At 41.2% G+C, this 72,089-nt stretch overlaps 1 protein-coding gene across 2 annotated transcripts; it reads left to right on the plus strand.

Annotated features, from left to right (window-relative positions):
• Positions 1–14,790: 14,790 nt before the first annotated feature.
• On the plus strand, positions 14,791–50,567 carry GYPC (glycophorin C (Gerbich blood group)). 2 transcript variants are annotated; one of them, XM_063341916.1, is made up of 3 exons: positions 14,791–14,991; positions 42,704–42,754; positions 45,335–50,567. In XM_063341916.1, exons 1-3 carry the CDS (start codon positions 14,958–14,960, stop codon positions 45,529–45,531), a joined length of 282 nt encoding a protein of 93 aa, XP_063197986.1. In that variant the 5' UTR covers positions 14,791–14,957; the 3' UTR covers positions 45,532–50,567. The 2 variants fall into 2 exon arrangements, with proteins under 2 accessions (XP_063197986.1, XP_063197985.1); XM_063341915.1 differs by lacking the exon at positions 14,791–14,991 and adding an exon at positions 33,808–34,586.
• Positions 50,568–72,089: the final 21,522 nt, after the last annotated feature.

A 72,089-nucleotide genomic window follows, 5' to 3' on the forward strand; every position in this document is an offset into this window, starting at 1 on the left:
TCGGAAGCCTCCTTTCTGTCAAAATGCCCTCAGTGATAGTTCATCTGCATTGGTCTCCATCTTTTTCTTCCTTGTCTCCTAAGGATATATTCCCCTTCTGGTGAAATGCATACGTACAACTCAGACCTTTGAAGCCTAAGGGCAAATCATCACTTGCACTATATTACAAGGAGTTTTCCAAGAGGGTGGCACTTGGTTCCAGAGTCTGCAGCCCCATCCTGGGGCACGTGGCGCTACCTTCATACAAGCTCCTTCCAGAAACTTCAGTAGAATTCCACATCATAGAGTTGAAACTGAGTGAATTTAGGAACAGGTGCCCTCAGCTTTGAAAACAGATGCCTCATAAATAGCATCCAGATGTTAGAAAACCCAAGGACTCCTGAGGACTTCACAAAGCATAAAAGGAAGCAACGTTAATACATGGTTTGGAGGAATCTGGTGCCAAAAAAATAGCAGATATTAAAAGCAAACATCAAAAAGAAATAACAGTTGTTTTGAATAGTTGCTACAGTGTTAGGCATTGGGGAGTTGTAAAACTTCCCCAGCCATTCTTGTTGCTTTCGTTTTCCTACATTGTTGCTAATACCCAAGCTACTGTAGTAATTTAATTTTACTGTATTGCACTGCTTTTCCAGCCCTTCTAATGAGATAAACATTTCTGACAGCATTGAAACTTGAGGTGACAACAATTTGCAAGACAGACCAGACACAGAGTATGAACTGCACAAGTTATAAATAAAAAGGAGGAGGGTAAAAAAAATGTATATTTTGCATTCCCTGGAGTCAGACCAGAGAAGAAGTACCCCAGTTCTCACTGCTGAGAGGTATTTGAGATAGTGGGGAGTTGGCTCAGCGCACAACCATCCATAAAGTTCGGCTCCAAGATAAAACTGGCTTTCTGATTACGCTAAACAAGAGGATGGCTCTCTTTGTGGTTCACGTGCTTGAACTGTGCCCAGGAGGATGACCAGCTTGAACCTCAGGAGTGACCTTTTACAGGGGACATAGAAAATGCCTACTTTGTGTGAGGAGGGTGTGCCACGAAAAGCTAGTTTATTTAGCAGCACTACGTCCAGAAGCAATACAGCTGTGGAAGTACAGAGCTTTGCCAAGGCTGCTTTCCTTTCTAGAAGAATTCCACGAAGCATTGGCACACGTACCCTGCTTCCTGACACCCTGAAGGACAGACACACACAGACTGTCTCGTTCAGAGGTAGCTTGGTTTACTTTACTGCACTCTTACTCTGGACAGAATAGTCATTGTCTCTCTTTGCTCCTCCTTTGCCTGTTTCTAAAAGAAAGGAGAATTTCTTTCCCACTCCTTTTTCTGGAGCTCTTCCCCACTTCATCTTTGTTCTGCAGTATTACCTAATTTCCTATTGTTTACTACAATACCACTTAAACTACTATTACTTTTTATCTTTTTACCTTTTACTAAATCATATGATTGCCTCCTACTTCTCACTTTCATGCACCAAACCATCCTTGACCCCTGTGTTTGTCACATGTTTAGTCAGTATAATGTTTTTTGGTAATGCCACATCCTTTTGAGAGCATTTTGGGAAAGCAACAACACGGAGGTTATTTTCGCTATAGAGCACATTTTGTCACACGGGGGAAGAAAAGGTTACATTGCAAGGACAAATGTGTCATGATTTCCAGGGGACACCAATCTGTTTAGAAGCTGTAACTGCAGGTGCGAGAGAGCTCGTGGCATCACACTAACGTCCACAGCAGGAGAGCAGAGAAAGCCTGTAGTGAATGACTCTGCGGTGAGAAACTTTGATGACTTGGCCTCGTGCTGAGAAAAGTAGTTGTGCGGAAGTCATGGAATAAAGTCGAAAACAATATATCCTCCTACTCGATTGTCCTCTCTGGGCAGTTTTTAGGTATTCTGAACCCTAGGTCAGAATTTCTTTTATTTCCAACTGAGCTCTATCGTTTTACTTCAGCGGAGACTTTGGCCCTCTCTCTTTGCGCAGGGAAGGGTTATATTAAATTTAACACCTAATATCACTTTCAGTTACATAGTGATAAATTTGAAGTTGCTCTACTCTTTTGAGCTCAAAGTACCGAGTGCAAATCCAGTCGGTTTATCCCACTTTTACAGTGAGATAACAGAAAATAAGCTGTCCTTCAGGACATTAAGACCAGAAGCAACATACAGTAAAAGGACTAATCTTGGAAATAAATTATTGGGATTGTACAAATACAAGAAATAAAAATCTCCATAGACAAGGAGAGAAGAGTTAAGACACTCTGCCTGGAACTGCAATCTATTTTCTTCTCCCGGTAGAAGCTGTCCTGGACCTGATATGCCAGCTGCTGTCTCTGATATACGTCTCCTGCCTGTCCATATGCTTCATGTATATGCTTGCATATCACTCTGCACTCAGTCAGCAGCTTTAAAATGTCACACTGATAGCTCGCTTGGTGACACTCCCCACCCTCTGTGCTCATGACTTAATTTCTAGGTCTCCATTCTACTTATAAACACATAAAGGCAGAAACAAGGAGGTGGTTTGCAGTGAATTTCTTGAGCAGCACTACAACAGCAAACGCTGGAGTGAGCTAATACAGATGGTTTCATCAGCCTGTGGCCTGTAGCGTCACAGGAGACATCACGATCATGTTGTCGATTACTCTGCCCTTTACAGGCCATAGGTTTTCATTGGCTGATTCACAGATTAATATCTTCAAGGCCACTCAGGCCACAGAATTATATTGAACTAATACCTTCTCTTTGACTCATAAATCTCCCGGCAAGGTGTCTGTAAGATTTCAAGAAATAGAAAAATTCGTACTTCTTCTCAGTACTTTGTTCTACATCTTGATTGTGTCTTTTTTTTTTTCTCATTTGCATTGTTACAGAGTAAATGCACAATTGTTAACTCTCATTAAGCTTTGCTCCACTAGATTCAGACCCCTTTTTAGTACCTGATTTTTCCTTCCCACGGAGACACTTGCAAGCAATAGTCATATTACCACTTGATCTTCTTTCTGATAAGTTAAATAGATGTATTTCTGCAGCAGGGCCTTGGCCTTATGTGAATTATAAACCCAATGTACTTAAAGATATCTGTCTTCCATGCTTTCAAAATGAAAAAGAAAAAGCTCCTCCATGATGCTTCTTTTAGTTTTCCAAAATGTTGTCAAGACCACAGAAGTTAGCTCAAGCCACCACAGTTCCCAGAAGAGATGAGATCAGCCTTTGGTTGTTCATCTCAGACTTTTTTACAAAGATCTGCAGCTGATGAGATTTTTTTTTTAGAAGTGAAATCACAGATTTAGTTTCAAGCAGTCAAATGACTTTCCAGGAAATTCAGACAGTCTATATAAGGGGGCAAAAGTCCTTGTACAGGCAATGGAGGAAAATTAAATAACACCAAAAGGCAACTTAGCATGCCTAAGAGACGTACTACTCCTCCTCTGTTTCAACAGGTAACCTCCGTTTCTCCATGGGGTGGTCAGACCCTCTCACACTGAACAGGTTACTACACAGACCTCACATCTTAGACATGGCGGGGCACAGGGGAAGTCCAGATGTGAAGCCAAATAAGTCCTGTATAGCAAACTTTCTGCATCCACAATGGCAAATGCTCTATTCAAAACAGACGCCTGATAGTGAAAAAGCAAGGAAGAACCGAAATCATTTAGCGGCCAGAGTGCTTACCCCGATATTGGAGTGCTCCTAGTGGCTTTTCACCCCAGGAGCATGAAATCAGTGATCTCACTTGTCCACAATGAGCTCTAACCACAGTGCTATGCCATGACCCCAGTGGGAGATAACTATGCGGAGCTCAGAGGCAGAAAAAAGTCAAGGGTTATCAATGTCTATCTGCGGCAAAGACATCAGGTAAGAGTAAAGTGGACATGCAATGACTTCTCATTGAGCTTGCGTACATTTTACAAGGAGACACTATGTTGGTACAATTTTTAGTCTGTCAGATTTGTCCACATTTTTACTTTCAGAATGTAAATGACATACGATTTTTACCTGGTTTAGGTTAAACTAATGTCACTTCTAAATGGAGAAAAGCTTTTAATATCTCAATATTATAGTGTGTTTCTCTGTCTAGATCTTTGCAGTGCAGGATGCTTTTAAATCTTTTTTTTTTTTCTCAGTGACCAAAAAACTCAAAATTTCCAGCTTTTTCTGTCAGTACATTGTAGGTGATCTTCTGTTCCTCTAAGGAATCCAAATAATTTTTCGCTCTCTGCCAGCAAACTGCAATTTTATGATATCAGCTCACTAGCAGAGTATGGAGAATTGCTAGAAATATTCTGTCTGCCTTCTGCTATTAGGATAAACCCATGAATAGAATTACCGAATCTCCCCACATGCCTTCCAAAACTTGAAAGAGACTGACCTTACACTGGTAAAAAGCTGTCTATAAACAGAAATACTGGGGGGGGTTGGTGTGTGTGGAATTAATGTCTAGATATTGCCCATGGCCATTTTATTTGCCATTGAATTCACTAGTAAGTCAACGCTGACTTTAATGGGCAATATAAAAATATTAACTGATATGACAACAACAGTTAACTGGATGCAGCTGTTAACACACTCTGTGTCTGGGCTGGACTAACAGCAGTCTGTTGTGCTGGATCGACAGTGATTTAAGAGAAGTTAGATGGGAAGGTTAACAGGTCAGGGGTAGCAGCAAAAGAAGTATATGGTAACACCAGAGAAAAACAACAATGTTATTTGGTGGAGGTGTTTCTGACTTTTTTTTCAGGTGAATTGAACATTTGAGTACCCAAGGAGGACAAAACATCATCCTAAATAACTACTGTAAACTACAGTGGTTTTATACAATGCCCATAACAGCATGCTTTAACTTTTGGTCTGCCCCAAATAGGTCAGGCAGTTGGACTAGATGATCATTGTAGGTCCCTTCCAACTGAAATAATCTATTCCATCCCATCCCATCCTATCCTATCCTATCCTATCCTATCCTATCCTATCCTATCCTATCCTATCCTATCCTATCCTATCCTATCCATAGATGATATCTAGGTACTCTATTCAGTGAGATCAGACACCAGGAAGACACTACTATTTTTTCATTTTATGTTTTAGCTGAGATAGATACTCTAAGCTAGATCACTTATACTGGAATTGGTCCAGATCCCCTAGATATCTTTAAGCACTTCTTCCTCTTCTTTATTTCTGCAACTACAAAAATACATAGCAGTATTTGCACAGATATCAAATGTGTGATCTCACAGCCCCAAGATTAATTATTTTAGGCTATTGGTACAGCAAAATTCCAATACTTTGAAGGTACTACAGAAAAAAATATTATTTAAGGGTAACTATTGAAATTCAGTTTCACAGGGGTTATTCACAGTTCTAAACTTGAAAGAAGATGTTCTTATATCTGATATATAATAAACAAAGGGATAACTTATTAAGTATTTGCAATTACTCTTTAGTAGAAGTTACCTTCTTCATTTGAAAAAGTTCTACTCTTTTATTAGGACTTGTATACCTTCATCTCACTATCAAAAAGCATATCCAAAGTTGTGTTCTAAATATCTACTAACACAGTACCAACACAATATTGCTGAGTAAATTTCTGAATGCATTAAAGCCAAGAGCAATCATTTTCACTGATGCAAATATTAGCAAGGACTACAATGACTAGAAAACTGTAGATGTTTTCAGAGAAAGGTCAGGATTTGAACTAATGTAAAAAAAATAACCAACAGGAAAAGAAACAAAATAAGTCAAAATTTATTTGGCTGTAATTACTGTACTTTTCATGCAATTAAAGATTTTATGGCATTATGTATAATATGCAATAACACCACTTTATTTAAATTTATTTAAACTATAAGGAGGACATTTCAGAGGATGTCTGACAATTGGTTTTTGACGTTAAAAGAGAAAACAACAGAAGATGATGGCAGATGAAATTTTAAATGATGGCACATTGATACAGAGTGTTAATTAAAACAGAGTGTTTATTCTTGCTACATGGTTCATATAATCAGTTACACTTACTAAATGAGGATTTGATTGCCCACTATTCCAAAGCATATCAGCACTTTTACATGGTAAAGGCAAGGACTCTGTCCATTTGTATTTGCTAAGTACAAGAGGGATGGCCTCTGTGAGGAGCATGAAATGGTACCGGAATACAAATAGCAAATTTAAATATTCCTAGAAATGCTGCAATATCCTTTATGTCTGGATCTCAGCAAAGAAGGGTGTTGTTTTTTTCCTTAGAGGAGAGACAAAATTATTGGACATGATGTAGTTCATTGCACCTAATTTTAGCTATAGAATGAATCACCTTCTGGAAACCTCTATCTCCTCCTTTGGCTCCAGAGGGAATGAAGAAGACTAGAGTAGATTATGTGACTAATATCTCAATCACTGAAGTTACATAAAATGACACTAACCCCTCATCTTTAAAAAGCTTCTTCAATAGACTGCCTCATCGTAGAGTCTGAGCATAATTAAGAAATTTAATTTAGGTGATGTGGTAGAGGAAGTGTCCATATATGAATATTTATAGGAAGCCTTCAGTAATCAGAAAAATCTTTAAGCATGCTTTAAACTCGGAAAGAGACCTAAGGATGTGCTTAAAATTAAGAGCGTGCTTTGTGTTTTCTTAAATCAAGGTAGCCATAGGACATTCTTCAGTGCTTTCTTAATACGGGTTTGAGCTCCCAGAGACAAAGCAGCAGTGTAGCGCACATAATTTCTCCATTTCAATGTTTGAAAAAAATTGACAAGATCCAGTGATCCGAGAGATTTCTGAGCTTATATCTTTCCCAAAACTTCTATCGAAGTTGGGAAATTGATCTAAATCAGTTCTATTCCTGAACTCTCCCTGTCAAATCTAGATCTCCTTTCAGCCTGACTTCACAAGCCAAAATTCATATTAATATACTTGGTAGAGAAAAGATATGTTTAGATTATTCATACATTTTTCCTGTAGTTATGTTTATTGTCCTGACTTACAACTTCCCGGGCAGCTCTTTGAATTAATAAGGAAGAAAAGTATTTCTAAATAAAGCATTGCAGATTTCACAGTGAAGTATGTATATATCAGTAGGCATTGCTTTGAGATCACTACAAGAAAGGAGTAATCTCTACATACTCTCTTTCAGCATCTTGCCTTTTCCTTGCAGTTTAATGCCTACCATGTCCAACAGGAACACAGGGACCATAAAAAGCAGATCTGCAAAAGCATTGCAGAATCGACAGCTGAAATTTTCAACCACATTCGTCCGTGTCATTTAAATAAGTTTCAGGGAAGTCTGTGACATTGTGTCCAGAGTGAAACATTTGGATTCTGCATTAAAAGAAAACAAAACTCATTGTATAGTTTAGTCAGCAAAAGCATTCATTGTGTGTCCCAGTGCCTGATTAGTTGTGAGTGGGTCTGGTGAGCTGTTGCAGTTGGGCTTGTTGCCATTCCAGCATGTGCAGTTTGAGAGTTTTTTGCTTTGTTTTGGTTTTTGCAGCTGCATATTCTCCTGCTGAACGTCAAAAATCTTGAAGTAGTGCCAATCAGATACAGCTGAATTGCCTTTGCTGCAGTAAAAAAAAATGATCAGCGTGCAATTTATTATTAGAATAGACCATTTTAAATTTTTACTCCCATCACAGCAGACAGCTATATCCATTTTTGTATAAAAACTTACTTCGCACAAATAAAAGGAGTGGCAGATTAGCTGGTTTTAAGGCCATATCTTTTTTTAACTGGACTCACCAGGGAGTGGACCTCAAGGATAGCCACATCCAGTGAATTTAGTTGCACTTGGGGAACTCTTTCTCCCCCACTCCCTGTAAAAAGCTTGTAAAACAAATTTATTATCAGTGGCTTAGGAACCTCACTTCAGTGAGATGAATATTTTACTATTTGAGAGAACTACAAACTACCCATTAAGCAGGGGTGGGTGAATTTCCTTTAAAATTAAAAGGAAAAATAAGGCACCCACTTGTGTCTCACTGAAAGACAGCGGGGAATCACATGTCTAATGCTTGGTTTTGGCTTTGAGAGTCCTCCCTGGAGCTCTGGTTTTACAGTCGCTTTCTCATCTGCTTAATTCCTGTGAATAGTCTTTTGAAAGTAACAGGAGGAACAGCAGGATGTCAGTAAATCCAGTCACACGACTACACTGGGGAGACACACGTGTTCCTGTGGCAGGGGTCAAAAAATATATTGGTTTCCTTAGAGTACACTACCAGTGAGCAGATAAGGAAAAATTATTTCTATTTAGATGTAAGTTTACACCAGGATTTTAACCAGGGCTCTCTGGATCCTATGCCTATTGATTTAGGAATTGTTTAGAATAAGATTTAAAATTAAACAAAACAAAACAAACAAAAACAAACCACCAACCAAAATAAAACCCCAAAACCCAACACTACCAGCAGAAAAGCATTCATTGCTTTGGGAGCTCCAAAACTTCACCTTTATGGTCCTAAGGGATGCCCTGCAGGCAGGATATGGTAACCACTTGCCACTTTGGGAGTGGTCTCCAAGAGCCTAAGGATTTGCAAACACTAGAGCCAAGGATCAGAGGAAAACATACCCTGAATGAGCTTGGGAGGAGCCAGATCTGTGCGAACGGCCTGTAAGCCCTTTCTTCCCACTGCAGTGCTGAGTTATTGGTGTGATTCTAATGAACTCCATTAGGACTGCTAACTACATCTTCCAAGTTATTTAATTAATCACTTAACAAAGGAAATAACTTGATTAAGTCAGTAAACACAAACATCTTCATGATTGCTCAGACAAGTTACAGAATGAAAGAAAAAAACTACGCGAGTTTAAGGTTGTTTCAAAATAAAAACAACTAAAATCACATAACTCATGAGAAAAATGAAGTTCAAACCTCCCTTGGGCTAGGAATTTTGTGGAGCTATTTTTAAAGCAGTGATAGGACCAGTGCTAAGCGACAGGGTCTCGGGGTCATCACACATGTCCTCATGGTGCCCTAGTTTCATTCAGCGTAACTATGCCTTTATCATATGCCAGCTTTGTGCTCAGATAGTGGGTTGAAACACCAAACTGCACTGAAGTATCTCTGATTTTATAATTGATCCAAGGCTATTGAAAGCAGCCTGATAACCAAAGTGAAGACTGTTACAACATCAACATGATGAGGAAGGTATCTAGCACAGTTATTACGAAGTGCGCTTGTAAAGATTACCAGGACAGCATTAATTTGATTGGGTAAGTACCTTTGAGTAAATTTAGCCTTCAGTCATGCATACAGACTGCCAGTTGTGGCTTGACCAGAGGTACAGAAGAGAAGGAAGGGCCTTTTGCTCTTGCATTTACAGAAGAAAGTAGTCTTAATCTGATGCCTTTTTCTCCAGAGAACATATACATGCAAGCTAAAAATGAGAGCAAATACCTCAGTGTTATTATATTTCAGGAAATATCATCTGCCAATCTGACTGTGTCTGTCTGGCTCCATGTTGCCGCAACATGGGAAGCAGACTCAGGAATGGATTTAAAGGACACGCACTTATCCAACACCTTTGTTGAACACACCCCAGTTACTGCTTTGGTCAAAGCATTCACGCTGTGATTAGAAAGGACACAACTTTGCATGTATCCCATCCCTGCCTGATCCATTCAGACTAGAAAGGGTAGAGAAGAGGCTGAAGCTCTTGCTAAAGTACAAGACAGGTTAGGATCCAACCTCCCAGAGAGCTCAGGCTGATATAAAGCCATAGTTCTTGTTACACAAGGACAATCCAGGTGATGGACAAGCAACCTTTGAGAGGATTTTGACCTGCCCTCAACTAGCAGTGAAAGCATAATTTAATACTTGGGTAACAAAATGTTCCACAGGCATCTGGACTCTTGACTTTCAATTTTCCAAACACTTTGGAGTTACGCAGTGACCTAGAAAAAAACCAAACAATTGAAATTATGCTACAGATAATATGGTTCCAACTATGTAAACTGAAGGTCTAACTAGAACAGATCCTCTAGGAGCAATGAGTTCTGGTGTTTAATTCTGTTTTGTATGAGCAAGTCTTCCCTTTTGTTTTAAAGTTCAGCATGATTAACTTTATTTTATTTACCTTTTAGTTCTTTTGTTATGAGAAATCTATGTACCAAAGCCTCCTCTCAGATTTCTTGAACTCAGAAAGAACTGATAGTATGATTCACCCCCTCTACGTCCACCCAGCTTATGTTACCACTGTCCCAAACATGCGCTATCAAACAGCATGTCAACATCCTGTTGACTAGTCTAGAGTACAAGCAAATGATGTGCTTTTCAGTAATGTTGAGTATTAGATTGGAGAGGAGGCAGGAATCAGTGGCTCTAAGGTATCCTGTCTGACCTTTGGACATGACGACATTATAGATATTCACAGAGAATCTGCAACACTTTGTCCACTGAGTTCTTGATCATTTTCCTTCCATGGTGTCATTAAATGAAATATAATTCATGGAAAGCCAAGCTGTAGAGAAGATGTAGAGTCTTCTTATATTTCCATTTCACAGAGTGATGTCATGTTTTCAGAAGGATTTGCAGTGTAGTGACACTGGAGGTTCCCCTGAGAACACAGATACTTTACAGACGCAATTGGGAAAGAACTTGCCCCAAATAAACTAACAGCCTAAGTAGGATGCCATAAACACAAACAGGCACGCTACATCCTTTAACTGCAAATAGTTCTGAGATAAGGCAAAGCAGGGGGTACGCTGTGTTCCAGGGGTAGGAATATATCCCAAAGGTTCAAGTAGAAGTCAGAGGGGTGGTAAAAATAAAGACGTGTGCCTGAGATACAAAGTAGGAAGGAGAGTTGTTCTCTTATCTCCAGAGTAAATCATTCTCTTTTGGTCTTATGTGAAGGTCAAGAACTTGTTCAGTAACAATTACTGTTATGACTGCAGACAGAAGATTCCTGCTCCGTGCCTCAAGGATTTCAGAAGCTAGTTGCACTTACAGTCACTGGCCATATAGGCACCACATAAAACATGGGTTATACTAGCATCATAGTCCATCCTGGGTCTATCCTTTTTGTATGGTCACAAAGGTTTCATTCTTCATTACATGAACCAGACCTGAGTTGGCCCACACAATGGATGGGTAGTCTATGGCCAGTAATCCCCACCTTCTTAGCAGAAAAATAAACGGCAAACAGGTAGGAAACGAGAACTGAAGTCAGGGGGAAACCCTACCGCACCAGGTAACAAATAAATAGACTATTATTCCTTCCAGAGATAGAGAGGAAAATAATCAGTATTTCACAGGGGGTCCAGAGCCAAATACTTTCCTGAAGCATCTCTCATATGAAGTATCCCTCCTTCAGGATTCAGCCTAGCTTCTGCTGCACGTCTCCTTGGCCTGCAGAAAGTCTTCAAAGTTCGGGATCTATCCCAACCACACATAGCTCAGCAGCCTGGCATGTTTAAGACAGTCTCAAGTGTGTAGCCAGCGGAGGAGAGGAGAAAGCCAACACCATCTCTCACGCCAGCTGGCCAGGTGACCACGGTACACGGCCTGCGGGACACACTGCTGGCGCAAGGAAATGTGGCCATCAGTACGGGCATGAGGCCCATCTTGAAATCACAACCAGGTAAGAACCGCTTCAGCCACTGCTACATGCTCTCCTCAAAGGTCCAGGTGGTAGATCCAAACACCTTCTCTGAGGCTGGGAGGCTGCAGAGGGTGGACAACAAAGGCTATTACTGAGACTTTTTCACTCAGCCTCTTTCAATCTTGCCACAGTTTTTACAGGCTGAGATTACAAATTTTGCATTATGTTTTGTCATGAAAATCCAGTGAAGACAGGGATTTCTAGTCTGATGTCCTATTGTTGTCAGGCATAACTTCCTGAAGAGAGACTTTTTGCTTTAGCTTATTATTTATTTATTTTCCTTCAAGTGCAGCCTAAACCCTCCCTTCCTGTTGGGAGCAACAGCTGCAGCATGCGGCATCGGCTTGCCAAGCCTGAAGGACTGTGAAATATCATTTATCTTGGAGCAAGATAGTATCAAAGAGAGCAACCGCGTGGGCCTGACTATGAATCCATTACATAGCTGTGCTTAGGAGGAGTAGGATAAGTTGCAGTATCAGAGGCAAAAGAGGTCCCACTTCTGAGCTAACTCTTGGACCTGAAAGGACTGTCACATCTCAAAGCGCTACTGAGACAAAAAGGGAATTTTGGTTTTCTTTGCTCAGAAAAACACTCTGAGCTTTCAAATGATGGAGATAGATACAGAACTATTCACCAGGGCAGGAAACCGATACTTCTGTAGGTTAATGGGAACATGGTGGCCCCAGAAGATCAAGTAATTGGCTGATGAAAGCCACACAGCTGACACACACGCTTCCCAGCATACCTCCGTTATCCCACAGATCCAGTGGATCCTGTATGAATGCCACAGCCCTTAGATAAAAAAATGCTTTCAGCTACCCTGTTATCTTCACTCTTTCGCGTTTTTGGGGGGCTTTTTTGACAGACGCAACCGCTGTGTTTAAAGTTTAGAGGAGCGTTCAGACAAGCTGGAAATTAACGATTAATCACATATTTTCCCCACTGCCACTCCACTCTTATCTTTTACTCTGGGTTCCTTTGGTGCCTCCCATCCCCCAGGGGCAGTCGGCTGAGGGTCGGGGCAGGCAGAGAGCACTGGGCTGCTCTTTGTTTTGCGACCCAGTCTCAGGCTCCTCCGGAAGCGTGCTGGGCTGCATGGATCTGTCATGCTCCCTTCCCTTTTCAACCTCACGTATTTCCCATTAATGGTGAGTGGGAAAGGTCAGGGAGGGTCTCTTTAACGGCTTGATTGAGGGGAAGCAACAGCCTTGGGAAACGGCCCTCTGATTTCCTGGGAATCCCGGTCTATTCAATAAGCAAATAAAGAAGTCTTAAGAAGAGTGACGATATCCAGGTGTTAAAGGGGACTTTCCCATGTGTGCTTGATTCTGCTGGAATCCTCTTGTGTAAACTTGGGTATAACTCTCTCCGTGATTTTGATGGTAGGACAGTAGCCTTAATGAGAGCAAAAAAGAGAGATGCAGGAAGCATTGCAGAGATGCAAAGGGGTGAAGCACTGGGAGCTAAGCAGGCTCAGTGTAGGGCAGCCCGCTTGGGTGCATGTATGCCATTTTGAGTAGTCCGCCACAAAACTCCTGGGAAGGGTCTAGAGCACTAGCACTAACACCATGAAGGCATCAATATCTTCCGTCCTTCAGTTTAGCTGCAGTGGCTGAGAAATCTTTTCTCAAACAGCAGTTCTGAAATTTCTCAGGGATCAGGATGATGAAAGATTTAAATGTAATAACTTCACATGACAACAATTCTCGTGCCCCAGGACAGAAAGCCCCAATTTTAGCTGTGCACATTGCGTTTCAAATATAGAAGAAGAAGCAATAGATAACATGACCATCAGTATTTTCATAGAGAAGCTTTCTGGTGTAAATCAATGTTGGGCTATAGAGTTGAAGCCAGTGGAGCAACGTCAGGAGTTTTTGCTATTATTTTTCCTTCTTTGTTTTATGCCTTGCTTTGCTCTGTCCGTCACTAAATGTTCCAGGGCTCTCTACCACAAACCCAGCGTGTGGAAAACGCTGACCAAAGTCGTTTACTGTATCTGTGCTCACAAACAAGCTGTTATTTGTCGTTGGCATGTAAATAAGTCACTGTTCTTTCCAACCTGTAACTGTTAAATAAATACTGTGAACCAAGTTCACAGCGTGGATTTCTTGTAGGAGGTCACTGAGATGATTTTACAGAAATATCCTGCGACAGTTTTGCAAAACAGGATGAGTCTGAGCCTGAATTTCATGACTGTTTTTTTCCACTTCCATTCCAATGGTTACTGTGTTTTTGCTGTCACAGGCAGGCGGTTAATTCATCCTGACGCACAGAGACCAGGAAAATGAAAACTTTGTTCACTCTTCTTAGTGTCTAAGACATATGTGTTATAAGTTACTTGTATTTTGGTGTGACCTAGACATCCTGGCCCATGTCGACTGCAGACTGACTGTGTATGCACGCTTACAACCACTACATACCGCTGATTGCAGTATAGCATGCAGATAGCCAAACAGATAGCTTTAAATGGTAGCAGTATAAACAAGGGAGCTCGTAGCCTCGTCCAGGCTGAAAAACTTGCTGGGGAGTTTGAGTAAATTAACCCATGAAGACTAATAAATATACCCTATTTATAAACAGCACCTGCATGCAGATTAAAATAAAAATACCAAGACTGGGAGGAAGTCAGTTGTATCATCTTTATTCTACAGACGACAGAGGCAGAGATTAAACACTTTGCCCAAGGTGCCATAAGAAGCCTGTGTCAGAGCCAGGACCGGAGTTACCTGTGCCTCAGCCTGTGCTCCTTCTTCGGAGCACAGCGTAGATTTATGCTACACACTGACGTAACTACTCTGATCCAGTAAATGCCATTCTCAGTTTTCACCCGTTAAAAGGACAGAATCAGTTAGACTGTGAGTGTTAAGGATGCTGCTGGGCAATGAAAACTGAAAGCCCTACTTTCGATCTCACTCACCGATGATAGGCATTTTGGGAAGGGAGTCAGCAGCAAGTGTTGCGCTTAAAAGAAATAATATCAACAGTGGTGGGCAGGGGTTTGGGAAGCAAATCTAAGAGGCGCGTCTAGATTTGGCTAAGAATGAAAAGAGCATTTTCTTTCCACTGGTTGCTGGCTAGTAAAAGCAAAGGGGTGGAATACATCCAACTTGCAAAACTTGCATACAGTTACTGCTATCTGCAAATGGGTGCCCCTCCCCGCTCATGTGAGCTACACAGGCAAAAGAGAATGACACATGTGCTGTTTCCTTTTCCAGTTGTAAAGGGGTCAGGAGCCAGGCAAGGAGAGCCCGAACAAGAGGAGCATTTTCCTGGGCTCTTCCAGCTGTTCTCTTCAATCCCGCCGTCGGTTCTGAGCAGGGAAGAGAGACTGTCAACACAAATAAGGCATTTTTCAAAGGCGTAAATTATGAGTTACCAAAACAATGCAACATCTCAACCACGTGAGTACACTTATCCCCCCCCCTCTCCTTACAATAAGAGTGGGTTTACCAGTCTGCCGCTTAAGGAAAAGCTTGTGTAATGCATTTCATATGCAGAAAAAAAAGGAAAAAGAATGCCTGAGAGTAATCCTGAAGAAAAAAAGTTGTGATGAAACTGTTTTCCTTTTTTATTCTTTGTGTTTGTGTGCGCGCGCGTGTGTGCAGAACTGAAACGGGCTCTGCAAACTCCAGCTCCTGAGCAAAGTTAGTAATGTTTCCGCCTAAACCCTGGCTTAGAAAAGTTTCATTTGAATGTTTTTCCCTCCCCCCACCTTCAGGAATGAAAATATAGAGCATTTCGAAAGCACACTGACGCTTTTCTAAGATATTAATGGTGCTGCCCAACTTGTGTTTAGAGTCTCAAGCTGTGTGTGTGTAATATGAGACGCGAGCCACAAACTGACAGTCTCTATTTAAAGCCACAACGCAGTTCTGCTCCTGGAAATTTAGAAACGGGGGCTTAAGGACAAGCAAATTACTTTCACAGCAAGGGAGGGTACAGGAGGGTAAGTCCTCTGCTGGTGTAACTCTGCATATTTCAGTAAATTTTAAAAGAGAGAATTTGGCCCGAACAGTCAAGCGAGCACTGAGGCTTAGCTGCAGCATGGTAGCGTTCATTTTGGGAGACTATTAAAAAGAAAAGCGGAGGGGAAGGGGGTGAATTCTGATTTGATAAGCTGAGAAAAGTCAATGGGACAACTCTGAGGTTTTGCCACTGCAACAGCAGCTCCGTATCTCTTTTATAGCATTAGTATAATCTTTCCTGTTTTAATTCAACACGGTAGTTTTGTGTTACTTTTAATAAGCAGACTGCTGATAGCAGAATTGTTTATCGTACCGTGGTATCAGTAATGAAGGCAGAAAGTACAGACGGCATTGCTGGGAGCTGCCTGCGATTCAGGGTTTGATCCAGAGCTTGCTGTAAGGATATTTGGTCTGTATGGATGTTGACACTGACGATGTTTCCCAAGCTCTGAATGAGGCAGGCTGATCCAGCAGAAAAGGCACAGTAAGCAGCATCTCTGGAATCCTGACCAGCAATTTCTATTTACCCTTTAGCCCTTTCTGGAAGTTCTAACCAACAAAAAGATTAGATGCTAGCTTTACATTATATTTTATTCTATTTTATTCAGCAGTTTAGAATATTATAGCTTGTTTTCTATTGTTTCTATTACAGCTTGTTTTCTATTTTCAATAGGAAATAAACATGCAGGCTAATTCCAGATTCTGAGAGTTTGGGTTTGGAAAAGCTTGATTAAATTACTGCTGTTGGTGCTCTCTAAGCACGTGCAGGACGATGGTAGTGACTCACTGAGGTGCATTTTGCTCATTGTGCAGTATCAACATGGGTCCAGACCCAGTCTTGTATCTTTGGTGACAGGCTCGGCCAGGTGACAAGTCCTGGACCAGCTCTACAGTCCTGAATATGTTACAGATCGCTTCTCTGACAGACCCACGTTGTCAGGGGACCCCACAGAAAGCCCTAGGGTGGATCTGGATGAGGAGTTAGTGCCCCGTGGGGCCTTTTGTCTGCTCTTAATGAAAAAAGGCTGATGCATCAGGTTCTCTTGTTTTTTCCAAAATCTAGGCAGGAATTCTCAGCTTGAATCATTTTAAGATCATATGATTGCCAGTGAAAATAAATGATTTGCAATCTGGCTAGAAGAAGTGTTCTGACTGAAAAATAGTGACTATCTATTTGCTCTCATAATTTCCCTTACTGATACAGACAGGATGTTCGTGTATTTTTTTTTCAGTCTGTCTCTCTTTGTTGGTTTTTTTGGTTTGTTTTTTTTTAAATTACATGGATCAAATTTACAGATTAAGAACAAAATTAAATTAGAGGGAAGTCTGATAGTACTGTATAGTGCAAGTTCGGTGCATTGTTTTTATAATGGTTGAGGTTTTGGAGGTAGGTCTTGGGGAAAAGGGTCTTATTCCTTAGTAAAATTCCAGCAGTATTTGCAAGAAACAAGATATTGAAAGATCAGTGTATTGACAGGCACTGCACAGCATGGACAGCAGATGTTTGCCAGAGAGGCAGAGTAATTGGGGAAACAAATTTGCTTTATAACCATAGTGAAAGTCTTTGAAATGGGTGCGAAAATGCATAAAGAATCAGCAAAAAGCCCTTTGACTGTGCTGAACATATTAGTTCTTTGCTGAGTACCTGCAGGTGAGACCACAGAACAGCTGCCTACTGATGTAAACTGAACAGTGTTAGGTTACCTAATTGCTCATGTTCTTTGCTTATCTCCTTGTATTCGCTCATTGCTGATAAGGAATTTTTATTCATTCTATAAATACAGTATGATCCTGGCAATCCAGGTGGGAGCAGACTACTGTGTCAGAGTTAAAATATTCAACTCTGTGAACCCTTCAAGTGCATTCTGCCTCTATGCGGGGATGCCACACCAGCTAACCTTGAGCTCTTCCCATCGCCATCTTAGATATCCCATCGCTCCGAGTGGTCTCGTACACTCAACAGAGAGGCAAGGGAGCCGATAATTCAGCCTGCTGATGTTAGGCAGTGTGTGTATATTTACTCCATCCTTCACTCTTAATGCACATTTGTGTGTGGCTGGAATAAAATGGAATACCTAAGTAAAGAAGTCTGCTACCACAGCCAAAAATGGAGTTGGGCTTCAATAATTTCATTGGCTGGGATACAATACAATATTGTGCTGTGAATATAACACCAGTTTCTTTTTTTTCCACCTTCTTCTTCTGATATTAAAGGGCGTACGCCTGACAGCAGGAATGTAAACTTCCTGAGTTTTAAATGCATCACTTCAAAATTTATTTGCTTCCTCTCACTTCTGCTCAGATGTCCAGGCAGTAGCTGCCTGATTTACTACAAAATCTGAGGAATTCCACAGGTTTGGCAGTCTCTTTCAGACTGCAGCTTTTGCCCTCGTCCTTTTAGACTGCAGTGACCCGGTTCCAAGGCAATGGGACAGCTCAAATGAGGTGAAGGACTCACGCAAATAAACGTCACCGGGTCAAAAGTTCAGTCTGAGGAGGCAGTGATCTATGCAAAGCCATCTTTGGGGCTCAAAGGTGTTCATCCCCTTGGAGAAGGTGCTCTGCACCTCACAGGATTTAATCTGTGCTCGACGTGCTGGGAATGTTTTATCTGGGGCCTCTTATACTCAAAATGCCAACTGTCAGAGGAATCGGTGGTGAAGGAGAGCAGTTTGTGGAGGCTGCTCTTCTTCATCACCTACCAGTAGATAAGGTCTTCCTTCTGGGTGGGTAGGGAAGCAGTGCGGTCTGTGATATGTAGAGGAATTGGCCCAAAAGGAAAGCTGGAGGGAAGATTGGACCTCAGGCCATGTCCCACCTGCAGAGAGAGAAGAGGGTCAGGAATAGCTGACGTGGTATGGTTTCCATCTGCATTGCCAGCTGTAGCTCAGCAGTAGCCCAGGTGCAAGCCCTCCCCTGTCCTGCTCAGCAGGAGCAGACCCCTGGTGCTGCTTCTGTCTGGGGAGCAGGAGGTCTTGGCTCCACCGTGCCCAGCTTCTCCACCTGCCGCAATGACCACTAGGGCTTCTGGCAAGAGAGTCAAGTACGCGTGGGCTGTCCCCTCCAGGGAGGTTGAGAGCTTGGCAAATGTGGCCCCTGATAAAGGCAAAATGATTTATAGCTGTGAATGGCGATAGGACAAGAGGAAATGGTCTCAAGTTGTGCCAGGGGATGGATAGTTTAGACTGGATATTAGGAAAAATTTTTACACTGAAAGGGTTATCAAGCATTGGAACAGGCTGCCCAGGGAAGTGGTTGAATCACCATCCCTGGAGGTATTTAGAAGACAGGTAGACGTAGTGCTTAGAGATATGGTTTAGCGATGGTTTTTGTCAGAGTTGGGTTGATGGTTGGACTAGATGATCTGAAAGGTCCCTTCCAACCTGGGCAATTCTATTATTCTATGGCAAGTCTGGTTCTGAGAACAGCCTTGCCCTTATCTTTAACTCACTATGAGATACATTTTGGGGCTGCAAACTGGTCCCTTAAATGTTCCTGGAGCAATACCACTACCTTTCACGCAGGGCCTGTGAAAAGATGCAAATGATTCCCATAGGCTTTTAATCATGTTATCACTGCCTTGGCAATAGATTTGATTTCATTGCCCTTAATCAACAGAAGCGCTTGTCTGTGACAGTAACAAATAAACAAAAATGGAAGCTATTGATTATGAAAATTTTGGTCTTCACTGGTAAACCTGTGAGCATTTATAAGCAAGGAAACCTATAGATTATAGTAATCTCTCATTTTTAGCACAGAAGTCTCAAAACGTGTCCCACAAGCATTTATGTAAATTGAATGCCTCTGCTTGTGTATTCGTTTCCCTCCCACCACTGTGCATACGAATTGAAAAATTCAGCTTTATACCCCAGGGCTCTCCCCGACACCTTCATTGCCTGAGATGTTGCTGTGAAAGTCTGCAAACGGCAAGGCTCAGAATGCACCTGAAATTTCAGTAATTAACAGCAGAAATGTTGGCAAACTGCTAAGCTGGAGGGAATGGGGGGGGGGATGTCCAAATGGCAGTCTGCTTTTTTAAAATACACGGTGCTCTGCATTTCTGGGCACTGCTTTTCACTAACAAAAAAAAAAAAAAAAAAAAAAAAAAAAAAAGAAAAAAAGGAAAGAAAAAGAAAGCCAATGAGTTACACAGTAGATGTTAAAGATTCAGGTTATTTGCTTAAGCCTATTAGTATCACAGAATTGTGCGGTGTCTGCATCTCATTGCTGATACTGCTGCACCTTTCTTTCTAGGCTCGTGTGGAATATGCCCTGTATCCATCACTGTTCAAATGACTGAGTCCAATCAGCAATGCCTTTTGTAAAACAGGCTTTCAGGACTGCATTCTCTAATGAAAGTCTGTTTGTGTGTCTGCTCTGTGGAGTGCCTGTCTCTATTGTTGGGGAGGGATTAGTATTCCTATAGCATAGGGAAATTCAAGCTGGCAGAGGGATCTGATCGTGCTAGGTGCTGCACAGGCAACCTTTCTTCAAAAGGCTGGGAGACTACGTAGAGAGGACAGATTACAGGTAGGAGAGAAACGACTGCTTTCCAGGAGCACTGCTGGAGAGGCAGCTTTTGGCAATGGGAAAGCATTTATAGCAGCCAGGAGATAGGAATTAGTATTGATTCCAGTAGATCCACTGGAGCAACAGCTCTTTGCTTCCCACTGTCTAATTTTGTAATACACACTTAGGAAAAAACATAGCTCAGAAAACAGTTGCGACTGGCCTAGTTGTTTCCCACAGAAAGATCAGAAAACTTTTAAACACTGCGTTTGACACTAGTAGGATCTTTGTTTACTTTTTTTTTTTTTTTACTTCACATCCAACTTGTGATAGGAAATGCATGAAAAATTGGGGGTCACCCAGATGCTGCAATGACAAGAATACATGAACACCTTAGCTGGGCAAGTATCCGGAGAGCAGACAGACTGTGTTTTGCTTACTTCTAAAAGACTTAAGTTCCTAAGTCAAATGAATTTGACAGCATTACCCCAGTAATGAGTTGACAAAAAATTTACCAGCTGCTAAGGATTCTGAAAAACTACTTGGTGAATGAAGAAGAGTGGCACCTGGGAGGAATCAGGTTTGGTTTGCCAACCATTTATGAATACGAATGGAGAAAAGACCTGCCTTCCCTGGATAATTTATTTGTAACCCATAACTCAACTGCATCAAGTAACGATACTGCAACGTTGTAACAAGAAGGATGCAGCTCATAATTGGTAGCTGAAACAAGACCTGTACTCCCTTTCTTCAAGAGTCCGAATGATCTAATTCACACCAGATTCCTATCTCTCCAGTGTTAGCGTGGAAATGAAATGCACTGGCTGTGCTATGCTGCTCCTTTATTGCAGATGTACCTTGCACGTGTAGTTTCACCAATGAGACATCTGGCTAAGTGATTTTCCTCTTAATTAATCTTCTCATCTGCAAAGGAGGCCAGTTTCTCATATCTTCTCTTCTGACATATGTTTCACCACAGGGTTCTTCCTGATGAAGTAGAAAACTTCACTTAAAACCTCAACGGGTTAAACTTGTTCTGCTGCATTGAAGTTTTAAAGTGATTTTTTTTTTTTCCTTCCCTCTCTTTTTCATCTTAGAAAAAAAAAAAAATAAATTCAGTTATTTCATGAGGGTCTACCTCTTTCTTCTTCAGATAAGGCCTGAAATGGAGTTAAGCTTTTTATCAGTAAGTTGCAGGGGGGCTTTTGAACACACCCTGAGACAGCTCCATGTTATCATGAGTGATAAATGCCTATTTTGCTGGGGACTGCATGTTTAAAATGTCTAGTTTTATGAGACAGTCCACATTACAAAGAGGATGCATGACAAGGTCACAGCAATGCAGAATGGGACATCAAGTCTTTACACGTGTGTAGGTGTTCAGATTTGCAGAGACTATTTGCAAACAGAGACACCTAGATCAATTTGAATTCTTTATATGCGTACATAGATACACACACAGTATATGCATATATGATATACTGTACATCTATATGCATACATATACACAGACATATATATACGCACACACCACCCTTTTCACTACCTATATGGCTTTTCACTAGTCAGATTTCTGTATATGGAAAGTTAAATTTCCCTGACCACATCTCTGTTCACAGGCCGATACCCACAAGCTCACGCTTACCTCTTAATATGACAGACGTCTTCAAAAGTAGCAGGAAAAGATTACAAGATTTTTGAAGGCTTCACAAAGGACTAAACTCAGTGAGAAGAAATAAAGCGAGAAGAAGGTTTGGCTATATGTAAGGCCTTATGCAAACTATCCATTGCAGATGCCAGATTCAGGGGCCTCCCTGCTGATTGTATATACAGTCAGAGCCTAGCGGCTCACAATGGTGTGGACACTGAATCACCCCATGTTTTGAATCCCTCTTGGAGACTATTACAGGGCCCAGTCCGCCTAAGCAAAGATCCAGAGAAAAGCAATGATCATGACTTCGGAAATGAGGAGGAAGCAGATGTTCCATATGGATCAAGTTATTTAAAGGGGGAGAATCCAGATTAGGACAGGCCAAGTTTGCGCTCTTCTTGATGCGGTGAATGGTGCAAGTTTAAACCTCAAGCAGGCAGGAGATTTGGTCAAGATTGGGGTCCTCTAGTAGCTTGTCTGTGCTGGAACAATTTGGTAGTTGCATCTTCAGGGCAGTTTTCTGGAAAAACTGAACATTTTACCATATTCATGTTGAAATAAAACTTATTCTTTAAAGAGTAACTACCCTCCTTTGGAAACAGAATACTTACTCAGGAATCAACTCATCTTATGTAATTCTGTGTCCACCTCAAACAGTGATGGGAAAATGAATTTATACTGGAATAGCTATCACAGAATTGTTACTCAAGGTTAACTTGATCCTTTTGTGTAGGCAAATTTTGTTTCTCTACGCAGGAAAAATAAGCTTGTTTTCTTTGAAAAGGCATTCTTAGTAAGACAAAAGCAAGATGCTTCTCATCTGCTAACTGTTTATTTCAAAAATTTCAGTCACTTAACAAGGGATGAAAAAGCAGCTCCTGATGACCAACTTTTGCTAAACCAAATAATCCTTAGGTAAAACAAATAGCCCGCAAATCACTTAAACACAGGTGATTAAAGACTCACGTGTATGAATGAGTAGAGAGAAAAAATATTTATAATGGATTGTGAAGAGTTATGTTGTCAACCCTTGGAAGAAAACTTGAGTACATTTTCAAAAGTCTGAAGTATGTTTAAAATGACACTCTTGATTTTTGTATTTTATTTCTGTCTTCTGGAATCTATATGGGTATGTTGTTGAATTCTGTTTTCAAGGTTTTCTTAGCACATATTAGGGTAAGAAATTTACCAATTTATTATGAAAATTTCGGTATATTTTCAGTAGCATCTGTTGTTTCCTGCGGCTTTAATATCCAGCACTCACAAGCTGTCAGAGGTTGTTCTAACTATTGATGGCTCATACAAATGTCATGAGCACAGTCTCTGTCCTATCCAATACGGGGAGCAGAAAATTAAATTCTTGATGTACCTGCGATGCAAGGATGCTCTCAGAGAACAGCCAGTCTCTGTCATTACCTCTCTCTCACACCTGACCTCTCTGGTTGTCTAGTTCAGATATCCTCTGCACCTCCTAATCCTTCCTGCCCGTCCCTTTCTCGGCCCATGTGTAAGTGCTCATATCACAACACAGGAGAGACACGCAGGTCCCAGTTGTCAAATGCCATTTCCTCCCTTCTTTCAAGGGCTTTCCACAGCCCTGGCAGTGGGAAGAAAGACAAACGCAGGCAAGGAAGATATTAATCTTCTGTTGTCATCCTCTGGGTTAAGGCCTTGTTTCCTTTAGGAGTCGCCCCCTCTTCCATCTCCCTCCCTCTTCTCTTCTCCATTGGTTTCTCTTTACTTTCTCATCTTCACATCTTGCTATGAAACAACACCTGCCCCCTCCAGATCTTTCCTGTCATCACACAGGAATTTTTAGTACAACCTGGGACACATTTTTTACATCCTGGATCCCACGACTGGGGGAGTTTATTATTGTCTGTCTCCCTTGAATTTCCATAATTATGTCAGTGGACTTTGATTTTTGAGTCTGTTACATGCAAATCCAGTTTTCTTTTCACTGAACTCAGTGGGATATTTTATTATTATAAAAAAGCCTGTACTACCAGTTATTAATGGCAATTAAGCCTTTGGTGGAAACAGGGGGATATACACAGAATTAGGCTGCATCTCTACAGAAAACTCTGCATAAGATGTTGAGCAGAGCAGACCAGGAAACAAAACTGCCGTTGAGAGTCATGCTTCCGTTCCAGCTTCCCCTTTGCTTTGGGAAAAGGGGAAGTCATGGTTTTCTTGCTCTTTTTCAAAACCACTCAGTGTGCTCTGCACACCCAGTCGGTTTTCCTATTGCTCTTCCTATCCCTGCTCCAGTCATGAAAAAGAGTGAATGGCTTCTGCTAACAGGCTTCTGCTATCAGCATAGCCAAGAAGAATAGTACCAGGTCAGGGAGGAGAAGGGTGCTTTGTAGGTCCTTGTTGTGCAGGCTGCGTCCACCTAATGGAAAGTGACCAATTCCTGTTGATTGTACTTTCTCAGCTCCCCCTGAGAGGTGTCCTCCATACCTACAAGCAACAGTTAGTGTCAAGACCCTTGATTATTCTTCAAAAAAAAAATGAAAAATCACCTTCTATCTCACCTTTGGTAGACCTGGATGGATCTGGCCCCTCCAAACACCTCTCCAATGCTCCTTGCTCGCTTGGCCACCCACCTCACCATATCTCCCCAGTTTATGTGTCCTCCTTCTCAAGTTAACCATCCTATACCCTGACCAAAGAACTCAGCTGTCATTTCTACTTAAATTAGTTAATTTCTCAGCTAATTAGTTAATTAGTTAATTAATCAGCTAATTTCTACTTTAATTAGCTGTACAGGGGACAATTTGAGATTACTTCAAGTCCAAGCCATTACCACAAAGGCTGTGATGCATGGTGACTTTGTGTGGTGAGAGATGAAAAAGATGGTCTTGTACCACCCCAGAAAGAAGATGGTTTGCTCATAGCCTGGGTTAGCCAAGTCTTTCCTCTGTTTCCAGCTCTCCAATCAATGTCTTTTTCCTACTTACGATTAACAGCAAGCTCTTACCATCTTTCCTCTCGCATCCTTCCTGTTCCTTCTTAACAAAATACAGTCTTCTCTGTTGCATAAACATATCCTTTATGTTTTGCTTTGTTTTGTCTGTAAATTCCTCAGGACAGAAGTCATCTCTCCGTCCATCTCCTTTCTAAACAAAAATCACCAAACAATTATTTGCCACTTCAGTGCTCATGATAAGGGTCACTGACCACATCCATCTTCCAGACTTACCTCATCAAGTTGCTCATTCTGGGCAGAGATCTAGGCCTCCTGGAGCATAAAGATAAAATGAAAAAAAAAAAAAAAACCAAAAAAAAACAACAAAAAAACCTTAGGTATTACATCAACTGGAAAAGCATATCAAGTTGGAAGGATTTAGGGTTTTCTCCTTGAAAATATTTTTCCCCTAAATGTATTCATTTGTATTCTCTGAGATAGTCTCTACGCTGTGGAGTTCAAAGCAAACTGGAAATCCAGCAGAGTTTTTAAGTGCTTTAAAGGTAGCGTGTTTCAAAGCCCGAACATTTAAGCACCATGGAGGAAATGAAGTAGCAGGTGGTAATACATGTAAACACGATTGTTCTAATCTTCATACTTTTAAACTTGTCAAAGCCTAGCTCTGTGACATGCTTGACAAAGAGCAAAAATAAGGGATGCTGTGTGCATACACATACACGTGGGACAGCATAAAACCCAAGGACACTGGCCAGCTTTGGATTTTGCCTTTCAGCCCCATTTCAGATCCTGTAAGTCATTTACAGCAATAACGATGTGGATTTACCAGACTTATGTGGTACCTGGCAAATCTGGGCGTGGAGTGAGTGCTTCTTGGGAGATTTGGATACGGAAATGTAGTTCTCTGCTGCACATTTTTTCGCTAAGGTAAAGAATATAAAATGCCATCCATTACAGACTAGTGGCATTTTGTAAATGTCTGCGTATTGTGAATAGAGATAACCGGTCTTTAATGTTCCTCACTTAGCAACCGAAGCATTGTGGAAATATTTTCAGGTGGTTTCAGAGAGTCTAAGCAAGACAAAATTAGACTATTTTTATTACCCCTAAAGGAATGAGAACATAGTAACAAGAGGTGTCCACCAGATCTGCCCCCTTTCCTCCTAACTTTCGGTATGTGTTTTCTGATCAGCTCTAGCTACAACCATACAGCTTCATCACCGGAGCTCCTGGCACATAAACAAATAGTTGTCCATTTCTGTCTCCTTCACGTTTCTGCAGAGCTTCTCAGGAAATGCCTTAATCACTGCAAGTTATCATTGCATCGATGAAGTCAGTGGGGTTGAGATACTTGTACCCCAGATTTTGATATTGCTCGTATTGATTCCACTGGACGTTGGATCAGAATTTGCTGATTTCAGATCTTCACTTTTTAATATTACTCTGCTTCAAATGCCCTGATTTAGCTCACAGCAGCCTCATGTACTGTCATCACAGATTTTAATGAAGGCAAAGTGATATATCAGGGGTAACTTGAGCTCTAGCAGGAACCACCACTGAAGGCAGGGGCTGGTGGGGAGCAAATAAAGATAAACTGATCCTGTATGCTCCCAAAGAAGGAAACTTCCTCCTGATTCAAGTTCTTGCACATTAAAAAAAGTTGTCTATGGCTCCTGAGCTCATTCTCCCTGTGGATTAATGACCCATAAGGGACTCCTTGTACCAAGGAGGAGTAAATCACCCCTCCCACTTTTGGCAGGCAGGAATGAAACTGGGGAGATAAATGCTTTTGCACTTCTCTGAACTTTGCTGTTGCTCCTCGGTAAAAAGATTTCCCCTTCTGGAATCCATTAAAATCTGCGAATCTCAGACAAAGACTCTTCTTCCTCCTCCCACATTCTGTGTGAGATGCTTAATCTCTGCATCCTGGGGACGTAACCATTTGTGAGCTGGAAACAGAGCACGAGCCCTTCTCCTCTGGCTTACCTCCGCTGATTTCCTTTGCTCACGATGAATGAAACCTTTCATTTCAGCAGCATCTGACTCATGTCAGAAGGTTCATGACTGACCGGAGCAACAATGGGGTGGCAGAGACAGATGAAGCTGTGTAAAAAGCGTCATTGCTAAATAAGTAAGGATCTGCTTTAAACACAAGGGGAGAAAGCAAGAGGCGGTACGACTGCATGATGCTGTTTTTAAGAGAAAATGCAGCCCCTACTCCTCTTCACAAGTTGCGTTTCCTTTAAGGAAAAGGTCATACCTTCTCTCCCAGACTGCTACAAGCCTTCCCCAGGCAGGAAACATATCCTGTGTCCTGTTTTCTCCAGAGGCCAGTAGCAGAGCAGATGGGAGCGTGACTTCCACATCGTGGCTTCCACTGTGCTGTTTTTAAGTGACCCAAGGACCAAATCGCTGGGTAAATCTCCCTCCCTTTCAAGCATGGTGCAGCCCAGCCCCAGGACCTCGCAGAGTCTGGCAGCTGCTGGAGGTGGCCAGAGGGGAAAATACAGGCTGCTCCCTTTGGAGGTGTGGGTGCCTATTTTTGTCAGATATGAAATTGCAGCAGTCGCTGGGGAGGGGGAGGAGCACGTGTCCTGTAATTAAAGATTGCGTCTGTGATTCTTTCCAGAAGAGAGGGGTGTATTTTTCTCATTGAAAGAGGAAAATAGGCTTGGAAACTGGAACACCTAGCATGTGGCGTTTTCTACCTAAGTGATTTCCTTCACAGCTCACACCTGGGAAGAGGTTCTCAAACCCAAAGGGGTCAACCCTCCCCGGTTATGCCCTGCTGCCTGCAGCACACAGCAAGGTCCAGGTCTTGTGGGTGGCTGAGGGAAGTCTGCCAGGGAGATGCCGATAAATGTGGGTGTGCTGTTTAGCAATCGATTTTGTTTGCTGCTATTTGGCACATTAAGGTAACAGCTTGCTGTCTGTGGGCTTGAGCATCCATATCCCTAAGAGGATACTTCTCCCCCACGCTGAACATAATCCTGGGTGAGGGGAGATGTAGCAAGAAATTCAAACTCAGTCCCTCGACAGGCGCAAAGCCATGGCATGCCAGCTGTGGCTGAGGGCTGTATCGTCTCTCCAGACTCCCAGGGCACACATACCTGTCTTTCCCGTTCCCATCCTTGCTAGGATATTTTCAACCCATTTTCTACCTAATGGGATTTGGTACCAATTTTTCCCATCCTTTGTTTCACTGGCATTGCACAGTGAAGCCCTGTTGTGGCATTTCCAGAGGTGCCTGTATGTTTCCCTTGGCCCTCACCAGCTGGCTGTTAGGTTACACCAGTATTAAGAAAAAGAGATTTTTCTTTCCAGGGAGGCTGCCACCTCTTCCCATCTGCTACAGTATCCATGACAAGTGATTGCCAACATAGGTATGATCCTGATAGTGCTGGATGTTCTTGCCTAACCAGGACTTAAATGCTTTTTCATCTCTGCCCATGAAAGTGCTGCAGTGAGCGTGGAGCTGATGGTCCATCTTCCCCGTTAGAGCCAGTAGCAGATGCCTAATGGAGAGTTAAAGCAAAGGGCAACCATCTAGGGATCTGAGGCATGGGAAACTCTTAAGCCAGTCAGTATTTCAGTGTTTAAAGTGTTGCCTTGGGGTATAAAAGCTTTTGCATTTTCCAGAGTTTCTCATATGAAATACTTTAACCTCCTGCTCACATCCAGACTCAGCGCTTGGCAGGACTAAGCCTTACCTCCCCCACTTCCCTCTTCTTGAATGAGCTCTTTTAACTTGTAGTTGAAGGAATTCAAGCTTGGGAACTCAGCCTTACTGAAGGTAGAGCTCACGGCAGGGAGCAAGGCACTCCTCTGCCTTGTTCCCCCAGGTAACCACAGTGTCTCCAGGAGCCATGCAGAAATGCATGTGGCCATGACTTTATCCTTTTGTCCCTTCTAACAGCCAGCTCTGCAGCAGGAGCCGGCCACAGCAACGATAAAGGCTGTTGCCTGAAGCTATCCGTGTAACTCAGCACAGCACGAGGGCGCCTAGCCCCTGCCTGGGAATGCAGGCAGGCTGGGGAAAGTCTCTGCCACTCCTCGTCCCTCCTCATTCAGTGGAGCACCTACGTGTCAGGCAAAAATGTTCAGCGGAAGGCTTTAGCATATCCTGGGGAACACTTGGTGCTGACTGGCTCCTAGAGGGACTCCCAAGAACAAAGCTAGAAAGACAAGCCTTACAGCTTCTGCCTGTGTGTTGAACTCTTGCGGGGGTGGCAGGGGCACAAGGAAAGGCCACCACGTCTCACGGAAGAAGCTTAGTGGATTTAGAAACACAGGCATCCACGTCTTGTGGAAGAAGGAATTCATTCAATTTGACAGACAGGCCCTGTAGAAACGTGGACTGTTTTATCCCCTTCTTTCGGTTTTCTATTCCACCTATGCAGACGGAACCCAAAAAATGAAAAAGGGATGTAGGCTTTACTCCACTCTGACTTGTAACAGATACATACTTGTGTCCAGGCCTTGCCCTGACATGAAATACAGCACAGCTCCCTCTGAAATAAACTGCGGCTCACACATATCTCAGGCTGGAACTTGGCTCTTAAACAAAGTTTAATGGGAGTCTGCTCTGGCTGAACTCTACTTATGACTTCATATTTTCCAGGGCTGTGCTAGTGTTATTGGTTTGTTCATTTTTCTTCCCCCCCCCATTCTCTTTATACTAATAGGTGTTTCAGTGGGATAACTTGACCTTATGATACTGTTCCAAAGCAGACTTCTCTGGAGGCGATGGTAAATATTTTGGGTATGTTATGAAAGGGCTTTGAGAAATTTGCAGGCTCTCTCATGACTACTTGAGAAGGCAGATTTTTGCGGCCTGTTAGGCAGCATCAACTGGTGAATTAAAGTGGGAAGTTGGAAAACAGAGAGAATGGACAGAGGCTATATATGATGATCTTGACAATGAATCCCTGGTTCTATCACGTTACTAATATTCATAAAATAAAGTTTTTAAAAGCTTTCACCGTTGGCCCAACTGAGCAGTTGGAATGCTTGGGAGATTTGCCACCAACTTCAAAGGGAGCAGAAGCAGTTTAACAGAGAGAGCTTTTGCAAATCCCACCTTGTATGCATACCGCTTGCTATTTCACTTCATGTGTTGGAACAGAGCCCTGCTTTGATACAAGTGTAAATGGGACAGCAGTGACTGCTGCTGCTTGACTGCAGAGCGTGATTGCTGCAGATTCAGCTATGGAAGAGCAGCATCCCTCCAGGCAGGGAGGGAGGTACAGAGCAACAGCTTTTTCCTAAGGTCGCTATTTTGACAGCTGAGAGAGGGCCCTTACTTCTTAATGCGTTCCAGTACATTTTTACACAGGGAATACCAAGTCCAGCTTTTTCCATGGTCTTCTAGGGCCACTCTATGTCAAAGGAGTCATTTGGCTGTGAAAATCTGGAGTTTTCTGTTCTGTTCAGACCAATCTAGCAAGGAAATCTCCAGCTTTATCCAGCTATTTTTCTCCTTAAGCTTCTCTTTTGCAGGACCTGTTTTTTCTGAGTGCAGATTTATAATTTATTTTGCCCACCCAAAAGAGCACTCCTGCTTTTTGCCTTCTGTGCCTGCTCCTAGCAAACCCCTCCCTGTTAAGAGATCGACCCACAGTCAGACCACATGGTGACTTGGATCAGTTTGCCAATAAGTAAATACCCCCCACCTCTTGCCTTTTTGTGGGCTGGTTTTCTGCTGGATCTGCTTGAAAGGAAAAGGGTTAGGAACAAGAATGCCCTTTTCTGCTGGAGTGTAGCAGCCAGCTCAAATCACAACAATTCACTTTCAGCTTTCCTGCATGTATATTTCATACATTTGGGAAAGGAGCCGCCCAAAGGCTTTACAGTAAGTCAAAAATACGTTGATCAGAGAAGTGCCATAGCAAGCATTTGTTGCTATTGAAAAGTGCTAGACCATATTTCTTTGCTTAATGACACACATTAATCCTCTATTGAAGTTGCCAGGGCTGTCCAAGCTGAATCTGGCTTTAAAGGTTTAAAATATAGTGCAAAGTATAAAAATGTAGCATTCCAACCAAAAAAGGAGCTGAAAAAAATCTCAGTAATGCCCCTTTGTTTTTTCCTGTGCTGTTTAAACTACTAGGGACATGGTCTACAAGCTTTGAAGTGGTTGCAAAAAAATGGCATTTTTTAAATTTGTGACCAAAATGTGAATATTATCCAAGTACTCACTGCCACTTCTGTTTTCAGTCCAGTTTCCTAATGAAATGAGTCTTATGTGTTCCTGCTGTCTATCTGTCTGCTTAATCATCTGCTCATCCATCTGTCACTTCCCATCAAGAACTTCTGGATCCACTGGCCAGTTTCAACCAGATTTGAAAGAGAAGCAGAAGCCTCAGAAATTATTGTCATTCTCCAAGTTGTATGAAAGTCAACATTTGTCTACAGAGAGCCATTCAAGTCAGCAGTAACACAAAAAGGGCTCCTTATTCAGAGACTGAACTAAATGGAGTTCTTTTCTAGTTAGGAATGTAATAACATCAAATTTTGGCATGGAAAGATTGCTTGCATAAACATGACTGCAACTTAACAGGCAAAAGCGGTGTAAGACACTATTTAAACACCTATAGGAGAAATCTAGCCCTTCTGACCAGTACATGTTGAAAGCTCTGTGAAAAGGCTCTGACTACCTTATAGAAAGGCTAAGCCCTCAGCACAGGCTTTGGAGAGGGATGGTTAAGCAATGCTAACAGTAATGGTTGGGATTTATTTTCCCTAATTATAGACCCCAGAAAGGTAGGCTTCTAATTGTCTAATAGTCTTCTAGGTTTGCTGCTTGATTGATGGGGAGAGAAATTCCCCCCTATCGCCCAGAACTCATCACACCTCTGTTCGAGTCGAATGGATCTCCTTGCAACAAGCCTTGTCATAATAGAATAGAATAGAATAGAATAGAATAGAATAGAATAGAATAGAATAGAATAGTTCCAGTTGGAAAGGACCTATCACAATCATCTAGTCCAACTGCCAACTAGCGTCCTCTGCAGCTCCTGTGGAGACAGTTTAGGTCACATGGACTCCTTTCCAGGAGCCAAACGTCTCGCCAGGGTGGTTATTAGCTCTTCACCTCCATGGTACTTACCGTTCTCATTTTATTAGGAGAGAGGAACATTAGTAATGAGTCATTAATGAATCTCACAACAATGTAAGTCTCATGCTGAAAAACATTCAGTATACGGCTTCAGTGAAGACTTTTTCATGCTCAGCTCCGTTAATGCATTCAGTATGCTATTTGTCAAATAATGGCAGGCAACTGTCCAAAAATAATAGACAAGTGAGAGTTTTTCCTTGTTTTTTTTATCTTTTTAACAATTATTGCACAATCTGTCTAGAATTGCTCAGATGAATGATAGATGGTAAAGAAGTTTTGCTAAAATTGCTCAACTCAGTTCAGACAGCTTGGGCTGATACGTAAAGGCCTTTTGGATAATAAAATGGGCTTTGTCTTTTTAAATGGAGCAAATATGCAAAAGAAATCTGCATATTCATTGCAGAATCCTTGGGAAATGAGAAATGTTGTTGCCCTGAGCTACTATTTGCCTTGCAAGTTTCTAAGGTGTTTCAGTATGTTTTATTTTCTTTGTTTAATATGCTCAATATTTAAAGCATTTGGAAGATAGTTTCCACTACAGATACCTCCATTAATAATATTAACCTCGTCGGTGCTCCAGGAAAGATCTCTGTGTCCCTAAAGAGCATATGCTAAACATCCTGACATTTCCACTTGCAATGCTTAGTAGTCAGTGCCTTAGGCAAGCACCGGTATATGAGCTGGATGGAGCTGAATACAATTCATATCAAATAAGCTAGGGGACGGAGCACAGAGAGCTCCTGTTTCCAAGAATTGTCACCTGTCGAACTGCTTTGCTACAAAATATTGATGGTGGGAATGAGACATAAAGGAAGAGACCTGCCCATGTTGGTAAAATGATTATACTTTTCTAAGGGTAGTAGCTTGGCACTACAGTCTTTGAATTGTCGGAATAATATCTTTGTGCATAACTGCAGGCTTTGGCCAGGTTCCAGATGATTTCTAGATGACATCACCTGTAATTTGATCATATCACCTGTAATTTAAGCACAAGGTCAAGTTTTTTCATCTCAAACCAAGGAATAGACATTTATCAGCTTTAATAGAATAATGGCCATGTTTCTCTCCTTACATGGCAGTGTTCATTAAAACAAGTTTTCTGCCAGCAACATTCTTGCTTTTCGATGTATGTCTCTGCCCTCTAAATCCCACCCAGCATACACTGGCTGCCTCCTGCAGCAGCTCCCCATGGGGAGGAGAAGCACTTGCTGTAGCTCCTCTGAACCTGGATGACTGGAAAGCACATGGTGACCAAAGAACCAGCTGATGCTAAACAGAACTTAAAGTTGCTGAGTCCTCACCGCCTTTCCTTCACTCCTGGACTGCTTTAGTCTTCCTTTTGTCTCCAGCCTAGATTTTTCATGAAAGTTGAGGCAAAGTGCTTATCTTTGCCTGCTCTTCCTTTAAAAACAGTCACGGTTGAATAATGAAAGTCAAAACTTGTGAAGGTTACACGGACAGGCACACAGCAGGAACAGGGAAAATCAGCGCAAAAATGCTGGTGAATTTATTCGATGGAAATATTTCAAATACCAGCAAACAGTTCAGTCTGTCTTAGTCGGGGACTAATTTTAACTGATGTTTGTATTGAATAGTGCCACATCCATAAAAAGGGTATGTTTCAAATGTAAACTAAAACCTAATCTTAAGAAGTTATTAAGGTCATGAAATCAAGCACAGCAATGTTAAGAAACACAGAGATCACCTTATCCTCTGATGACATGGTCAAAATGCCTGAGAGTCAGGACTGAGGCTGGTAGATCTGTTAGGTACAAATTAAAAGCGTGTCTTGGTAAATTATTACAAGCAGATTTGCAGTTAAATTGTCTTACTACATCATATAACCACTTACGCAAGGGATTGCGAAGGAATTCTCATGTCCTCCAAGACCTCTTGGCCTCTGACTTTCCACTGAAACATTCTGGCTCAAATCTTTATACTTATCTCTCTAACATGCAGTGTTTAGGTCAGCGAGGTGTGCTTCTTTCATGCACTGTTTCTCAAGAATTAAGTATCTTTTGCAGGTTGTCGGATGGGCTTTTGCTGTATCCATAGTCAGCTCCTTTGATTACCTATGATCATTTACAGCATTTGCAATGGTTAATCAATTAAGCCAGCGACTCCTTTCCATTCAGCTTTGATATCAGTGAATGAGCAAATGGCTGGTTTGTTCCCATTTTGATTCAGCAAAAATGGCTAGAGCTTGAAATTGTTGACTTTGGAGGACAGGCAGGAATTATTTGACAGATTCAGTGGATATTTAGTATTTCTTTCAAAACCTTCCCAATTAAAAAGTCCTCCAAAAGAGTGCACTATTCTGATGAAGAGGGAGGAGGAGGAGGGACACATGCAGGAAAACTTCCTGGTCATGGACTTACGGATTGATTCATAACCCATTTGTCACCCCTTCTTTAATGAAGCAATAGCAGGTCAATTTATGTTCCCCGGCAAGATGTTGTACATTTGGAGCATGAGCCGACTGTGGTGGTTGTGGAGGAAAAATGTAAATGATGGCCTGGTCACATTAACATATCTCCATGGAAAAGTGAGGAAATTTTGCAGTCATATGACTATAAACAAGGCACAACTTGCAAATTGCCACATGCAGCACGTTTTGAAAAAGGTTAGACCTTCTTCCAGGTCCACACACTTCACACACCCTTTCTACGATAAGAAGGCAGCGTTTCCTCTTCAGACATCAGGCAGCTCCATAGGAGCACAGCAAAACCCGGCCACTGTAAATGAGCAGCAAGACCACCACCGGGCGGACCTTGGCGGCTTCTCACATCCCATCTCTCAAGACAAGATTTCTACAGCACCCTCTCGTAAGCTTCATTGCCCACTTGCTACGGAGCTCCAGTGCTAGTGGAGACAGCTCTTTTCTCTAACTTCTACTCTGCTCTGGGCTTCTTCTACCAACCCTGAAACCTTCTTGTCCTTCATGATGCTATAAGGAGTAGGCAGATCCATCTGAATTTCTCTGTCGGTTTTTTACTGTATGTATACATCAGTGTGAGTACACGGGACACATTAAATATCTGTTACCAGAGGGCACATGGGCCTACCATAAGCTCTCTCTGAAGTGCTGTGCTGCATGGGAGCTTTAAGTTTGCGACTTTTATAGTACTTCTGAGGGGGGATTGCCATTTTAATGCTCTTACAGCATGCACTTTGCTTAATTGCCATTAGAATCGGTGGCTGGTATCAAGGCAACCTTAGCTAAAGAGCTAAAGTACTTTAATGTATGCCTAGTAAGTGCAAATAAAATTAAAAAAAAAGAGTATGTGATTTGAACTGAACGGGGAGTTTGGTTTTTTTCCAATTCTTTTTGGGGATTAACAGAAAAGTTTTATTTAACTAAAAAATCTGTCTTTTGTTTAGAATATGTATTCCTTTAAAACACAGTTTTCTTCTCTTTTTTTTTAAATTTGTTAGGTAAATTTTTTATTTCAAAACACAGAATATGTTCAATTTTAAAAGATGGTTATTATTTTTCACCTAAAATAGCTTCCCAAATTTCATAAACATTTTCTCCTTCTCCCTCTTATCATTAAGGGGTATCATATGATTATTTTTTGACAAGCTGACTTTTAGTGTGCCTGTCTATCTCTGATCTTCCCGAGGACCCAAGTGCAATTCAGCTTCCCAAAAGAAGGAGAAACTGTGTGAGTGAAACTGCTAGGCCCTCAAACATTGGAAAACATATTTTCTTTTATTTACTTTATAACATTCTATAATGGTACAAAAATATTTTGCTGACACTGTATAGCAGAATAAAATGTGACCTGCTAAAATTATGCAGCAATCCTAATCTAATTAAACTAATTTGATAATGCCCTTTTATCCTCACTGTATTACAAAGTGTGAAAAGTCTTGAACAGACCTTTATTTTAACTGAATAAGACTGGATTTTGTCTTCTCAGAATTAATGACAAAGTACTTGCTAGCGAGGGTAGCAAGAGAATTGGGCCCGGTGCATTTTAATTTTGTAGATATTTTTAATCTGCATGATTTACCTTACATTTGGAGCACAGTCCGTTCACTTACCCAAAAGATCATGTGGTTGTTGTACGACACCATTATTGTCCTTATAATAATTTAGTATATAAATGGAAGCCAAATTATTCTGTCTCTTGTCCAGACTGACAGATGAGAAACTGTTCCTTAATTTTGAAAGAACAGCCTTGATGTGTTTCATTATCTAATGGGAGATGGTGATGGCTTTTTCAGCAGGATGTGTCAAAATGATGGGTTCACACTGATGACCCTTTGGGATAAGAGATGCCAGCTCTGGCAGGGCACTACACACTTACTGGCAAATATTAAAATAGGTGATGATTTTTTTTTTTTATCCAGAAAGGCCTCAGTGCGATGCATCTGATACCGTAACACAGGCCAGAGAGCAGCTTGAGCAATTAACATATTTTTAACATGAAGTTTTCGGAAGTCGGTTCAACTCATTTTTACACACGCAGCTGCAGTGAACCAGTTCTAACTATAGCTTGTAAATTAAATCGGTATGCTAAGGTTAATAGATTAGTGATTTTCTCATGAATGCAATGTGTTGGCAAGGCACAAACATAAACCAAAGGGCAAGGAGGACATACCACAGTTGCATAAACAATGGAGATGTTAAGACTTCATTAGTTCTTCCATACTAAATGTATGGTAAGAAAAGTCTTGCATCGGTGATGACAACAGGGGCACGTTAAGACCTGCTTTTACAGCCAAGAGGAGTGATGACTGCAGAAGAGCATGCAAAGAACAAAAAAAGCTCCTGGAAAAGGAATAGTTACAATAAATAAATTTTATATATATAATACTAAAAAAATTTAAAACTGCAAAAATTATAGCAAAGGACTTTAACAATTGCAAAAGCTTCCTGGTGTACTTTGTAGATTTCTCAATACTTTCAGAAGTTTATAATGTTTTACCGAACCAAATCAAATACCTTACTGTTGTCTTCAGTGGAAGCAGTTAGGTCAGTGATGACTGTTTTTGAAACCCCACTTAAATTCATTAGATAAAAAGGCAATCTTCCCTTAAAATTACAACTTTTTTTTTTTTTAAATAAGGCAAAATCAGTATGGTATTTTGTCTTAGGTCAATTGATAAAACGAAAAAACAGACAATATTACAATAGACAGTATTACGGAGTACATTGTGTTTTGTTAGTCTCCCGTTATACTTAAAGGTCTTTTTCAAATATATGAATGTATGAAAGAACAGTAAATACAGAAGCAAAATCCTTCTCTGCATTACATTTATATCTGTCGTGAATCATGAGCTGGATGTTACTCAGTTTGAACATCTCCCGTGTTTACTGGAAGTGCACAGATAGATAGTACTACTATTTAAGACAAAACCATTAAACGTTTAATAGTTGAATTCTAATTCAGCCTACAGACTGCAACAGCATGATCAATATTTGGGGTGGTCCTTCAAAGGACGTCCATGGTTATACCTCCATTTCCTCACCTGGAAAAGCCCCGCTAGAGCGGTGTTTTTGACAAGGTGGTTAGGTGAGCTGATTAAAGGTGAAATCTTACAATGCGTTTCCTAGTCTGCACACCTAGGAAACCCTAAGAAGGAACTGACTGCCCTAAGGAGCTCAGCTCATCATTCACAGGGATTGAATGAATTTCAAGTACTTCTTATGCAACGAACAGGCACATCAAGAGACATGCCCAAGAAAGCACTTAGAGACCTACTTGAGTGTAATTTAGCAGCCAAGGCTTCGTCTGAGATTGTAACCACAAGCAGGCAGCATTGGAGCATCATGATAAGGGGTGGCTTAGGTTGCTAAGAATTGAAAACACAAGCTTGTGGGTAGGAAAATCCGGAAAGGCAGGAGCAGGAGCAGTGCTGCCTGACTGGTGTTGAGTGGGTTTGAAAACTGTGTTGTAAAAGCTGCTTATCACACACAGATATCTGTATAGTCACTCAACTTGACTCACTCACTCCAAAACAGCAGTATCACCCACAGCTGCAAGGAAATCGTGAAAACATGAGCCGTAATCTCAGGGCTTTCTTTCTATATTCAGCACTACTTAGCAGTAAGCACTTGTCCAGCTTTAGCCTGGAGCTTTATCTTAGGAAATGAGAGAGACACTGAGGAGTCTGGCGTAAGGTCTACGTTATCCCATCAAACTGCCCTTGTGGGTTACACAGCAGAGATTTGGTAGGTGGCAGCAGTAGATTAGATCTATCCTGTAGGATGATTCCCATGCATTCATTTCAATGTGCCAAATGGGGATCCCTTTGCAGATACAGTTTTCCTTTCATGTCTTTTCCGCAGGTAAATCCATAACAAAAGAACATGTAGGTATTTATATTGCTATTTACAGTGCTGACTGCAAAAGCACTAAGGGTGCAAGTACTGGATTTTTTTTTTTCTGGAAACACCTTTAGCAGGCAAAAATGATACCTGAAAAATTAGGAAGCTTGAATCTCTCTGCAAGTTTATCCCATGCGTCACTGACACGAGCCACAGAAGCGCATTAAGGTATTGTTTTCTACAAGTACCAGGATCTAAAATCTGTGCTTTCTATGCTGGATAGGAGAAAATATTTTGGGAACAAATATGCTCCTTCCCATTATTGTGTAAGTTGAATAGCTTGTCAGTTTGGATGTCTTAAGATGGTTACATTTCTAAAGTAGATCATTGATAAATCTTCCATCTTTATCAGAATTCTCATAATACTTTGTGTTTTCCTTAAAGACCTGTTTCCTGGTGGCACAAAATCATGCCAAAACCTCAGTTTTCATCTACAAAGCACATTTGGTCTTTGGTGTTGTAAAGAAGGGCTGGAAAGTAAGACTTGAGTGAAGCTCAGGTATGAAAGCAAGGACAAGTAAAAGAAGCTTTAAATTATTTTAAAGCCAGTGTTGTAATTTTTGAGCAGGAAGTGAGTTATAGCTTTTAGTGGCTCAGATTTGTAATTTAAAGAAGCCATTTCAACTGCCAGAAGTGCATAGCAAAACAAAGAGAGTGCTGAACCTCAAACAAACATTTTCGTGCTGGACCTGCCTCCTTCAAACAAGTGCTCCTCAGCCAAAATGGAATGGGATCAGTCTAAACTAGAAAAAAACCCTATCAAAATTAATAAAAGTCAAGTTTTATTGGAAAATCACACCTGGGTGAGATGGTTTAACAGATTTACCAACAAATTTAGCAGGAAATCTCACCCCTGGCTACATTAACATAGAAGCTAGTTGTACTGGCTGTGCACCTTTGAAGCGCTTGCAGTATTTCCGTCACGAATATTCGTAGGACTTTCAGAGGCTGCTGCCCTCTCAGCATGATTTGATTGATGAGAATGAGACAGGTAGCAATTGTTGTTCTATTGCAAAATTTCTTATCAGTAAGTTTATGGGGAGAACGGGAATTTGACGAATTTCAGGTCATGGCACAAAGGCATTTCTTTCCCTTCATTCTGGCTTTTAGAAAGATACTTTTCAACAACAGGCAATTTGATTTGTATGTTCTGTTCGTGATTTAGCCAACTCATTCTGATGGCCAGAGATTTTATGAAAAACAAGTTTTCCCACAATCTTTTGATTTCTGCATGTCATGGTAACCAATGGCACTAAATAACAACACTGTCTAAACACTTTCGGGACCAGATTGTAGCTCTGGACAAGGGCCAGTGTAACAGTAAGAGGAAGTTTTGCAAGGACAATTTAGCAGCAGATAACACAAAAGATGTCCTTGAAACAAAGGAAAATAAACAAAACAGGTGCAACAGCAGTTACTGAAACACAGACCTCTGAGTGCTCTGCGTGCGAAGAAGAGCGGAGTAAAGAAGGTACAATAAGGCCAAAGCCTACAGCCGTTGCTCAGCTGAAAATTCCTCCAGTATGTCGGATATTTTTTCTACCTCAGAAAGGAAGATTCAGTCCTACAGTACTGCAGTGTATTTCTCACATAGACTGAGATGAAGTTCAAGAGAAAATGCTGAGGTTCCTGCCCAAGCGTGAATTCCCATCTGGATGTTGTCCCATGTGGCTGTTGTCTCACCCCTGCTCTGGGAAGACGGCTTCATTTCATGAGCACGTGCCTCACATTCGCCTCAGTCAAATTTTGTGAAGGGTGATACTGCTTGATTCTTGAATGACACTGATACCGTCCTCCCTGCCTAGCAATGTTCTGATATCGCCATGAATCACATAGCTATTTTTGGACAAAATGAAATTTCAGGGGCTCTGAGACAGGCACTGAGGGTCCCTCTCTCCCCTCACACAGAATCACTCAGAATGGTAGGGGTTGGAAGGGACCTCTGGAGATCATCTAGTCCAACCCCCCTGCCAGGTCAGGGTCACCTAGAGCAGGTTGTACAGGAACGCGTCCAGGTGCAGGGTTTTGAATGTCTTCAGAGATGGAGACTCCACCACCTCTCTGGGCAGCCTGTTCCAGTGCTCTGCCACCCTCAGGGTAAAGAAGTTCCTCCTCATGTTTAGGTAGAACTTCCTATGCTCAAATTTGTGTCCATTACCTCTTGTCCACTGAAAAGAGCCTGGCCCCATCCTCCTGACACCCGCCCTTTAAGTATTTATAAGCATTGATAAGACTCCCCCTCAGTCGTTTTTTTTCCAGACTGAAAAGGCCCAAATCCCTCAGCCTTTCAGAATCACAGAGAATGGTAGGGGTTGGAAGTGACCCCCTCCATTGTCCTTGCTCTAAAAATGATCTGGGGAGCAGACCCTGGAAACTTCTGGCCATTGGCGGTAGCTGCAGTGTCCTGGCGCTCCAGATGGTGCAGCAAAAGGCCAGATGGGAGGACAGGAAGCACTTTTTGTAGTAAAAAGTCGACACACAAAGGAGAAGTCAGACTCTTGTGCTTGCAGTAAAATGGGAACCATGGTGAGTGAAGCCACGTCACGGTGTTAGCAGGTTGCTGAATGGCAGGGCAACATCAGCTTCACAGATCAATGCCAACTAGACGGTAACTCCAGATGAGTCCAGCATTCTTCTGAAAGCTTAGAAAGTACAGTATGAAAATGAAAACTTTTCTGCAAAGTGATGATACTGTAATCCATTATCAGAAAGCACTTTGGTGGCAAGTGCTAGAGATAAGGCACCTGCTTGTTATCTGAACCTGAGAGGCACCTGGGAACAACAGGAAAGAAGCAGAGCTTCTTCGCATACCTTTTTATAATTAAAGGGATAATGATTTGATCTGGAATTAATGTTTGGAAGCAAGCTGTGTGGCTAGGGAAGCGCTTTAGAATTCACACCTTCAAGTATTTGATTGCTGTAGAGGAGCCTGCTTTTTTGGCATGCAGCATATAGTTGGTGTATAAAGAAATACAGAACAGTTTGACCTTGAAGCAATTAATCTCTTCTGAGGCACATGGGTTTTGAATGGACATAGACATAATTAGAGTTTTTTAAATTACACAAGGCGTGCTCAATCTTTCCATCAGCGTGTAGCTGGTAGAAAATGTGTGAAGGATCTCTGGGCAAGAGAAGAGGACTCCTACTTTCCCGAAAAAGCATCTCCCGTGTCTGGGAAGAGAAGGATCTTTTAAATCTCAGCTCTCCTCTGTTTATTACAATTTGATATAAGAGACTGGACATGACTAAGGAGAAAGCTGCTGACAGGGTCTTATCCTTCCATCATCTATCACAGATTTAGCAAAAGGAGAGCCACATATCAGCCGTACTGCCACTGTTGAATTTATAGAAGGATTTGGAATTACTATTTTTGCCTTTTCCAGAGAACTTTTCTATCCACTCTATTTACCAGAGGGAAATAAAAAAAGACCTCACATAAAGATATTTGCCTTATTTGGAAACCAATATCATTTAGAATTGTATAATTAGTACAATAGTAAACAAAGAAAGGAGTGTCCCGTCGTAAACCTAGCCTGGAAAAACTTCAGGAGTTCATCACCTTCTCAGATATCCACATAATTCAGGACTAAGTGGGCTGATACCAATGAAATGAAATAAGGAGCAGAAAACAAGGTAAAAATTGTACCCTGATCAACTACAGAGAAGCTAGTGAAGAAATGCTTATCTATACGAATTTACTTTCATTTAAGGTTTATATCAGATAAGGAGAGAAAAACCCTTACTGGTTTTCAGGACTTTTTTTTCCTCTCCCCTTTAAAACACTTTGGCTATTCATTAGTTGGTTTAGATATTTTTAGTAAGTGCTATAATTAAGATCGAAATGTAATTCAAATTCTAACTGCTATTTCAGCAGCTTACAAGTTTTCAGACCTATTTCTTTCTTCTTAAAAGGACATGGTCAGGTACTTCTCTTTTGCATTTAAATTGCAAAGTTATCTTTTTTAATAAATTATAATCCAGTAAAGAACATAATTTGATTTATCAGCACCTAATTCAGGCTTACTCTAAGTGACAACTGTGTTTTGTACCACACACATAACAAGCTTGCCTTGATTCCAAATGCAGGTTTAAAAGAAAACAAATGCTGAGATTAAAAACAGGATATTGCAGAAAAATAAATACTAATTGAAATCAATAGAGCCAGATTAATTTGCATCAAATCAAGATCCAGACCATACTCTGAAGAGCCATAAATGGGAAAATGAATAGGCACCAACATTTTTTCACCAAAACTGGCTTTCTGAGAGTAATCACAGTACCAGAACGCTCTTAATTTAATCATTCACTGGAGGATGTCACAGGTAAGTGCTCGTAATAAACAGTAGGTGTTTCCCTGAGGGCCATGATAGTTTGCATAATGTGCTAGCTATTTATTTTCCAGTGTTATGGTGACAGAAAACCGCTACAGTACAGCTAATTCTAATGAGATGTTTCATAAATGTCTTTTGCTAACAAGAGATCTTGTTTAAGTTCTGAGTTTCAGAGGTTAAAATAATACCACACCACCAGTACAGTCACTGCTGTTACATATGATCCAATTCCTTTTTCTTTAATTAACTTTCGTATGTTCCAATCTATTTATAGATGGAGACATTGAGAGCCCCACAGCTGGAGCAGATGTGGCTGTTATTGGAGGTAAGCAGAAGACCATATTAAGTAGCTCCGTTAGAATTAAAATAGCGAGCTGGTTGATGTCTTGCATTTTGCAAAACCCTTACTTTGCTGACAAGACAACAGGAGCGGTACAATTAGAGTTAATTACACCAGTGGGAAACCTGCTCCCAGAGGGGCTATTGGCAAGATAACGAGATGAGATAATGAGTATAAGCCATATAGTGAGCAGTACTGCCCCCCCCCCCATTCATTTCCTCATTTTTAGACAAAATACCTAAGAGTCCAGCAGCAAAGTCAACCTCTGATTCTTCATTATTCACTGGGCCAAGGTTGTCATTTAATATAAAACTCGTGTAGCATCATGCTAGCTCATACCAGCTCACCCTTTATTTTTACAGAATATACCACGGTGCATTTCCTCGTGTTCCATTAAAGCTTCCTCATGCATTTAAACTAAATACAGTTGTCAGAATAAATGAGCAAAGCTATGTTCACGGAGAGAACCTGCCTTCTTATTTTTATTGTGTTTGTTCATTTCCATGCTAACACACTAATTTCAGTCATTCACAAGGGGGTATACCAATCATTAGTGCAAATTGGTGAGGTTCTGCTATATTTCCCTCAGGTCCCATCTCCTGTAACTTTAATTTCAGCTTTCTATGAACAAGTAGCAGGTAAATTGATTTGTACTTAGTCCCTTAGGCTTATTAATATTGTGCTACATCCAAGGCCTATTAAAGCCTCTTGTGTCAAGGGATATACCAGTGAGGTCCTAAAAATTGATGAAGCCCCCACTGCAACTATGATATTATTGTAAACCTAAGGTTCTTTGTATAAGCAATTTCGTTTCTGCTAGCAATAACTTCACTTTCCAGAACCAGGCACCATAAAATCTGTGAGATAACATAGCAGGCGTATTTTTTAAGACAGAGTTATCATTTTTATTTACCCTGCTAATGTTCTGTCTATTCCCCTGTTCTCATACCAATAGGGTATCCCCACTCAGTTTCCTGATGCTGATAAATCTAAAGCTTTGGAGATACCCGCTCCTGCCACAGATCTTGAACACAGGGGACAGAAGAGAGATATGAGAGATACCCCTCATTGTCTCTGCAGAATATCCGGGGGCTGATTCATCTGACCAAATGTAGGAATTCAGTTCTAGAAGAGGAATCACACGCATGCACACACACACACACTGTCCACTGACGGCAGAGGAATCATAGAATCATGAATACCAGGTTGGAAGGGGACTCAAAGATCATCTGACCCAACCTTTCTTGGCAAAAGCACAGTCTAGACAAGATGGCCCAGCACCCTCTCCAGCTGAATCTTAGAAGTGTCTGATGTTGGGGAAAACCCAGTGGGGGTAACACAGGTGAAGCCTCCTGAACTATAGATGCCTACAGTGAGTCAAATCAATTCCTACTTAGTGCATTCTCACAGCAGCTTCACACTCCACATATGGAATTTTCCTAGGAATGTCCTGTTCTGGTGCTTTTTATTGGTTGCTTCTTTAATGTTTGGTATACTCCTGGAGTCATGTGAATATAGAATCAGCTCAGTATCATGTACTTGTACAGAATCACAGCTAAAGAGTTTATAAGCACATGCTAGTTGTATCCCCAAAAAGTGTTTAAAAAAAAAAATCGCACCGGTTGAATAAACTTCAAAATATTTCATTTTTTTTCAGGATTCTTAAGTGAACAATTCCATCTGGAGGGAAGGGGATACAGCTTGTAGTTTTTTAAGAATGGACTTCTCAGGGATTCCTCTTCTATGGAATTCTACCTTTCAAGGTAGAAAAAGATAAAAAGGAAGGGGCTCTGGGAAGCCAGGAAGCACAATGTTCTCTGCACAACCACCCCCGAAACTTGGATTTACTTTCCTTCACTAGGAATGCTTCCATTCACCATTTAGTCCTATGCATATTTGGGTTACCTACAGAAATTTTTGTCCAGTCAACAAAATGCTAGTAATTAGCCGTAGTCCAGGAGACAGGAAGGACCTGCCCAGAATCCCTTCCTCCTCCCAGGAGTCACTTCCACATTCATTACAACCAGACTTTCTTAATTAGAACACAGCGTGAAATGGCAGCTTGCAAATACAGAGCAGGACTGCGGTTGCATTGATCCTGCTATTTGTTGAATGTGTCCTAAGAAATACTCAGTCCCCTGAACTCCTGAAATACTCCTGAGTACGCTCACAGAGGCAGGGTCGGGTTGCCTCCAAACTCCCCTGGGTATGGGTTACCAGAAGGATGAAAGAAACCTCTTGGTTTTCCTTTATGTTCTCTTATTTCTTCTCATTTTGTAATGAACTTTTAGCTCCAATGAGTTCAACCAAATGAAGCCATCGATTTGAAAGAAAGCTAGTGAGACTTTGACCTGCATTCCTGCGGTATCTATACCCCATCTTTTTTTTTTTTTTTTTTTTTTTTGCAGTGTCAGACTCTGTTCTGATTTTGACCACTGCAACATGCGAACATCTTATGATATGTGGACTTCTTCCTATCAAGTAATTCAAATTGTGATGTCTGGCTGTGAGATGCTGCTCGCATTTTGTTACTGACAATACATTTGGCTGGTCTCTTTCCTCTAGGTGTGATTGCTGCAGTGGTATTTGTCCTCATTTGCCTGCTGGTGGTGATGGTCCGATACATGTACAGGCATAAGGGCACCTACCACACCAACGAGGCAAAAGGAACTGAGTTTGCCGAAAGTGCAGACGCCGCTTTGAAAAATGACCCTGCTCTCCAGGAAGCAGTGGATGAGAGCAAAAAGGAATATTTCATCTGAGAGGCAACGATTTCCATGGAGACTTCCCCAAGGGAATCAGTCAGAAAAGCTACATCAACAGAAGTGCTAAGAGATGGATAATATGAGGATACGGGCAAGCATCCTAATTGAAAAGTATTTCTTTACTTTTGCTGTCACTGGGTTGTTTCTTTTCCTCTACTGGTGAAGAACTAAATGGCAGATGCTTGCCTGTCGATTTTATTAGCAACACAGCTGGTCACAGTTGAAATCAATATCAGATAAGACGAAACAAAATCTCAGTATGAGTGACACACCAAAACCAGATAAAGATAGCAAATGTCAAGCCTTGACATTTGGTGAAAATAGCAGCTGCCAATGGAAAGCATCCTCTTAGAGTTAATGATGCATCCTATGCTGATATGATACAGAATTACCTGAAATTTAATTTCAAATTGTCACAGAAAAAACATTAAACTAGCTAAAGCTGATGTAGCTGTAACAAAAAAAGGCTTTGTAGCCCAGATATCTACCCCTTCCCCTTAAATGTGCTATTTTATTGGCACAGGGGAGTTTGCTTTGTTTGTTTGGGGATTTAGACTGGGATTTTTTTTTAATTTTTTGCATTTTATATATATATATAAAAGTCAAAGACACTTCAAAGAAATAAAACTGTTGCAAAACATGGAAGATGTAGGAACGAAGGATTTATTTCTAACTTGCTCTGCACGGCAGCTTGAGAACTGCAAATTGTTGGAATTTACAGTGTAGTATATAATAGTCAGTAGACTTACAAATATGATTCCAATTAGCTGGTAGGTTCCCTGCATGCATGCATAAATAGATATATATTAAAAGGTAAAGCATCTTGGTTTAAACAGGCCTTTTTAAACAATGGAGCTCAGCTAGATTTTTTTTCAAGTAGGATATTTTTGCCTGAGTATTTATTTATTTATTTTGCATTGGAAAATTCTCTTGAACGCCCGCCAGCAGGATTTTGGATTTTTTCAGGGAGAGGAAATCAGTTCAGGTGCAGATACTGATAAATGCATATTACAAATGCAACCGTTAGACTGCCGCTACGAAGAAGCTTGCTCATCTGCATCCCACTGGCTTTCATTGATGTCACCTTCTGTATGGCCTCTGTGTAGCATTTGCATTGTGCTAGGTAAGAGAATTACACCAACCATCAATGCTTCATTATAAATAAATAAATAGATTAGTCATGGTGGGTCACATGAAAAGATCTTATTCCTCGCCTAAGAATCGACGGTGATGAGTTTCTTTACCCCAGTAAGTTGGCTTCCTAATTGAAACCCACAATTAGCTCCGGAAATAGGATAATTGTTCTCTGCACCTGCTCATCCCCAGCTGCGATGGTGCCCTGGACTACTGAAAATAGAGGGGGAGAAATACACGATAACAAATAAGACACTGATGAGCTCTGCTCAACTCCCTATGTTTTTCCTGTGTTTTTGATCTATATATGTGTATACATACATATTAAGTCATCTACAACTGTGCTTTCAAGGCATTGCTGCTGGTCACTTGTGCTTGCTTTTTGGCACCAAAGCTTGGAAAGCTCCTGGACTCCGGTATTCATTATCAACATTGGCCTAAAGTGCAGTAAGAGAAGACAGATCTGAAAAAGAAAAGACTCTGAGGACCCAAGTGTAGAAATGGGATATTTTGTCATTTCAATCACAATCTCAGTCTTCTTTCAGTATCTGAAGGAGATGGACTCTGAATTGTTCTTAAAATCCCAATAGCTTTGATTTAGAATCCTCAGTCCCTGCCTGTTTGCATTTTAACCAAAGAATATCAAAATCACACCAAATTTACTAAATGCTTAAGATATTTTTTGTAACATACCATTGCACAACAACATTGTATTCTTTTGCTATTGCAGTATAAAATGCACAAACCCCAGCACTAGCAGAGCTCAAGTGTTTTAATACTATACACCTTACTGTTTCCTTCTAAGATACCTTACTATTTTAATCTTTTTACTACTTTTGAAAAAGGAAACTGGTTTTATTCTTCTAGGACAAGTATTGGAAAAATTCACTAATCTTAGCTGTAGGACTGTTTGTAAAACTGAAGACCCCTGACCCTCCGGTTCAATAAAAACGTAAATATTTTGTCTGAGGAGAGGGTAAATGGGGTGACTTGAGCTCTGCTGCATCTCCCACACAAAGCGTGTGAACACAAAAAACCTTTCCTCGAGTGCTAGCAGGACCTTTAGAGGACGACCCGCCTTTTGTCCCCCTTCATATACTCAGAACCATGTAATGCAAGTTTGGCTGTTAAAGAAAATTGGCTTCAGAGGAAGGTGTGAGGGACACGGGGAATAAATTCCTGCCTCCCTCCCCAGTCATGAAATTCTGGTTTTTGCAACTTGAGCCTGCTGATTACAATTAGACAACTGTCTCATACCTGATACACAAGAGAATCTGAATTAGTATCTCTTTTGGGGTGTGTGTGAGTCTTTTAAGTATGAGGTGGACTGAGACAGACTAACTGTCCACATTGGAACTACAGAGGCCAGATTCAGATCTTCTGGTGGTACAACATGAGTTCGATGGAGCTCAGCCAATTCTTACCAGTTCAGTCAACACCAGACTTCGCGTCATTGCTTCCCCTAACTCTGAACTTCATGCAACTACTGGTCTTTGACTATATTCCTTCTTAATAGCTTAATTAAATCTCTTTATCCCATTCTCCTTATTCATCTAGGCTGACAAACAGTCCAAGCGTACAGCAACAGCTTCCCTATTGGTAATGAGCCACTTTGAGTATTTGCAGAGCAGTGGCTCTGGCAAGAGCTATGGTTTCAGTTAGTTTATTTTTTTACAGTGTCCTTTTGGGTTCCAGGGCTTTGTGTATTTAGAAATGACTCAAGCACGCTGAACAGAGAGGAGAGATGGTTTGTGGAGAGTTTCTGTTTATTTGTTTTTTTCAGGACAAATTTTGCTTTGTAGTGAAGAAAGCTCATGACATATGATGACTGGCAGACTCTAATGGCCTGATCCTGCTATTTTTCACTTACACAATAACTCTACTGTCTTGAGTCATTCAATTTAGTTGCAAAAAGAGTGCATTACAAACTTCCTATAACTTTTAGGCCTAATTAGCAAAACATCCTTCTGCAAGCAACATGCTGTGCTAAAGCAAACAACATGCACGATGCCGAGATGTCTTGGTTGACAGCCATAGCTTTTCATCACCAATGATGAAATTATTTTTACAATTTGCTTCCTGAATAGAAAATTAAGGAAACAGTTTATTTCCACACACACACCCCCCCCCATATTTTTATCCCAGGTCCCTCCACTACTGTGACCTGTTGTTCTGCAGCTCTGTGGTGCCACATCTCCCCAGCTGTGACTGCCATTCTCGTCTGCAGTCCCCCAGGCTCCCAGCTGGATCCCCACTGCCCTATGGCAAAGGACTGGCTATTTATTTATGCACTTATTCATTTATTTCTATCAGCGAAGATACTCTCTGCCAGCCAAGGACCAATTTTCACAAAGGTTTTAGCTTTGGACTTCCAGTCCTGCGTCAAATTTGATCAAACCTGACCAAGCTGACCTGAGACTGATTCACAGAGTGATCACATATGTCACGTTTTCACAGAAAAGTCTAAAAGTAGTAGTGCAAGCTCTCTAGTTAGTTAAATTTATTGCTATAAATCTCTACTGCTCACTAAACAAGGGAGTAGAATGACTATCCCTCAAGCAACTCAGTTTTGTCTTGATACCTTAAAGCCCTGTGAAAGCTTGTTGAATCCCACTTTGCACAGAAAGCCACTGGCCCATGCTTAGAAGCATAAGTCACTTTCAATGATGTACAGGAAAGCTGTACCTTAAAATGACCGATATTTTCTGGAGTTGGAAGAGAGACGATAAGTATGATCTTGTAGAAACACAAGACGTTTTTTTAAGGATATATGGAAATGACAAGAGTTAAACATAATATTTCTGATTACATTGATGAGCTTTAAGAGTGGGTCCATGGAGCTTTCAAATTCTCTCCCTGAAAAAAATAATATCATTTTTGCAAAAGGAAACGAATCTCCCTTTAAACCATCTCTTCTTGTCAGGCTTTGAAAACAGGCTTTGCAGATTCAATATTCTACCATTCTGCCTTAACACCTGGAATGCAGTTTCTTCTAATTTTTGGAGGATACCTGTATAGTCATCCCCTGCACAAAAATGTCGGCTTGCCAGGGTCAGCCCCTGTAGCAGCATTACAGCTCAGCAGAGTAATTCTGCCCAAAAGCAGCCAGTCCCAAATGCGTATCTGGCTACCTATTACAGGACCTGGTAGACCTTTTTTTCTGGGGCTTGGCCTCTATCATTCCAGGTTTTCCTGAGGTACAATGGGATTAATGCAGTCCCAAGGAGTATTTAATCAGCCACTAGTCCAGATAACTACTTTTCCTTTTTTTTCTGTTTAGAACAACTGGACCAAATAACTTTGGGGGACTATTAAAAATAGTACCGTAGGATCCCTTAGAACATCGATTTTTCTCTTAAGCAAAATCTAGGGATCATTGGGGGAACACCAGGACAACAAAAAAAATATAAATCCCTTTCAGCAAGGAATGCAGACAAGGTGCTGAAACGTTTACACCTGCGGAATAAGTAGGATAGCACCACTAGTACAGCCTGCGAGGATTCCTCACAGCGTACAGGAAACCCTGAGTCAAAATGTAAATCAGTAAAAAGATACAGAGGGGGAGAAGGTAATTAGATGCCAATAGAGATGGAGAGCAGTTTTTCATCAAACAAAATAGATATTGCTGTTTGAAGAAATCAAAGTGTATTTGCTGAAGGTAACTGCTGACAACAAATTTCTTTGAATGACATGAGGTGTTTGAATTCCTTGCATGTGCCAGTCCAATCAAAAAATGCTGGTAAATACATATCAAAAGAGTACTCACGTTAAATATATTAAGGGCTGTTTATTGCATTTTCTAAAATCTCTCAGTTCTTCACGTAAGAAAGCTCTGTGTGTTTAGAAAATGCAGGAGCTTCACAGCAGCAGTTCATATAAGACAGAAAACTAAAGAAGAAGCAGTGAACACACATCGGATGTCTGGAAATTCAGGTAGTTAGTAAAGGAAGCTAACGATATAAAAGATAAACATACATGGTGAGTAAAAATTCCAACCATATTACAAAGAAATGAAATGTTTGTAGCAGTAGAGGTCCTTCTCTAGTTCAAGATGGTAATATTATCAGTGACTAGAAATAAGGAATCCTTACTCTACATTACTGTTGCCTTTATGGTTGGGTTAAAATCCCACTGAATTCAGTGGGACAAGACTTTCACTGACAATATTTATCCTTCCTGCAAAAAAATTGTATTCCCACCCATGTCAGAAAGAAACACACTCAATTAAAGTAGAAGCCTTTGTAAGTGCTGATCTTTCAGCATAACCTTTTGCCTTCACACCGTTTTTCTGTTGTTTCAAACTGTATATATGACGGAAAGTATCTGATACATTGTATTGAAGTCTATTTTAATTGCAGCATTGCTATGACAAGAATAGAGAATACAGAGCATTCAAAGCTTACTGCCGATTGTATGTTAAAGCTGACTATAATGTTTGTATTTACCAAAGCTATTAATGCACTGCTGGTGTAAATCTACTATATTTTGAACTGGGGGGGGGGGGGGCGGGGAATCAAATCAACAAACAACTAAAATATGACGAAACAAATAACTTTATAATTAAAGTTGTAATTTTCAGCATTTAAAAGACTGATCTCATTTTTGTTCTCCTTTAAAATACCATGAACTTTTAGAATTGCCAATTATGATGTTTTCCTAAGAATGTTGATCAAAAAGAAATAGTAAGCTAGAATTTTTTTTTAGTAGAACATGAAACTCTAAAAGATATACTGCTGGTGTTTGCATTAAAAAAGCAAGAGAAGCTTTTGATAGATCTAAGGAGGAGTCAAACTTCAAATAAGAAATCAAACAATAATTCTTTCTGAAGGAACATTACCCTGTGGATGCCAGTGTGGACCCGTACACTGGTTATTAAGGCACGCTATTCTTAAAAATTCTAGGCAGGCTTATAAACATCTAGTGGGTATTTACTGAGGGATGGCCTGCCTTCCACCCAACTGCTACCAAATGTCTTCTTTTTTCTTCTCGCTTTGCATACAATTTCTCTTTTATCTTAATATGTTCCTAGTTAAGGAATATTCAGAGGCTATGCCTGGTATAATATGTATTGTAATCTTGCCACTGCCACCCCTTTTTCAAACATCATTGCTGTAAGTGGGAAAAAAAAACACCAAACAAAACAAAACCAAACCAAAAAACCGTAGGTCTTTAAGTGATATGTTATTGGGTAAAAATGATGCCTCAAAATGGTGAAAACCTGGAGGGTACCAGGGGGACAGTAGATTATCTCAGTTTTAATGTCCCTAAGTGGAGAAGTTGTGGTAAGAACAGCTCTTCCAATGGGCCATTCACGTGCCATAGGACTGTTTGGAGGCCAGCAATAGCCAAATGGTTCATTAGCAATGTTCTTGCTGGGATGACAAGCAGAGACGTGAGACTGATGAAGGCTACGCACTGGATCCTCCATTATTGGCCAGCACATTATGGAAATTTGACCATCTGACAATGGGATTCAGTGTTATTGGAGGTGCTTCAGCGGCTCAAATATGTGATGGCTTTTGCTGTTACCAGTGGCACTGCATGAAAAGTTGGGACCAAATTCATCCTTTATGGATGACCAGTAGTTGGCAAGCTTATAGCAGAAACAAAGATCTGAGTAAAGCAAAAAAAATACCAAATAAAGGGAAGTACATGAAAATAAGTTTTCAGAAGTATGTGCCATCACATAGAAACATCTTACACATACATGTGATTTGCTTCACACTTCTATCATTGATGCTGAACCTAAAGCCTCAGTACAGGATATTTTGACTACGCTGAGAAACAAAAGCATCCAGACCTTCCAGTAATGAACCTGCTTCCCCGCAAAGATTTTAATTAACATTTCTATTTCGGCTTAAAAAAAAAGAAATGTGTAAGACTCACACCTTTTGCAGCCAGTCTTGCTAGGGCTACACGTAGAGAGCTTTCCTCATTTCTGATGTTTGGTTAATGACCAGGAAGACCTGAGTGGTCACTCAGTTTCCAGTATCTTGGAAAAAAAGTATTTAATCTCCCTGAGGGATTGCTAGCAGATTCACTTGAAAGCCCTTCTCATACGCTGATAAAATGCAACTCAACACCACGTTCTTGGTTACTGGGAACAATCATCCTTATTCATTCTAACACCTAATGGAGTGATCAATAGTATTTTAATAAAGCCCGCTGTAAGTCATATTTAACTCAAATAAGATTTTATATTGTATTTCGATTAAATTACACTTTCTGCCATTCTTTACTGTCAATTTCTGCTTGCCTCTCCATTCATAAATTTTTGTTTCACAAATGCATGTGTGACCCTCAGGGCTCTCCATAGCTTTTCTAATATTCCTGCAATGTTATGCATAAATACAGCCTTGTGCTCAGAAATCCGACTGCAGAGCTGAAATATCTCCATTCCCTTCTGTTCAGCAGCAGCACAACTTACCTACCAGAACAGAAGTTGAAAAATCAGAGACATTATTACATCTCTCAGTTTTCTGGTAAAGGGATAAAGACCATCGTTCCATGAAGGGAGCTCTGGACTCTCTCAGCCTTTCTTCTTGCATGACATGAGTGATGCTTCTGACACCGGGACGTAAGAAAGCAGAATGAAAAATGAAAGGCACAGTGCAGAATCAGGAACAAGCTTATTCCTCTGAACAGCAATGTGCTGAACACTTGCCAGTAGTTGAGCCACAGGAATTAGTCATAGAAACTTGTGCCCAGCCCCCAAAGAATTATTTTTTTCGTCTTTGCATTCAATACCTCTCTCCCCTTCTTCCCCCCAAAGAAACATCTGGCATCTGTGTTTAAGTTTAACCAGATCTCTTATCTCTGCAGCTTCACTGACTGCAATGAAAAATGAATTACAGGCCCAAGGAGAAGAGCAAATAGTTCAGGATCAGATTACTTTAAACCTTATCTGACCTACCAAGTCAGCTTACTCGCTGTTCCACTTGGAGGTATAAGTTACCTAGACCTTGAAAGCCTGTCCCAATTTTTTCATTTTGCAGCAGCCCTCCAGTCCAGATTTTGTTCTCTCCTGCTGTAGCACAGGAAGTTTCATATTAGGTTCTGGCTGACCTTTTAATAGACCCAGTCTTCAGGGTAGGGAGAGGATTGTCGTCAGTTCGGTTGCGGGTGGCGGGAGCGGGGCGGGGGGAGATACAAAAAAACTTACAACTTGACAAAACAGTTTTGTCAACCCACATTCGGTAAGGCATTTCAGTAAGGAAGGTAATGCAGCCTCCCTACCCAAAGCAGGGGGACATCAGAAGTTTAAAAGAAAGCGTTACCAGAATATTGTTCTGACATGGACCAAACAACGCCTTTTCTATAAACCAATTTCTTGGCCAAAGTTGAATTGTTATTGAAAAAAATTCACCTCAGCTCCTCATAATTGTCTCCTCTCTGCAATAAAGAATAAATAATCAGTCTGAGAAAAAAGCATTTTTAATCAAACAGATGAACAAGAGGTCCTTATTCACCAAAACGATTTATTTTCCAGAAGTTCTGTGCTGTATAGTAAAATTTGTTAACATTGCACAAAAGCAAAGTAATATTTTTCTTTCATCTTCCCTCTGCAGTAACATTCATGGAATGTGTTTTTGTCATTTTATCTAATAATCATTTTTCTTGTGCAGTGTCTTCCCAGGTCTTGCCCTCTCTCTATGTATGTATTGGGTTGAGGTGGAGCTGGGAAAATATATATAATCATTCATTGCCTAGCTTTGAGTCCAGGCAGGAGTTCACACCTTCCAAGGGCTCTGTTTTGTTTTATTGGTATTATTATGGAAAATTAAACCCCTGAGAAAATGGTATACAGTTTCTTAAAATTGTGTATTTAACATGTATCTCTGTAGTCACTATCCAGACTAACTGCAAGAACATATCCTTGAATTTTATTTGGTAACAATCTTCCAACATTTTCCAACATTATCTTCCCCACCTTGTTGTTGTGAGTCCAAGTTTAAGACTGTATTTCTTCAGTCTTAACTCTCAGCCTTAATATTCCTTAAACTCTCAGCCAATATTCTTCCAGAAAGCCTGGGAAAAATACAGTGTCACCTACCAGTGCAAGGCTGCATAAGGATGCAGTTGGGTCACGGTACATTCTGTTGATAGTAGTCAGTTTGTGGGATGTTCATTTCATTTTAGTTGGCATCGTCAAAGCTGACTTTGGCTTTCGTAAATAAAGTCGGTTCTGAAGAAAACCAGAAAGCCCTTTGGATTCTGCAAGTAAAGCGTAAATCTCCCGTATCTCAGGTAAAGCTCAATGATTCCTAACAATAACAAGTTTGGTGCTCTGTTGTCTTCCACAAAGGTGAAGACTTCTTCTGCAGTATGTATGCTGGTACCTTAAAAGCCATTGGTCATAAAAAGAACTGAAACCATGACCGTTACAGCTAAAAGTAGAAGCTTCTTCAGATCTTGGTAAGCAACTCAAAGCTTCCAGCTGAGACTGATGCCTCTCTCACATCCTTAGTTTTTCAGTAACACTTAACACACAAGAGGTGTATTGGTATAAGCATGCAGTGGGATAGCTTATAAAAAATACAAATGACTTGCTACAGGTCTCTGTCACGATCATCATGATACATACTCAACGAGTATCCCTTTTCAGTAAAACACAAATTTTAGTTCTCTCTCCCCAACAACTTATTGCGATGACTATTTTGTCCCACTGCAGCTAGAAAATAATTTTTAGGAGGCTCCCTTCAGCTGTACAATATCTCATAGGCCATATAGGGGCACAACAAGCCTTCTATGAGTTAAGGAGCAGAAAAACGACTTCCCCAAAAGAGCAGTTATGTTTGCCCATTACATTTTATTTCCTTAGCAAAGCCCATCAGAATAAAAATGATGCATTTCCTGAGAATTATAAAGAAAGGAATGAGTATTTTAAATATCCATTTGCAGCAAATTAATGATGATATAGTTAAGTGTTGTCTTATTTTTCTAGCTCTTTCTGGAGTAACAAGGAGACAGCACTACTATTAAAAGTATTTCCCATATGAAAAATCCACTATTAGTTAAAAGCAGGTGACATGCATTGTCAGTACTGCAGAGCTCAAGAGATAAGGCCCCTTGCCAAGGTGAACAACTCTCTAAAGGTATCAGCTGGTAAACACTTGGGTCCATAAGATCAACTGACTTTCAAGCACATTGGGATTGTTGTGATTTCCCATGTCCTTCCAGTTAAGGACACTGGAATGGAGGAAGTCTGTAAAGAAATCTTTTGACAACAAAGTAATCTGCTCGGTATGGGGTGAGCAGTGGACATTGTCTACCGGTTTTTCTCCAAGGTTTTCCATACGGTTCCCCACAGCCTCCTCCTAGAGAAACTGATGCGTTATGATCTAGGCAAGTGCTCTGTGCGGTGGGTGGGGAACTGGCTGACAGGTTGCACCCAGAGGGTGATGGTAAATAGCGCTTTTTCAAACTGGCAACGTCTCTCAGGTCTGCATGCAGCCTCAATAACCTCCACATCAACATCTGCCGCCAGCTTGTGGGGGGCCATCAGCTATTGCTTCTGATTGAACCAGCGAAAAACGGACTTTGCAATAACTTTAACAACGGCTGAAAGAGGCTACAGATGCTGGGCAGAGTCCATAACTCGCAGCAGCAGCTGGAGCAGATGTTGAAAAACCCGAGCAACCCGTGAGTTCAAAATTCTGTGTTGAGGGGTGAACACACAAACACATGGAATGTGAAAGGCAGATGCACTCTACCATGTTACCTTGGGAACTGTGGAAAGTGAACTTATATTGCCTAACACCTGCGCTTTGTAAATACAGCTATATACTTGTGATTCAAGAGCAGCCTGGCCACAAAGACAGGCTGAATTAACCCAGCACCTATCTGCGGTTGTTCAGACTCAGTTACAACATAGTCTGAGAGAAATCTCTTCTGACAGCTGGCTCAGATAGGAGTAGAAATTGATGGTAGTCACTCACTAGGAAGATCAAGCCATGGATCTCACAAATATTTTATCGCCATATAGCACAGAAAGCCTCGTCTTGAAATTCTCTGCACCTGCAGGCCGATAGGCAAAGATCTCCTTGTGAAAGGCTGTTTTCATGTTGTTCAGATCCAGGGCTTCAGCTCAGCCCACGGGCAGGTGGTATAAATTAGCAGATCCCCTGGCTTCAGTGTAGCTACTTTGACTTAAAAAAAATGTAAGCAATATAAATTGGTCAAGGATCTGATACATGAACATGTTGAAAATTGAGATCTGGATGAAGGATAGTTATAAAAAGGCTTCAATCCAAGATTTAAGACTGAGTATATTTTTTTGTGAGGTTTCCAACAGCGATTCATGTTGCAATAGGTAAATTGGAGAATTAAAATTACCTCAAACACAGCAAACAAACAGCATCTTTGAAAGCAGAGGGATCTGATCCTTTCTAAATTATATTGGCAGAGTCTTAATTTTGCAGAACTGATGGCTTTTGTTTTATCTCCTCAGCACAGTTAATCTGACAATGTGCTACTGTAATTATAAGCCAAGGCAAACTTGCATACACTCCCGGGAGAGTATTTTTTTAACAGAAAAAAGAAGAAATACGCTATTGTGCATTAATGACTACATTAAACAAATTTCTCAGGATTTTAGGAGGGGGACTGAAATGATGGGCAAGAATTATCTTCTTCAAACATCTGGGAGTGGAGCACAGCTGTCTCTCTATTGGAGCCTGGCACTCAGCGTGCTATGAGACATACTTGAGTACATAAGAGAGGCTCTTATGAAGCTGAATCATTTGGGCAATTAACACTCAAAGCAATTTTCACACAAGCCCTTGATATATGAAATTTGAGTTTTCCATAAGTGACAGGCAGGCTTCTGTACGCAGACAGCTCCAGCCTTGCTGTAGCACTTCAAGGTTTATGAAGGGGAAAATGCTTTCGAAGATGGAAGGTGCTTTAAACAAGTTTTTCTGCTCATTTGAAAAGGAAGACTTACTGACAGTTTTACTATTATGGGCCTGTCCAAAGTTAGTTACCTCACAGGAATATTCAGATCAAGGGGAAAAGTTTGAAAGGTCTACATCACAAGCATATAATGTCTTAGAGGACTAAAGAAATAACCTTTAATTTATTTTCACCTCTTGCACAAGACCTTGCACTGGGTGTGAGCTGTGGAGTCTCTCTTAAGAAGGCACACAGTTTTGCTCACATTTTCTGTGGACGGCAAGAGTTTAAGGTAATGGCAAGAAATTAAAACAGACAAGAAAAAAAGTATGAATTTCAGGAGTGTAATTACTTTGGATCAAAATTCATGGAAACTAATTGATTTTTTTAAAAAGAATACTTATTAGAAAGCCAGCAAAATTTAAATTGCCTATTAATGTCAAAAGGAGACATACAGTATAGTTCACTGACTCAGAATTCCCAGAGATCTGGGAATTGGCTGGTGGATCTACAATGCTTAGAATGGGTAATCCTATTCATATGGCAGCCAGAAATTATAGCAGGCAGGTAAGGAGGGTAAAATTTGGAGTTAGTCACAGACAAGAAGATTAGGAACAGAAAATAGAATTTGTTCTACCATCATCCATAACCCAAACACTTTGCAAAGTAAAGGCATCGCCCTTAAAGCATAAAATAAGAGGAAGAACAACTTTCTTCTCCCACCCCCTCAATCTGTGAACTGTGAGTGAAGGTTCAATGTTAGTTAATTTCATTTATTTTTTGACATTTTGGTTATTTTTCCTCTATTTTTAATTAAGTGCAGGACTGAGTAAAATAGAAAACGGAAAAATGCTCAAAATTTTGCAAGTCCTTTGGTTCTGCAGGGAAGTGACTTCAGATACTCTTTGAAAAGGAATATTGTGATTTAGTGACAGTACAAGGAAGGTTATTTAGAAGGCAAAGTTACCTAGCGTATACGCTGCCCACCACACTGCTCTTATATTATCAGCTGGTTGTGATAGAGCTCCTCAATTTCCACAGAGATAACTGAGAACAGAATCCGCCTGAAGACCCCTGGTTTGATTAGTGTTTTTAAGTCAGAGTTGAACCCTATCTTCAGAAGCAGCCTTCCTGTCAGTAACTGCTTCATCATAAGAAATAGAGATACACAGCTGAATCCTTTAGACCTAACAGAAAATTGAAGAGATGCCTTCGAGAGGCAGACCTATGCCATCGAGGTATCTCCGAAAGCCTATATTTACTGCCCAGTGAGGTCAATAGCAAAGACTTTATTTATGCATTGCTACTAAGACTGACAATAGCACTTTACCATTAAGTGCCTCAAATTCATTTCAGCCTAAACCCATATTCTTCCAAAGCTATTTTAGGCTTCAATGACCAGAAGCTTTTTATGAATGACTTAGAACTCCCAGCATACCTTGATTCTTGATACTGACTCAATCTCTGCACACCTGGATTTCATTCCCAAAAATACTGCTATTACCCAAAAATCATGAATCCTACCGGTCACCTAGGGTTTGCAATCTAACACAGCAACTAGATGTAGTTAACTTTCCATGCCAGCTTCCACTAAGAAGCTAATCCTCTCCTATTTAGTAAATAGCCACTGCTGGGGAGAAGGTTTTATAAGGAAGTTTTTCAGTCAGTCGTTTGATCTGACTAGAGGGGTGTAAAATAGAGTGTATTCCGTTTGAGTTTCAGAATACATTTGTAGCCAAAGATGAAGTATGGAGAAAAGTTTGAAGGAGGAAAAACTGCAGCATGAAAATGCAGTGATGTTTAGTGTAGGGCACCTAAAAATAGCTCGTCTTGCAGAACGGGATACTCTGAATTAGAAGAGCAGGTCCATATTTCTGTATAATTCTATATGGCTATTCTACACATCTGCTGGAAAAGCAGGATACTTAAAGGGGGTGCAATTTCTTCCACGCTCCTCCTCTCTCCCTGCACACTTCAGCAGGTGTGGTGTGGGCTTCTCTCAGATCTCAGCATTGCACAATGCCCATTGAGGCGCGAGCTACACCCAGCACAGCTCGCACGCTCTGGTCTGTTGTGGGGACAAGTAAGTACACTGCTGGGCAGCACCTCTCTACCCTGCTCTCCCGTTGCCACCCTGCTAGCAACCTCTTGACTGCATCTAGCCCTTATTTGCCACTAGAGCAGCTGCTTCCCACCAGTGAATACTAAGTCTGGTTCCCTGAAAAGCCTGCCTTTCAGCTTATTTTGTCTCGATTCAGGGCAACAAATCTCTCCTCACCTTCCTCTTACTGATAACCCAGTAAACTGCAGAAGCAGTTAGAGGCTGACTCGACATCGCAGGGAATGGGTGTAGCTCTGTAAGAAGGTAAGCAAAACATAAAAGAGCTTTCCTGGGTCAGGAAAAAAGTATCTCATCTCCAATTCTTTACCAATTGCAGATACATAAGGGAAGAATACACGAACAAAGGCAGCTTATGGTGCAATTTCTCTAGAATGTACTCCAAACATCAGAGAAAGGTCGTTGTGTTCTCAGACTGTAAGGATTTTTCTTCCATTAACTTTGGGATTATAGGGTAATGTTTTAAACTCACATAATTGTTGTGTTTCAGACATGCTGAAGCAAGAAGCTACGAAGCCTAGCAGCATATTTAATAAAGCAGTACTTCTGCTGCTTTGTTCTGAACCTGCCCCTGATGGTTTCTCAGCAAAGCCCTGATAGTCTTTACATCAGAACAGATGACCAACAGTTATTTCCAGTTATTTCCTCAGTGATCCTCATGCCACTTGGAAGCCCTGTTCACCTTCTCAATGGCTACTTAAGACAGCTACAGTAATATGACCTGTCCTGTATGAGGGAAACTACAGCAGCACTTTCAAATAATGTAAGAGTAAATTACCTAGAAAGGTGTTCTTCTTATTGTTGTCAACTTCTGTTAAATGACTCTTTTAAAACTTGACACCCGTTCTCTGCATAATACAGTCAGCAAGACACTGCCTTTGTGGCAGCAGCTTTATTCAAGAAGATAACACTGCAATCCATGGCTTCTATGCAACAGACAGCATTTTAATCTTCATGTTATTATATACCACTAGAGGTTTTTCACGACTGTCTTCCTGTGCACCCCTGATATTAAAAAAATAGATGTTTGTCTTCCACTTTGTAAAAGTCGTTCTCTTCCCCAGAAAATGAACTATAGTGTCAGAACTCATTGGACTGAACTAGGATAATATGCAAGGCAAAGTCTTGATGGATACCTAACAAACAGACCTAAGCCCAAAGTTTGTCTTATCTTGGATGGACTTCCTTATGGCATCCAGATAAATTGGTGGCAGGAATCTCTGCTAACACAAAGCAGCTGCAGACTGCATACAGGATAAATTCTGATCGTGGAAGTGGCATATTTCACACTAGCAGACAGCACGGGAACATTACCAGAATGTTTCACCTACACGTCGCTCCCCAGGTTCTTTTCACAATCATAATGCTATTCTTTACCAAGGTTAAACAGGACTTCCCTTGTCTTTTTGTGCAACGTGAAACAGCTCTGCATTAGAACCAGGGAATTATGAGCCTGAGTTTTGCCTTTCCTAATCCACTTTCCTATGGGGTATCCCATAGGTGAGCTGGAGGTAAATACAGAATTGCCCCTCATCACAGAGGGTGACGTGATGAACAAAGGTCAACAAGGGCAGTTACAGATTTTGCTTTGAAAGTCCATCCAAACAAAGTGCATTTTAGCTAAGTGAAATGCAATATTGCTGTTCTAAAGATAAGAAGTGAGGAACCGAACCCTAGTAACCAATGAGTCATACTTATAGTTCCTAACAAAGAAACAACTCAACATACTTCACAAGGGTGATATAATGGGTGAACAAACTCCTTCCTTAGATCCACCAGCAGGCAAGCCCTGCAATGATTTGAGTTCCCCATCTGGCACTGCTCACCTGATGCTGGCACATTTCCTGCGTACTGGAATGGCATGTCCAGTTCTGGTGTTGACATTTTAAAGAGGATGTTGAAAAACTACAGGGTGTGCAGGGAGGAGACACAAACATAGCTCAAGGGATGAAGAAAAATATTTACGGGGAACAAATTTGATCTTATCTCAAAGAAGACTTGAGACGGCCATGATTAGTGCATTAGTAACCTTTCCGGGGAGAAAATAGCATATAAAAAATGGTCTTTTAATCTTGCAGAGAAAGGCATAACAGACAATTTATGGAAATTGAAATTGAGCAAATTCATATTAAACATTTTTAATGAGTGTGATTAACCATTGAAATACACTGAATCAGAGCATAACAGGTTCTTGTTCTCTGCGGCTGTGGCTGTGCTAATAACTTAAAAGAAGCCAACGCTCTCATCAGAAAAGCTAGAATCTTTCTACCTAGATGTGAACTAAAGGCATCACACTCACACTTCTACGGCTTCAGGTCAAGACTGGCTGTGTTTTCTGAAGTAGTATGTAAGCCGAAACACAACGCAAGCTATTGGACTCCATCCAGGTGTAACAGTGTCAGACTGATTGGCCAAGCACTTGGACTTTTTCATCCAAGGGTCATGTTTTAGTTAGCAGATCTACAAATCTACACAACCTTACTCATTCGCAAAATGTCTTGAATATCCATACTTGCCCAAAGCAAGCTTGCTTGCAAAAATCATTTACCTGCATAGAGGGCAAGTACTGCAAGACGTAATAAAACCAGCATTACAACCGTGCCTCACGCATGAACGAAGCCAGTAGATATTGCCTCCTGGAAATAACAGTGCAGGAGGCCTATCAGTTGCTCAGGTACTGTTTAACCTGCGGGCATTGTTGTTTGTGTTGCTTAACACAAAAATGTGTTACAGCGTTATCGCTCACTCCAGCAGATATAGCACTGCTAATTATCCCGTCATGTAGTCACTTTGCAGTGATATAAATAGCCCAGTTAGTGTCATTTTACATTATCCAGCAGAGAACTTCCAAAGCCTGGGTAGGGCATAGAAGTTGCTTAAAAAGAAAAGCAGGTCACTTTAAAGACGGATGCTGTAATTTCTCCCCACACGCTTCAGATGCTGCTGTTTGCTTGAATCAAGTCAGTAGAGAAGGAAAATGGGAATGACAAACAGGGTGATGAAAGAGATGAATTAGTAAATAGACCTATTGCTGAGAATTCACCAAAAGCAGAGATGTAGAGGCAGATATGAATAATATTTGCCTCTCCTAGAGGAGAGAGATGAATAATATTGTCTCTCCTAGATCTGTACTTCACAGTTCCCCCCTCCAAATTAGTTTCATAACTTGCATCCCTTTTTCCTCCCTCCACAGGGTCATGTTTCCTTGTTACCAACAGAATGCCTTCTTCTAGAGCCTTACCTTAAGGACCTCCCATACTTACCCTTGAGGTCCATCCCACAGCCAAGAAATTCTGCTGTATCCAAGCTGGACTGCTTACTCAAGTAGGAGGTTCAATGCAATGGCAGACCATATATGGGAGATAATGCCTGATGAATGGGACTCCTAAATTTCAAGCTGAGATTTCCAGTCCACAAATAGATAAAATCAGGAGGGAATTGTGAAACACGGTCTGTTTTGGACCATTTGTGCACACGCATATGTCTGGAACAGCTAGGAATTCTGGAAAAATGTCCCACATCCTGAAATTCTGCCTAAATAAGATTTCCAGGCAGTAAATATACCTAAGTGGGAAAAAATGTTCAAAGGAGTATTGTTATTATTCTAAGCATCTGTAAGAAAAGATTAGAAAAACTGGGAATTGCAGACCTAACTGTTGGAGAGGGAATTGACAGAGAAGGTTATTAAAACCAAGCTGAGCAAAGGAAAATTTAGGCAGTCTTAATGAAAATTTGCTGACGGTGAGATATTGTGCTAAGTAGTAGAATCGCTAAAAGGAGGCAGTACGGGCCTCATGTCACAGCTGAAGAATGAAGAGAATAATCCCAGTTAGATATTTGGAAAAGAAGGTGACACAGGGGTCTGAAATTTGTTTCATCTTTTTCCAAGTTCTGTAACCGTTGCTGGCACTGTAGTCCTTTCATCTGCAGTACATCTTGCTTGTGCTGTCTCTCTGATATGCAAGCAAGATCCATTTACTAGGAACCACACAGGTTTTTACCATAGCCAGCCTGGCTCCAGGAACAGCATTTGGCTTCCCTGTGGCTGAAGGCTGGAAGTTCTTCCAGTGGCAGGTTGCCATACATTAGCATATTTAGCACAGGTTACCAAACCAAGGTCTATGATCTTCCAAGGATACTTCACTGTGAAAGACTGGCTTGTTCTGATTGTTTTCAGGTGGGTAATTTTGCTTTAAGATATCTAATGAATAAATATTTTCCCAGTGTTTCTTTTCCAGGTGAGTAGCCATATAGGTTGCCACAGGGGCAGTAGTTGATTGACAGCAGGAGAGAAGATAGTCCATCTCAGAGTGCATCAAAGGGTGGTTCCTCTTCCTCAGGATGTGGGACACACTCTGGAAATCTGAGACCTTCTGCCAACTGCAACCACAGCAAAGGAATTAGACAGAATGTAATATGGGGGTCTTGGCAAGGAGGTGGGGAGTCACTAATTAAGTGAATTAAGGGGAACCTCTCCAAATTTCCTCATGGAAACTACAGCACCTCCATGGAAGTACGTCCTTCCCTCCAGATAGTGTTTATTCACATAGCAGGTCATCTAAAAACTGTACAGCCAGAAGAATGTGGTCTGGGACACTAAGGAAGTGAATCTTTGCAAGCAGAGGGCTGTGCAGCCTCCGTGGAGAGAGGAATAAAATTTCTACAGCGTCGGACATGAAGTACTTCCCCAAATTTGCACTGAACTCACAGACATTTCATGTCATAAATTCTTTAAGGTGAGGAAGTGATTTGCAAGCTCCAAACAACCTTAGGATATTATTTTCTGAGCAAAAACCTCTAAAATGAATGTTGTAAATCTCATCTGCTCCTTGAGATGACACTCAGCCACCTGCATGTCTCAAGGTAGAGACAAAGTTTTAAAAAACTTGCATAGAGTTGTCCAGGGAATTTGTCATGCGCATCTCAGGCTCTATTTGCTATGCAAATTGGATAGCAGCATGCCCAAAATAACTTACATGTCTGCCTGCTTATTTGCAAATCGAACGGTGTAAGTTAAGAGGCAGCAAAAGACTGGGTCCCTACAGCAAAGTACATAGATTTACAATTTATAAATCAGCAAGACCTCTCTATTGCTGCCTCATAACTCAGTTACGCACTGAAGTTACCTCCCATCTTGCATACCTCTAGCAAATTTGGTTGTCTTCTGCCAGTCTTTATAACGGCACCATTTGTAACTATGCCACCCCTCTGTGGGCCAGCTCCAGAAGGCAACAGAAAACCTCTCATTAGTTTCAGCAGCCTTCGGAGTAGGCAGGAAATAAATAGGCATATTGCATGTGTTGTTCTTTAGAGGCTTTTCTTCACACCAAGTTACAAATGTGAAGAATTCAGGAGTGGTTTGATGGAAATGAAGGTGTCCTGCAAAGTCTAGAGAGCTGGAGCGTAAGCCCAGGAACTCTGGGCACAGAACATAACATGTTCTGTGCAGTTTTACTGACATTTCAACATTTTTCCAAAGATTAATTCACAGCACTTCTCAGAGGACTCGGCATAAGTAGTTGCGACAGACCAGAGAGGATAACCCTTTTATGCACATTACCTCCACTCTTGCATCTCACCTCTAGCAACACTGCTGTGATGCTCATCTCCTTACCTCCACTCTTGCATCTCACCTCTAGCAACACTGCTGTGATGCTCATCTCCTTAAGCTTTTGGGCATTTTAAAGATAGCTGGAAATTCTATTAACCAAACGTTTTTCCCTTTCAAAAGAAATGCTGCTTTCTTTGGAAACAAAACTTTCAGCAGGAATGAGTCCATCTAGATGAATCTCCTATACGAAAAGCATTGAATCTCCTATATGAAAAGCATTTTCAGTTAAAAAAAAAAAGTTGAAATGATCTATTTTGATGTGCCTGACAAAAAGTTATATTTTCCATTCCATCAAAGTTCTATTTGCAGATTATTTTTTAGTAAAATAAATAAAACTGAGCTCACTACTAATGCTTTCAAATGATCACAGTGACTTTTTTTCTCACACCGATTCATTACCTTAATTGTTTCTATTAATACATTTCCAGATTTTGCGCCTCTCACCTGATTTGTGCACTGAAAATATGACAAGGTTATCTCTTCTTCCCCACCTCCTGCCCAGCTTCCTGGGGTTCGGAGAACTGGGTTTTCACCCTTTGTGTTAGCAGCTCATCACTGACACCTTCTGTTATTTCACTTGCGTCCATGCAGGCTACTGCATTTTTAACTGCTTTAGCTAAGAAGCTTTCTTATACATCCTAGATCAATGATGCTTAGAAGAATTTTGCAATCTATCCCTGCCCTTTTCTTAACTGAAATGCTCGCTGCAGCACTGGTAACTCTGTTCTAAATATCCACCATGCCTTGGACACAAAGACCTCCAAGAATTTTGCAACGCTAAATTTAGTGTTCGCTAGCCTGTAAGCCCAGCCCGATGGGCAGTAGACGTCAAAAGCTCAGGCACATTTTCTTTGCAAGGTAACACCACAGTATAGATAAGTGAACAAGAAGGGATTTCTTCTGTAGCTTCTGTGTAGCTGTGCAGGGGCTTCTGTTCAGTGTGAATGCAAACAGAAGGACACGGACTCTGGGGTGATTTTTGCAGCCAGTCTCCCCACCCAGCGTAAATAAGTCTTGTACTTATTGGACCAAGAATATTGGACTCAGAGTGTAAATGACTGAAGGGTGATAGGAAAAGCATAGGCCACGTATAGCAACATAATCAGATTTTAGACTTGCTGGCCTCAGGGATGGCTGCATTTGAAGCCATACATAATTGCAAGAGAATTAAATACAATTTTCTGATACCTGGTCATAAAGTTTGGTTGAGGACAGGAGCATTGCTTCCATTTATTATGCATAAAGCACTTACGATCATGGGATACTTGGTAAAATACACATGAACTGCTCTGCAATAGGCACCTACAAACAGCTGAATTTTGGGAAGGACCAGGAGGTCCTACCTCTCTCCCTGAAAAATCTTATTCCTTCTTTTCGATAGGATTTGGAATGAAAAATAAAGGGAGTGAGCTTTCAGCCGCCCTCAGCCTAAATCAACATCTTTCCTATTGCTGCTGGGAGCTCATGTTGTGACAGGTCATTGCAAGATCCGTAAACGCAAAGATGAAAGCAATTGAACCTCTTGAGGGGCAGGCAGAGAGGATAAAGCTGGAGGTAGCAGCAGGATGCCACAGGGTGGGAGGGGAAATCTGGAAAGAAACCTTGAGATTTGCTCTTCCCTGCCTGGCAGGGCTTGAGCTGTTCTTTCCTCCCCTAAGAAGGCTTGCTGTTTCTGTAATGGGGTTGTTAGGGTTTGAAGGCTAATTATCCTTCCCAGAAAAAGAGACAAAAACAGAGATGCTGGGAGAGGGTGAAGTTCTAACAAAGTGAAACCTAGCAGAGACATATGACAGGGCCTTTCCCCATCCTGTCCAAAACCACATATCTAAAGAGACCCTCCTATTGTGTCAGAGAAGAGAGATGCTGCTATCCTATCTTACCCTAGCCTATCATGTGAATTACTATTTCTTAACTCCTGGTGTTCTCTAAGTAAGTAGCTTCCTAAGCTGTTTGTAGGTGGGCCCAGGATGAGCATGCACTGAGCTGGTCATCGCCCTATGGCTTTCAGACTTTTAGCTTCAGTAAAAGTCAAAGAGTGCAGGCTTAGGAAAGGGGAGAGTAATTTTGATTCTTTCATGTGGGATGACTCATTCAGGGAAAGCATTCAATTCAAAAATCTTTCAGAAGTAAAATAATGGTTTCACTTAAATATAAAATTGACTTTTTAACTTAAACAAAACTAAATATCCCAAATGCCAACGTTGTCCTTTTCCTTAGAAAATGGTTTCCAGAAAAAATTGTGGTACTTGTGGAGTATGACAGTTCTTCTGTGTCGTGCTCCATCTTCTCATCTAGTGCAGGGTGTCATAGCTTGATTTCATCTCCAACACTGCAGTACTGTAGTACCCCATGTCACCCCTATGATATACATCTCTGCAGGCACAGGAATTTTGCAGGATACTTTTAGCCTTCATCATTTTCTCTGCGTTAGAATTGGATAAATCTGGCTGAAACTGAAAAGTTTAGTAATTTGGCATTACTTAGACCCCAATAACTACAATATATGGCCACAAGTCAGTATTGGGAACTGTGAAAATTGTGATGTAATTTCTTTGGAGCACTCCCTCAGCTGCCATGAATAGGACCTGTAAGTCTGGCAGGCAAACTCTGTCAAACACAGGGAAACTGTACCCTCAGCTCTTTGATCTATAATATTCATTAGTATCCTGCACATTCCCAAGAAGTTGTTGCTTTGATTTTCATCTGTTTTTGTTTAAGGGTGTTTGAGTTCATGGGATGTTTGGATTGTCTCTTCAATATTTTTACACACAAACTCTCTGCTATAAAGCTGCCATCTGTGTCTGAAATATACACCAAGCGTGCTAGGGTTTTCCTCCCTAGAGAACTCCTGTTCTCTATGAAACACTGAATAAAATTCATATGGGTGTTTCAAAGCCAAATTAAAAAAAAAAAAAGAAGAAGAAAAAAGAAAATAGCTTTTGCAGGATTGAGGGAGTCAGATTTAACCATCTTTAGCAGCATTATGTCATCCAAGCAATGTTCTCACTACAACAATAAAAATATTGTTTCACTTAGCCTGTACAATTCATCCTCAGATTACACCACAAATATTATGAAGCCTGTACTACATGTGAGGTTTACACCCTCCAGACCAGAAAGGCATAGAGGAGGATTTGACTTCTGCAAAAAAATGACAGCAAACACTGGATAACATTCATGGCCATCACTCAATAACTAATGATGAACAATTTTGGTGGCTGTAATTCTTGTTCTTTCATTTTCACTGGACCAGGAATCCCAAACCCTATGAGTAAGAGAAAAATTCTGGAGAAAGGAAGACTTTCCCTTGGTTGAGGAGGATCGGGTTAGGGATCATTTAGGCAAACCTGACATCCAAAAATCCATCGGCCCTGGTGGAATGCACCAATGAGTGCCAAGGGAGCTGGCAGATGTTATTGTGAAGCCACTCTTCATCATCTTTGAAAGTTCATGGAGAACAGGAGAAATGCCTGAGGACTGGAGGAAAGCCAATGTCCATCTGAACATGAGGAAAACCTCCTTTACTTCAAGGGTGACAGAGCACTGGAACAGGCTGCCCAGAGAAGTTGTGGAATCTCCTTCTCTGGAGATATTCAAAACCCTCCTGGACATTATCCTGTGCAACCTGCTCTGGGTGCACTTGCTTTAGCAGGGGTTGGATTAGATGATCTCTAGAGATACCTTACAACCCCTGACATTCTGTGATTCTGAAATAAGAATGCCCATTCAGGAGCCAGCTGCCATACTCATGGACATCACAATAACCCCTCATTATGGGCTGGACTGTCTGCCATCTTCTGTAAACTTCATTATGAAAAGAATTGTCTCCACTGTGTATTTCTTTCCCCCCTTCAACTGGAAAGTCTGGATGGTCAAAGCTAACTCTGCTCACATGCAGTAAAGGCAATCCCTGCCCCCACAATTTTCCAAAGGTTTGTATTAGAGAGCAGTAAGTTGCAGTGCTGTGGAATGACTTGCTCCTCTCTTCTGCTGATGGATGAAATGAAAGATTCAGCTCTTGCTGAAGACAGAAACTGTAGGTGCACAATGCTGTCTTCAACAACTCCACTGGAAAGATTTTCTGATGCACTTCTCGGGACCTGCTGCAAAGTGCTACATCAAGCAGCTCATTCACTACTAAAAGCAGCAATATGCTGTATCGGACCTACCGATCTCAGGCATTATGCTGTGCGTGTGCTTGGCCAAAGCCACTGACATTTATGTGTTTATTAAGAATAAAGCTGCTTGTTGTCATGACACAGCAGTTACTCAGAGTTATCCGAGTTCCCTGCAAAATGAGAACAAATGCTGAAGCTTTGGAAGGTTCGCCGTCATTATTTAGTTTGTAACACAAAGCAAGTAGATCAAGCAGGAAGCACTGCCAAAGAGTTTCGTTCTTCATCATAGGCTTTGGCAGAATAAAATCTAGGTAAGGAATTGCCCATGGGGATCAGATACAGGATTTCTCAGGAGGAATCCCTTCTGAGACACCATTAAAACAGGGTATTTGTTGATTTCATTTGTCCCAGGCCTGGCTCATAACGTTAAACCTTGCGTGACCTCGAGCAAAAAGAAAAACTGATATCCTCTGAGCTGTGAAAAGATACTGAGGCACAGTTAGGGAAGGAAGCTGGGAGTCCTCATTTTTCACACCCTCCTCTTCCAGCAGTAGGTAACCCACCCATGTACCATAATTGAAACAGGGAAATCCTTTTGCTTTAAACCGTGTTACAGCTTTGGTGCAAGTTGTTTATTTTTATGGCCCGGCACCTTTGAGGCAATAGAAAAATGATTGTTACCCTTACTGAAAACTGCATCTGTCTCCGGGATCGAGCACTGTGTGCTGTCCTCGTGGTATTACGGCACACATCTAAAGATTCAGAGCTTGCTGGCGTCGAGGGGAGTTTTTCCATTGACTTCCATGGCTGCCAGATAAGGCCTTTATTCAGCTACATTATGAATGTTCAGTATTAAATGTTTCTTTTTTACAGTGTTATTAGTGTATAGCTCTGATGTACACAGGACACTGGAAAGCATTTTTACTGCCAACCCTCTGTTTGAACCAATGGGCAGTTCGGCATATTATGGTCCATTATTTTTGACTGAGGCTCTAAACTTCACTGTAAAAATGCTGTCCTTGTTGTTAGTTTGCTATCCTGAGCGTTGCCATAAACACAGGTTCTTGCCAGCCGGGAGACAAGTAAGGTAATTTCTGACGACCTGATGAACCCCTGGTTGCTCCCAGGCAGCAGTAGGATGCCTGAGCTGGGATCACAGTGATTTAAACACCGGATTGAATCAGGAATGGGGATGTACAGCCCTTTCAGAGATATAGCTCTTCCTTGGCTATTTACCCACTGTATGCCAACAACTCATACGTGAACGGATAAACCAGACAGAGCCCAAGTCACACCTTTTACCTGAGGACTAAGCTTTACATAAAACCTGTTAAAGCTTTTAATGTGCATTATAGGCCAGTGAGCAGGAGATTCCCTCCAGGCTGGTGAGCAGGGCATTTATTGTCCCTGTTTTACCAATGTCGTTTTGAGGAAAGCTGTGGTTTCTTGCCAGCAGCAGCAGCTGTCTTGAGTCTCCATTGTGGACAGGATCACACCCCTGGCCCGCTTCTCTCAGTCATTTATGATAGCCAGATGCAGGGGTTTTTGTGACAAACTAGAAAAAATGTGAAAGCTTCCAGAGACAGGAGCATATCAACAATACAGCTAAGCAGTGAAGCTCTGTATAGCTTTTTCTTCTTTTGAAATAAAAAAGGATTTCACAACTGCCCTGTCTACACGCTTTGGCAAAGCTCACCTCTGCAGTTGTATAGTTAATAAATAATTGTGCTTTTTTTTATCTCCCGATTTGAGAATGGCAGGTGTTTGTATGCTTTAAAAGATTTCACTAGGCCTTTTAAAAATAAATGATGAGTCAGAAGCCTCATATTTTGAGTTCTGACTCACAAAATAGATTCTTCAAATGGTAGATTTGTATGTGGCTGGGTAGCGGCCCAGGTGCCCTGCCTGCTTTGCTGTGAGAGAGCTGGACCAGGCTTTGGGGCAATCAGGAATCCCAGAGGGGTTGTTATTACCATGAGACTTTTCCATCCGTCTGTTTGCTAAGAGCAGGGAGCTGTGGTGGAAGCCCATGTTTCTGCTAGGCCGTGGTGCCCGGGCAAGGCCACTTCTCCGAAATGTAGGCAAAGCTGAGTATTGTCACCCAGGAGATGAGTAGAGCCAGACCATTCCTGCTGCAGAAAGGGAAAGGGGATGAGGGGACAAAGAGTGGGGTCAGAAGGTGCAAAGGGTGGCACCTGGTGAGGTGATGAATTGGCCACCAATGTGTCTCCAGGTGCTCCTTCCTCTTCCTCAGACAGGACGACAGCAGCCTGGTGCTCCAAAGCTTTGACACCTCTAAGCGCTGGTGTTACAGCTCCTGGGTATACAGCAACCTGCAATAAACAAGTGTAACCCAACAGCACTCTTGCAAAAACTGGCAAGCGCCTTTAAATTTTCAAGAACAGTAATCCTGAGGTGGGGTAAGGGAACGGACTAGATGATAATTGCAAACACAGCATGTCCCACCAGCTCTGCTAAGCCTGTAGGAGCAAGAGGTGATTTTGTCATGGTTTGCGCTCAGTAACTGTTCCTGGACTTTCACTGTGCTTTTATAGAGGGATATTTTGAAGATAACATATAACCTTTTTCTTTTTTCTCTCCCGCATCACCAGACAGCTATGTTTCATGTTGGTTTTTCATGCAGAGCTGCTCGTGCTTGATCAGGTGAAAAAAGCAGATA

Source organism: Chroicocephalus ridibundus, chromosome 7 (genome assembly GCF_963924245.1).
Source record: "Chroicocephalus ridibundus chromosome 7, bChrRid1.1, whole genome shotgun sequence".
Lineage (NCBI taxonomy): Eukaryota > Metazoa > Chordata > Aves > Charadriiformes > Laridae > Chroicocephalus > Chroicocephalus ridibundus.

Excerpts from the sequence above, each read along its gene's own strand:
- GYPC (XM_063341915.1), top strand. The coding sequence starts at position 34,199 with ATGTTCCCCGGCAAGATGTTGTACATTTGGAGCATGAGCCGACTGTGG. Across the intron at positions 34,587-42,703 it reads GATTTCTACAGCACCCTCTC|ATGGAGACATTGAGAGCCCC; the intron begins GTAAGCTTCATT and ends ATCTATTTATAG. Across the intron at positions 42,755-45,334 it reads AGATGTGGCTGTTATTGGAG|GTGTGATTGCTGCAGTGGTA; the intron begins GTAAGCAGAAGA and ends TCTTTCCTCTAG.